This window comes from Coregonus clupeaformis, unplaced genomic scaffold (genome assembly GCF_020615455.1).
Source record: "Coregonus clupeaformis isolate EN_2021a unplaced genomic scaffold, ASM2061545v1 scaf0183, whole genome shotgun sequence".
Classification (NCBI taxonomy): Eukaryota; Metazoa; Chordata; class Actinopteri; order Salmoniformes; family Salmonidae; genus Coregonus; species Coregonus clupeaformis.
This window is the reverse complement of record NW_025533638.1, coordinates 82,522-141,048: the sequence shown is the minus strand read 5'-3', so window position 1 is coordinate 141,048 and position 58,527 is coordinate 82,522. Positions and strand designations below refer to the sequence as shown.

Sequence of the window (58,527 nt, the reverse complement as noted above, 5' to 3'; positions counted from 1 at the left end):
ACAAACTATCATGGTCCAAATGCACCAAGACAGTCGTGGAAGAGGGCACGACAAAGCCTATTCCCCTCATGAGATTTGGCATGGGTCCTCAGATCCTCAAAAAGTTGTACAGCTGCACCATCGAGAGCATCCTGACCGGTTGCATCACCGCCTGGTATGGCAACTGCTCGGCCTCCTACCGCAAGGCACTACAGAGCGTAATGCATACGGCCCAGTATATCACTGGGGCCAAGCTTCCTGCCATCCAGGACCTCTATACCAGGCGGTGTCAGAGGAAGGCCGTAAAAATTGTCAAAGACTCCAGCCACCCTAGTCATAGACTGTTCTCTCTGCTACCGCACAGCAAGCGGTACCTTAGTCCTTTTTGGGTAACACTTTACATGTAGTTGTTCCTATAGGGTAACACTTTACATTAAGTTGTTCCTATATGGTAACACTTTACATTAAGTTGTTCCTATAGGGTAACACTTTACATTAAGTTGTTCCTATATGGTAAGACTTTACATTAAGTTGTTCCTATAGGGTAACACTTTACATTAAGTTGTTCCTATATGGTAACACTTTACATTAAGTTGTTCCTATATGGTAACACTTTACATTAAGTTGTTCCTGTAGGGTAAAACTTTACATTTAGTTGTTCCTATAGGGTAACACTTTACATTAAGTTGTTCCTATAGGGTAACACATTACATTAAGTTGTTCCTATAGGGTAACACTTTACATTAAGTTGTTCCTATAGGGTAACACTTTACATTAAGTTGTTCCTGTAGGGTAAAACTTTACATTTAGTTGTTCCTATAGGGTAACACTTTACATTAAGTTGTTCCTATAGGGTAACACATTACATTAAGTTGTTCCTATAGGGTAACACTTTACATTAAGTTGTTCCTATAGGGTAACACTTTACATAAAGTTGTTCATTTTTGGGTAACACTTTACATGTAGTTGTTCCTATAGGGTAACACTTTACATTAAGTTGTTCCTGTATGGTAACACTTTACATTAAGTTGTTCCTATAGGGTAACACTTTACATTAAGTTGTTCCTATATGGTAAGACTTTACATTAAGTTGTTCCTATAGGGTAACACTTTACATTAAGTTGTTCCTATATGGTAACACTTTACATTAAGTTGTTCCTATATGGTAACACTTTACATTAAGTTGTTCCTATATGGTAACACTTTACATTAAGTTGTTCCTATATGGTAACACTTTACATTAAGTTGTTCCTATATGGTAACACTTTACATTTAGTTCTTCCTATATGGTTGGTTTTGTGGTTGCCTTTTTTGTCTCTCAACGTGTTTGTGTGTGTGTGTCTGTCTGTCTGTGTGTGTGTGTATCTGCATGCCTGCAGGCCAATGGGCATAAGGAAAGCAGATGACTGCAATACATGAATTATGTAAGCAGGTAGGCTACTGTACACTTTGATCTGTTCTGAAATTGAATAGCCACAATGCACTGTATGCCTGACCCCTATCTAATACTTTACTTGTATAATCCATCTATTGTGTTCAGTGAAATGTGTGGCCCCGTGTAGAAGAATCCCTGACCAAGCAACATGAAGTAGCATAGAGAGGTATACCGCTGTCTGGTTTGTCGAGGGTTGTTAAGTTCTGTAACTGGATACATTTGTGTTTTGATGTCGCTTTTATTGTCCTCTTTCCATTGTAAAGGTCCAGAACGTTCCACATGTACATTATCACGATGTTGACTACAAAAATGTATCATGCCAACAAAGAATACAATTGAAACTATTAAACGAGAAATGTTTCAGAAAACACACCCCAAAAAACAGCAACAGAAAAAGGAACATCTATCCATGTTACACATTTGATGCTCACATATAGTCCACATTTATGAACTTCTATTATGATTGAAAATGATGTCCAATTCAAACCCCAATGGAGATGATGTTCCTCTGACAAAATATTATCAGACACCAGAGGTCGTGGAACGTCCAATTTCTCTGACTTCTCTAAACCAGTCCACAGTCCATTGGTTATACATTACTTCTCTAACGTCTCTAAACCAGTTAATTGGTTATGCATTACTTCTCTAACATCTTTAAACCAGTTAATTGGTTATACATTACTTCTCTAAACCAGTTAATTGGTTATTCATTACTTCTCTAACATCTTTAAACCAGTTCATTGGTTATACATTACTTCTCTAAACCAGTTAATTGGTTATACATTACTTATCTAACATCTCTAAACCAGTTAATTGGTTATTCATTACTTCTCTAACATCTTTAAACCAGTTCATTGGTTATACATTACTTCTCTAAACCAGTTCATTGGTTATACATTACTTCTCTAACGTCTCTAAACCAGTTAATTGGTTATACATTACTTCTCTAACGTCTCTAAACCAGTTAATTGGTTATACATTACTTATCTAACGTCTCTAAACCAGTTAATTGGTTATGCATTACTTATCTAACGTCTCTAACCCAATTAATTGGTTATACATTACTTCTCTAAACCAGTTCATTGGTTATACATTACTTCTCTAAACCAGTTAATTGGTTATGCATTACTTCTCTAAACCAGTTAATTGGTTATACATTACTTCTCTAAACTAGTTCATTGGTTATACATTACTTCTCTAAGTTCTCTAAACCAGTCCATGGTCCATTGGTTATACATTATATTGTTGTCTGTGGAGAAAATGTGAACTAGCGTAATGCTAACAATCAATGATATGGATTAGTTTGCTGCAAAATAAGTTTGAGAAACTGGAGGTTAAAGTACATCAGGGTTTCTGTAACACTGGTTAAATTGGGTTAAATTGAGCCAGTGAGAAAATGTAGTTTATTCATTTTTTTACTATTGATAAATGAATGTTCTATGCACATTTCGTATATCAAAATGTAATTATATTGCTTGTATTCTTTCAGACCGTTTGAAATCCCTCTCCAGACACCAATTTGTGGAAATAAACCAGTGTGATTTAAATACCATGATTAGATTAGCTTTGATAGAAAAAAGAAGAGAACAGGTACGAACAGGTACTTCAAAATAAGAGTTTTATTTCATTCAATGAGAATTGTGACTTTTAGCAGCCTGTCAGGACAGTAGGAATCTCAGACATCAATGGCGCTGACCCTCACAGGCATCCATGATCCTTCTGATGGAGTGAACTCTCATCATGGTGCTCATGCCCATGTCTCTGATACTCCTGTACTCTCCAGGCCTCACGTACATCATCCTGCCTCTGAAGTGGGGCTGCTCGTACATGAGCCAGTGGCCGTCCATCACGTTGCAGGACTGCATCTCGGACATGCGGAAGCGCTCCTGGATGGACTCGCAGTCATCCATCAGCTCGTGCATCTGGCCTCCGAAGCTCTCCCTCTCGTACAGCCTCATTCTGAACTGTCCCCTGTGCTGTTGGGGAGAGAGAACATTGACAGTTACTACCGTGTGTGTACTCTATGCTTCCAGTATTACATGTATCATTGCTTGTCAGCTGACTTATACAGTAACAGAGGCCTGGACCACGTTCATTAGGGACAAACTGTTTCGATAATACCTAAACTTGTCCAATTAGAACACAGATTTTTGTTTTCTGTTACAAAACGTTTGGCTACGGTGTGCCCTGCTGAACACGACCCAGATGAAAAGCACATCAAGTATCAGATGTACAGAGTCCTAATAACTCAAACTTGATCACCATTAACGAACATCTAGCTACTCAAACATATAAGAATGCACTCTTTATAAGAGAAATGGCATGAACCACATCATAAATATAATCATGTCATCATCAAACACAAGGAGATGGTGGAACTCCAACGGTGGACATCTTACCATCGGGATCATGCGGGAGGAACGGATGGACTCCAGCATGGTCATACCCCCATGCCCATCATGGAGCCCATACGCTGGAAGTCGGAGTACTCTCCCCTCTTCAGGAACATCTGGTTGCCCATGAAGTTGGAGCGGTCATAGATGACGAAGCAGCCCATCTCCACCCTGACGGACTGGCAGCGGGTCAGGTACATGTTGAGGTCGGGGCAGTCGCTGCTGGCCTCATAGCTGCGACCCTGGAAGTTCCTCTCCTCGTAGAAGATGATCTGAGAGGGAATGGAAACAAGTTAGGCTTTTGATCATATATTTAGGCTTTAATATGATTGCGAACGTATCCCCGGTGCTCTGAGAAATACAGTTTCTGGAAGACAGCTACGAGTGACTACTTCATCATAACGAAACACGATTTGATCATTTGCTACGCTGAGAAATTATTTTGCCTCTGACCTCTTCACCTATGTTGAGAAGACTACAAAGGCTATGATTTTTAATGTTTTACATAATTAATATGGTTAATTATTATTAATTGATTGTGATTAATTTGTCATTACTGTTTAATATTTAAAAACATAATTATAATTATTCACTTTGTATATAATGCATATCAACTGCATGATCTCGTATAATGACGCTACATTATTTTGATAAAACAAATAGTTTAGCATTATTTAGCTGTAAAACTGTGCTTTATTCTCACTGATTGATATTATTTTGATTTTGTGGTTACAGCTGCTATGCCAGACACTATATTCATATTTCAATGGCCAGCTCTTATACTGAATAACAACCCACTGCTCGGTATTACCCTGCTCATGGTTACGGTGGTTTAGCTTGATGGTGAAGCTTGACACGCAGAAGGCACGGTGTGTTGTGTCGATCCAGTAGCACTTTTATATTGACATTGGGTCCACAGGGCACCTTGCACACCTTTGTGCTAAATAACATGAGTCATCACAAAGCCCACGTGGGGCTTGTATACATTTTACACAGCACATCTCAATTAGTTATTATTGGATGCTGAATGCAGCATGGGGGCCATGACATATATTGTTCTCACCAGAAATAGAACATTGCATATTCTTCAGTTTGGGTGATTATGCTAGTGGGTACTTTACCAGGTCAAAATACAGTTACAGTATATTTACTAGTGAACTTGGTCACACTTAGTGAACTTGGTCATACTTAGTGAACTTGGTCACACAGTGAATTTGGTCACACTAAGTGAACTTGGTCACACTTAGTGAACTTGGTCGCACTAAGTGAATTTGGGTACACTCAGTGAATTTGGTCACACTTTATATTAAGTTGCACAAACACCATATAGCTAGTTACCTGACATTGTATTTATTGGTGTGATTACATATCTACACAGTATACTGTCACAACTTTGAGTACAGTATTTGACCAGTTTCTTTTTAATTCAATAATTGTTGATAAACCTTATCTGTTGAAATGTTTACAGTTCTGTATTGTAATTACATTTTGAAAGCTTGGGACTATAAGATTCTATCTGCATTTTTGTCAGGATTGAGTTATACACATGTCCTTGTTCTGTTCAATGTTCTCTTCCTATGTATACTCTAATTAGCCCAATTCATGTTAAGTTCAAAAGAATACAAGATCAAAATGTCTGACACCATTCAAACCAATGAGGATTCGGAACTTTAAAGCCAATTATCTCAGAATCATCTTTTTGCAGATAGAACCTTACAGTCCCAAGCTCTCGATTTTGGTTAGCAAGATATTGTTATAGAGTTGCTGCATATCATAAATGAAGAAATGTGAACACATTTTTAGTTCAACTTAAGCACAACATTTCTCAGCAGGACAAAGACGTTGCAGATAGAGGGTTATTTTAAAGGTGGCTGTTTGACTTCATGAGGACAAGCACTGGATGAAGAAACATTACTATTTGGCAGCTTTACTGGTCTGACCACATTGACAACATAACATCAACTTCCTGGTTCTTCTCAAAATAACAAAAATACGAATCAGAGGACAAAGTAATTATCAGGTAAATAATGAACTAATATAACACTACTGATTCCCAACATTTTAGAAATACATAAATAGTGCCATAAAAAAAAGAAAATCAGTAAAATAATACCTCACAATAAAGTAATGCTACAATATTTTCCCACTGTTCAGCTTTGATTGAATTCCATCTCAGTTCCATCTCAATTGATCTGGAATATGTTTCCAAAGACTGACATAATAATTCAGCTAATATTAGGGCAGCTAGGGTTAGCTGGAAACAATCATTATCCTATATTTTACCCCCAGTGACGTAGTTCTAAAAGTGGCATTCAGTATGTGACATTATAGGACTGGCTTGCACCACAATATAGAATGATGACTCATGGAGTTCTAGAACAATAAATATGGAGATGTGAATGCTGTCCAAAGTATAAAAGGGACAGGAGGTTGATCGTCCAGCATTCCATCTGAAATTGGATAAGAGATTGGATCACCATCACCATGACCATGGGCAAGGTAAGTGTCACTGCAAGTCTTCCTCCTCCATGCCTATCTCTCTGGGTCTATCCATGCAGCCATGCATTCCAAAGAAGACGATCGGATCGGAAACACAAGGCATTGCTAATCAAATGAGCATTAGTGCACTCATTTCAACTATCAAGCACTAACTGTGTGATTGTCTTTGTAGATCATCTTCTACGAGGACAAGAACTTCCAGGGTCGTTCCTATGAGACCAGCAACGACTGTGCAGAGGTCACCTCCTACCTGAGCAGGTGCAACTCCTGCAGGGTGGAGAGCGGCTGCTTCATGGTCTATGAACGCCCCAACTTCATGGGTCACCAGATGATGGTTAGGAGAGGAGAGTACCCCGACAACCAGCGCCTGATGGGCATGGCCATGAGCGACTGCATCAGGTCCTGCCGTAACATCCCCAGTGTAAGTAATGCAGTGTGTAGCTGCTTGTTAGCTGATGCAAATAGTTTCAACCGCACTGGTCGTGAACTCGTGTCATCAACAAGATTTTACATTTAAATGTATGAGCCCACCGGTTGGATCTACAGTAGTTCCGTATCACAGGAGGCTGCTGAGGGGAGAACGGCTCATAATAATGGCCGGAACAGTGCAAATGGAATGGCATCAAAAACATGGAGACCGTGTGTTTGATGTATTTGATACCATTCCACTGATTCCGCTCCAGTCATTACCACGAGCCCCTTCTCCCTAATTAAGGTGCCACCAACATCCTGTGTTCCATCAACAGTATAGGGGACAGTTCAGAATGAGACTGTACGAGAGGGAGAACTTCGGAGGCCAGATGCACGAGCTGATGGATGACTGTGACTCCATCCAGGAGCGTTACCGCATGTCCGACTGCCAGTCCTGCAACGTGATGGAGGGCCACTGGCTCATGTACGAGCAGCCCCACTTCAGAGGCAGGCAGATGTATGTGAGGCCTGGAGAGTACAGGAACCTCAGAGAGATGGGAAACAACTCCATGAATAGATTCATGTCGATTAGACGTATCACTGATTCCTGTTAAAGTCACAAACCTTTTAGTTTAATTTAATAAAGTGTTTCATTTTTAATTTTCCTGATGTGTCCTAGTTCTTTAAAACATAACAACCACTTCATAAATCAAAAGAAACCAATTAGTAAAACAAGTGCGTAAGGTCTGGTGTCTGACAAGAGCCAATACGCTTGGAGAGTAGACATATCACAAACAGGAAAATGGAACCATTATCAGTTTTGGGGGTAACATTATATTTGATAGCAAAGAACGTGAGATAGCTAACTAGCTGTAAGTAGGTGAATTGTTTTGTCCCACAGTTAGCCAAGTTAGTTAGCCAGCTAGCTAAAGTTATTTAAAGATAGTTAACAGCCACTCCTAAACTATTTTACTAGCTACTGTAATGCTCTTGTGTCAAGAACATGCCTCCAAAAATGACAAGGTGTCTGCAGTTGTGTTTACATTTTACAGATTGTGATATAATCCACTTTCTAAGTGAATGGTGCTAGTTGTAGTTTTAGAAGACTACAGCACTAACTTGTATACATGTACATGGTAGACCACTCCTTTACAAAGATCAGTATTCATTTTAATCAGGCATGCATCATTTGACAAAGGGACATGGTGTCACCGACATTCAAAATGTTGAGATACTCTGTCATTAGTTTCAATGAATAAATAATTGAAGTTGAATCCATAAATACATTTAAGTTCAATAAAAGTAATGCAATATGTTTGGAAAGGGGATACATCACAAATATAAAAAATAGTGAAGCCACCTTATCAGTTTTTGAGTTTTATGAGTTTTGGATGAAGCGTTATGTTAGCTAGCAAAGAGCGGTGCAGGAGCTACCTAACTAAAAAAGCTTACTTGTTTCACCCCAGGTACCAAAGTTAGTTAGCTGGCTAGCAAAAATTACTTACACTTAGTTAGCAACCTCTCCTACAGTCTTTTGCTGCATTAGCTATCCCAGGGGGGAAAAAAATGGTAGGCTGGCCTGATTTATTAAATTCAACAAAGTTTCAACTTAGATTCCTTTGTTTGTGTAACTCATATTACTCAAGTAAATTCAAAATAAGTTATAGGCTTAGACAACATGACTGCCAAATTCTATTTTGTTAGTTATTTTTTACAATAGGTTGCATACTCTACGCCTCAAATGGAACTTTCAGTAGATTACCAGCCGATTCCACGTTGGAAGGGCTGACTTTGCAGGTTATTCGAATTACTGACCATTTGCCACTGTAAGAACGAAGGGTATTAAGTTATAGAACCCAAGTTTTACCAAATTCATGATGAGCTAAATTACCCACAATCCCCAAAACATAGAGCAATACTGCAAGTGAATGTTGTGGCAATGTACATAATTAAGTTGTCTGTACCTCAATAAATTGAGTAGCTCTTATTACAATGCCCCTTTTGTATTATTTACAAAAGTCCCTTTTTAGAATCAATATAGTCAACTGCATTACTTAAGTTCAACCCAAGATGATATCACAGACACATACTGTATATGAGTTTCTGTCATTCATATGGACTATCCATTATTCTAGTGCCTGGTGGGCTTCAGAATAATGTTTAGATGTAAACATGGTTATAATCATCAGAGCTGTGTTTGAATCTGTATCAAGGTAGTAAGGTAGCAGTGGTTTGATACAAACATATACAGTATATGCAATATTTGTTGTTTCAGAAATGAGCATGGTGTGTATTTTAGGACTACTCCATGTAACATAAGTCTCTTAAACCAAAAGCCTATTTTCATTAGTTTACACTAAAGGAAATACAGTGCCTTTAAAAAGTATTCACACCCCTTGACTTTTTCCACATTTTGTTGTGTTAAAGCATGAATTTTAAATGGATTAAATTGAGATTTTTCTTTGTCACAATACCCCATAATGTCAAAGTGGAATTATGTTTTTACAAATAAATTGAAAATGAAAAGCTGAGTCAATAAGTATTCAACCCCTTTGTTATGGCGAGCCTAAATAAGTTAAGGAGTAAAATTTGGCTTAACAAGTCACATAATAAGTTGCATGGACTCACTCTGTGTGCAATAATAGTGTTTAACATGATTTTCCAATGACTACCTCATCTCTGTACCTAGTAGGAGAGGAAGGGAACCGCTCAGCGATATCACCGAGGCCAATGGTGACTTTAAAACAGTTACATAGTTTCATGGCTGTGATAGGAGAAAACTGAGGATGGATCAACAACATTGTAGTTACTCCACAATACTAACCTAATTAACAGAGTGAAAAGAAGCCTGTACAGAATAAAAAATATTCCAAAACATACATCCTGTTTGCAACAACGCACTAAAGTAATACAAAATTAACTTTATATCCTGAATACAAAGTGTTATGTTATGTTTGGGGCAAATCCAATACAACACATTACTGAGTACCACTATCCATATTTTCAAGCATAGTGGTGGCTCCATCATGTTATGGGTATGCTTGACATTGTTAAGGACTGGGGAGTTTTTCAAGATAAAAAATAAACATAATGGAGCTAAACACAGTCAAAATCCTAGAGGAAAATCTGGTTCAGTCTGCTTTCCACCAGACACTGGGAGATGAATTCACCTTTCAGCAGGACAATAACCTGAAACACAAGGCCAAATCTACACTGGAGTTGCTTACCAAGAAGACAGTGAATGTTCCTGAGTGGCCGAGTTACAGTTTTGGCATAAATCTACTTGCAAATGTATGGAAAGACCTGAAAATGGTTGTCTAGCAATAATCAATAACCAATTTGACAGAGCTTGAAGATTGTTTTAAAGAATAATGGGCAAATGTTGCACAATCCAGGTGTGGAAAGCTCTTAGAGACTTACCCACAAGACTCACAGCTTTAATCACTGTCAAAGTTGTTAATACAAAGTATTGACTCAGTGGTGTGAATACTTATGTAAATTAGATATTTCTGTCTTTCATTTTCAATACATTTGCAAAGAAATCTAAAAACATGTTTTCACTTTGTCATTATGGGGTATTGTGTGTAGATTGGTGGGATAAAAACAAAATGTTTCAGTTCAGGCTCTGACACAACAAAGTGTGGAATAAGTCAAGAGGTATGAATACTTTCTGAAGGCACTAGAGACAAAATATCATAATTCACTTGTACTAGAATGATGATTAAAGTTTAGGTAGGTAATACATAGACAATGAGACATGATTTCAATTATACAATATTTATTTTGAATGTCAGAACAATATGAATCTCAGACATCAATGACGCTGACCCTCGCAGGAATCCATGATACGTCTCATGGAGCTGTATCTGTTCACGGAGCTGTTTCCCATCTCTCTGAGGTTCCTGTACTCTCCAGGCCTCACGTACACCTGCCTGCCTCTGAAGTGGGGCTGCTCGTACATGAGCCAGTGGCCGTCCATCACTTTGCAGGACTGGCAGTCGGACATACGGTAGCGCTCCTGGACAGACTCGCAGTCGTCCATCAGCTCGTGCATCTGACCTCCGAAGTTCTCTCTCTCATAGACCTGCATCCTGAACTGTCCTTTGTGCTGTAAAGTTTATAAGGACACATATTTAAAGTAAGAACATGATGAAAGTAATTAAATATGAATCTGATCAGTCTGCAATCAAATACTTACATTTTTAGATACATAGTATTATGCTATATATATAATACATATGACACTATAAATTTACATTTTACATTTTAGTAATTTAGCAGACGCTCTTATCCAGAGCGACTTACAGTTAGTGAGTGCATACATTTTCATACTGGCCCCCCGTGGGAAACGAACCCACAACCCTGGCGTTGCAAGCGCCATGCTCTACCAACTGAGCTACAGGGGACTAAATGCATCATATATACGATGTTTTCTAGTAGTGACATCTTACCATGGGAATCATACGGCAAGAGCGAACGGAGTCGGTCATGCCCATACGCTGGTGGTCATCGTACTCTCCTCTCCTCACAAAGTACTGGTTTCCCTGGAAGTTGGAACGGTCGTACACCATGAAGCAGCCGCTCTCCACCTTGCAGGAGTTGCACTTGCTCAGGTAGGAGGTCAACTCAGGGCAGTCAGAGCTGGTCTCATAGGAACGTCCCTGGAAGTTCCTGTCCTCGTAGAAGATGATCTGAAGCAACCAATAACAACACAGAGAGGAGATGGATAAGCCTCAAATCAAAAGTTATTATTTATCAACTAAATAATTAAATATTTAAATGTAAACTATGTGTTCTGTAAGAAGAACAACTGGTAATTAAATTAGTAAATCAACAATGAAATGGTAAAATGTAGAAATGAGGCCAATGGGGCCCACACAATCTCAGCCTTGAAGAACCGCTGTTCAAATGTAATTGAACATTACTGAACATAAATACAAATCAAGTAAAAAGAGCTTATAACGTCCAAACTATAACTTAACAATTCTAAAATAAAGAAATAAAATAAAGTCAATTGCCAATGCATCAGGCAGAAAAGCCAGCTATACAGCGCTGCACCTTGGCCATGGTGTTGGTTTGCTGCGGTTCTGGGATGTTGTCCAATAGGTCATGTTCACGCTAGCTTTTATACCTTATACCATTTCACATGGCTTTTTGTTATTCAAATCCCCCATCCTGATGAATAAGCAGGATGCTTCTTGCTGTTGATTTTGTGCAGCTGTGCCCTTGCCTGGCACAAGCAGAGAGAGAGAGAGTGGGCATGAAGACTGTATTAGAATTATCATGGGATCCTAGGTTTTTAAAACATGTAGCTGTTTTGATCATATTTTACCAAGAGTATTAGAAAACACTTATTCAGAAATGTATTTGGAAAAAAATAAATATTGTATTGTGTTTTACAAGAGACCAACACATTTGACCATCATTATAATTGGTTTGGAGTATTAAATATATGGTGCAATAATGTTTAACTTCATTTTTTGGGGCACTGAAGATGGATCTTAATGATTGCATATTGTATTTAACATACACATTTATGTATGAAAATGTATTTGCTCAAAAAATGTTTTGCCAAAAATGTGCTCTATACAACCATCATTTTGTCTTGTTTAGTTTCTTAAGAGGGGAAGTCTCGTTTCCCATTTTCTCAGCAGGGTGAGCGCCGGGAGGGGCGTGGATAGGTGGGGGGGGAGAATATGTCTGTCACCATGACAACTGTTTTGAGAGGTGGATGTCAACAGTCCTGGGAGCAGATGGGGTCACGAGGTCATGCTCGGTTAATCCTGCAGTGACTCAGCCTATAGGGGGACAGAGGCTATGGGAACGCAGAGTAAGAAGACCAACCCAGCAGTTTACTTAGCATTGTTAAAGAGAAAGTAGAAATCCACTTTCTCCAGCTAAAAGATAATGGCCAGAGCTTACCCACGATGTTACACAACGATGTAAGTCAATAAGTCATCATTTTAGTCAAAGTATGATATATTTGGCCTTGAAGTGCCAAATCCAAATGTGTGACTTCGGATGTTTCCGTGAGTCTTCTGTGTCTTTTCCTATGAGATGACGTAGAAATTATTTTCAGCCTGCGTTTCGTTTCAGGGCTGGGTTTTATTTAAATGATACCACCCACCAGCATGGCAATGTTTTCTAATCAGAAACACCTGCTGCAAAGTTCTTCCTATTCGCAAACAACTTTTCTCAATAGTCTACACTTGGGTTTCTACTAGATAAAAACAGCCACAAAGTCAAAATTGACTATATCATACAAATTCATGAAAACAAAAATGTGCTTTTTGGTCTTAATTTAAGGTTAGGGTTAGGTCATGACAGGCCTACATAATTATATAGAAATGAAGCCTGGTCTCATAGACGTAACATAGTAAATGTATGATAAACCAGAATCTCATCACGGACAACTTTAGCATTTTAGCTACTTACTACTTTTTAGCTACTTTGCAACTACATAGCATGTTAGCTAACCCTTTCCCTAACCCTAACCTTAGCCCTTTTAGCTAACCCTTCCCCTAATCATAACCTTAACCCTTTTAGCTAACCCTTCCCCTAACCCTAACCTTAACCCTTTTAGCTAACCCTTCCCCTAACCCTACCCCTTTAACCTAACTTCTAAACTTAACCCTAACCTTAACCCTAACCTCTAGCCTAGCTAACGTTAGCCACCTTGCTAATATTAGCCACCTAGCTAGAATTCGTAACATATCATACATTTTGCAAAATCATAACGTATTGTAAGTTTTGCAAATTCGTAACATATAATAGGAATTGTAATTTGTAACATATCATATGAAATGGGTGATGGACATCCACAAATTAATACATACCATACGAAAGGTAACATATCATCCTAAATGAAGCGTCTCGAATTTACATACAGAATAATAGTAAATGCTCTGAGACCAGGTTGAGAAATGATCCAAGATTATCGAGAAATTTGCTAAGCTTAGCTAAAAGGTTGTTTTTCCAGTATTTTCATTATCAAGGTTAGAGTTCATTTAGCTATCATTTACATTTCATTGAGTATCCATAGTTATTTTCAGTATACATCCACTTCAATTTCTACCAAGGAATGATTTGACCTCAAATCAGTATCAAGTAACTGTCAGAAAATCTGTTCACAGAGAGTGGTAGCGAGGCAAATATCTTGCCAATATCAACACCCGCTTATCAACACCCCACTTATCAATTAAAAATAGGCTACATGTTTGTAATTTCAAAAATCACAACTGAAGTAATTATTGAAAAACGTAAGATACTGTATTTCAATCCCAAGTAGCAATTTTTATTTTCGTATCGTTTGAAAATGTTACGGATGTTTAAAAAAAAGAAAGTACAATCTCACATGAACTTGCAGATCATCTTTGATATCAGACGAAGAAGATACTTGATCAAGTAAAATGTAAATGTAAAAAAATCAAGTCCATTTTCCTCAACAGGAGTAGTGGAATAGGAAACACACTCAGTATATCCAAGATGTAAACCCTACAGAAAAATAAATCATCATAAAACAGTCAGAGCAGATTGCTGTGACTTAGGCCTTTATAACATTCCTTTCACTGTTCCATCAATTGTTTGATACAGAGTCATTAGACTGGAACAAAGAGAAATTAAACATGACCAAACCATTTTGCTCATATGCAAATCGGCCTCATTTGGATATCAAAGGCTTTCCACACTCTGCACATTTTGTTTGTACATAAATACTTTGACGTACGCGGCAGCTATGGAAGTAGTTTACAGTGCTGCGAAAATGGTGAAGGTAAGGTGACGCATTAAAAAAATAGTCTGTATTTATCAGTGATGAGTTCGATGCATATACTTATTATTATCACTTATTCAATATAAAAGTTGAGCATTTGGCTATATATATGTTTTCATTTATTCATTCATATGCAGCCAATACTCTTCATATTCCTGCAAACACAAAAAGTTAACTTGATAATAGTTTAAAGATATGGCTTTGCCATTTTTATATGCCTTTGAGAATATCTGAATAAAGCTTTAATGTAATATGTGATCCCGTAGTAATATGATTGTTATTATCCATTACTCACCGCAGAGTATTCTCTGCTTCCCATACTTCCTTAGATCACATTCTACGAGGAAAAGAATTTCCAGGGCCGCTGCTATGAGTGCAGCTCCGACTGTGCCGACCTGCACTCCTACTTCAGCCGCTGCAACTCGGCGCGGGTGGAGAGCGGGGCCTGGGTGCTTTATGAGAAGCCCAACTACAAGGGCTATCAGTACATCCTGAGCCCAGGGGAGTACACAGACAACCAGCAGTGGATGGGCTTCAACGACAGCGTCAAGTCCTGCCGCGCCATCAAAAAACGTAAGATGATTCCTTGCATATCCATATTTCATTTCATAATTCTCTCCTCTCTACATTCCTAATTCTCTCCTCCCTCCCTCCTCCCTCCCTCCCTCCATACTCACTCTCTCTCTATCTCTCTCACTCTCTCTCTCTCCTCTGTATGCCTTCAAATTCAAGTAAAAATAAACGTCTTGGTTCCATAGTTTCCAGCAGTTAATGTGTCTCTTTCATCGCAGAAACTTGTAACGCAAACCAATATGCATTTAGAATTTGCTCTGAAAAATGTGGAAAAAAACGTGGAAAATATGATGTTTTGATATTCTCGACTAGAAGGTAAGCTAGTACTCCCTCTTGTCTAATATTGTATAAATGTCTATGTTACAGAACGGGGCTGAGATAGTGTTTCATACAGGGTTAAGTGGACCTCAGGCCCATTATGCATCAGGGAATAACACACTGCTCTATAATCCAGCAGACAATACAAGCAGACAAAAGCAGACATTTTTGGCAGCATTTTACCCCATGCCCATCACTTTAAGAGGAAATATGCCAAGAAACCTTTAAAGGGGCATTTTCCTTTAATACTTCATGCCCTTCGAACACGAAAAGAGCAGACGAACAAGTCCACGTTAGACAACATGCTACAACGTCATGTTGTTTCATAAGAATTGAATGAGTTGCTCTGAATTCAAAAAATCTATTGACCAACATAAGTGAAGCCGATATCTTACATTTTGTAGTTGATTATATTTAACAGGAATGTACGGGAGCTATAGCTATTATGATATCCAACTGAATTTCAGAAGCCTCTGAAACACCCAATAGATTATATTACAGTAGATTTGGTATAAAACAAAACTCTAACTAACCCTTCACAATGTTAGTATTTTTCTCCCTGTCTTCCTGCCAGGTGTATGGCAACGTGTGGAAGCTGAGACTGTACGAGAGGCCAGACTTCGGCGGCCAGATGGTGGAGTGGGCCGAGGACTGCCCCTCGGTTTACGAGGCCTTTAAGTTCCTCGAGGTGTACTCGTGCATGGTGACCCACGGCGCCTGGGCCTTCTACGAGCTGCCGAACTACAGGGGACGGCAGTACTTTCTGGAGCGCAGCGAGTACCCCCGTCACACCGACTGGGGCGCCGCATCTGCCGTTGTGGGCTCCTTCCGCAGGATCACAGAGTTCTAGGGCTCTGTGACCTTTGACCTTTGAGTGGGGATCGAGATGTTCTCTGGTCTTATTGAATCTGTGTGTCATGATCCAATAAAAAGTGAACTATTCGCAAATGTCTGAAACTCGTTTTGTGATTTGTTGAGGTGAGATGCAAAACGTAACATCAAGGTTTCATGAGTTCAGTGGTAGGACACCATGATCCTACCACAATGCAAAACTTTTCTGACAAATTAATTTCATAAGCGACAATCTGAGTATTCTAAATGTCAATTAACAAACTGCCTAGCAAACTGGGAACATTCCCAGAACATTAGCTAACATTCCACAGTCCTAAGTTCTAGTTAGGGTTTAAGCTAACTTTAGGATGATAACGTTCCACAAACATTCAAATAATGTTTTTTATCACCAAATATTTTTTTCGAATAAAATGTTTGAAATGAAATATCCTTGGAATGTTCTCCTAACATTCACTAAAATGTTCACAACATCTGTAAAAACTACCGCAGAACATTCCCCTAAGGTTCTCATTAGGTTGCCAGGGTAATGTTCTTATAACATACTGCCACAACAAAATGTGGGAGCAATAGTGGTAGGAGGAAACATTACAAGAACGTTCTGCTAATGTTGATGGATATGTTATTCAAAATACTCATAACAACAAGCGGGGAGTATTCCTACAAAGGTCTTATAAAGTTATAGTGTGACATTATGAAATGGTGGTTCTAATAACGTTCTCTGAACATACTTCAGCAATATGTTGGAGCAATGGCGGTTGTTCTAAAAATACATTCCTGGAATATTCAGTTCATGTTGATGGATATATTACTACTAACACATATAACAACAAACAAGAAACATTCCTTAAATACTCTTATGAAGTTATTCTGTAAGGTTATGACATGATGATCCAGAATTGTTCTAAAAACATACTTCACTATAATGGAAGTAGTTCTGAAAACATTGCTGCAATAATCTGCTAATATTGATGTGTAATGTAACATTATTATTGCCAAATTTAAAGAAAATGGCATTTCAATCTTCTGACATCATATTTTATTAGGGTATTGTCCAAACATACAGTGGGGGAAAAAAGTATTTAGTCAGCCACCAATTGTGCAAGTTCTCCCACTTAAAAGATGAGAGAGGTCTGTAATTTTCATCATAGGTATACGTCAACTATGACAGACAAATTGAGAAAAAATCCAGAAAATCACATTGTAGGATTTTTAATGAATTTATTTTTCAAATTATGGTGGAAAATAAGTATTTGGTCACCTACAAACAAGCAAGATTTCTGGCTCTCACAGACCTGTAACTTCTTCTTTAAGAGGCTCCTCTGTCCTCCACTCATTACCTGTATTAATGGCACCTGTTTGAACTTGTTATCAGTATAAAAGACACCTGTCCACAACCTCAAACAGTCACACTCCAAACTCCACTATGGCCAAGACCAAAGAGCTGTCAAAGGACACCAGAAACAAAATTGTAGACCTGCACCAGGCTGGGAAGACTGAATCTGCAATAGGTAAGCAGCTTGGTTTGAAGAAATCAACTGTGGGAGCAATTATTAGGAAATGGAAGACATACAAGACCACTGATAATCTCCCTCGATCTGGGGCTCCACGCAAGATCTCACCCCGTGGGGTCAAAATGATCACAATAATGGTGAGCAAAAACCCCAGAACCACACGGGGGACCTAGTGAATGACCTGCAGAGAGCTGGGACCAAAGTAACAAAGCCTACCATCAGTAACACACTACGCCGCCAGGGACTCAAATCCTGCAGTGCCAGACGTGTCCCCCTGCTTAAGCCAGTACATGTCCAGGCCCGTCTGAAGTTTGCTAGAGTGCATTTGGATGATCCAGAAGAAGATTGGGTGAATGTCATATGGTCAGATGAAACCAAAATAGAACTTTTTGGTAAAAACTCAACTCGTCGTGTTTGGAGGACAAAGAATGCTGAGTTGCATCCAAAGAACACCATACCTACTGTGAAGCATGGGGGTGGAAACATCATGCTTTGGGGCTGTTTTTCTGCAAGGGACCAGGACGACTGATCCGTGTAAAGGAAAGAATGAATGGGGCCATGTATCGTGAGATTTTGAGTGAAAACCTCCTTCCATCAGCAAGAGCATTGAAGATGAAACGTGGCTGGGTCTTTCAGCATGACAATGATCCCAAACACACCGCCCGGGCAACGAAGGAGTGGCTTCGTAAGAAGCATTTCAAGGTACCCTTTCCCACCTTGAGAAAAGGAACACCTATGTGAGAATGCTATTCATTGACTACAGCTCAGCATTCAACACCATAGTGCCCACAAAGCTCATCACTGTGCTAAGGACCCTGGGACTAAACACCTCCCTCTGCAACTGGATCCTGGACTTCCTGATGGGCCGCCCGCTGGTGGTAAGGGTACGCAACAACACGTCTGCCACGCTGATCCTCAACACTGGGCCCCTCAGGGGTGCGTGCTTAGTCCCCTCCTGTACTCCCTGTTCACCCATGACTGCGTGGCCAAACACGACTTCAACACCATCATTAAGTTTGCTGACGACACAACAGTGGTAGGCCTGATCACCGACAATGATGAGACAGCCTATAAGGAGGAGGTCAGAGACCTGGCAGTGTGGTGCCAGGACAACAACCTCTCCCTCAATGTGAGCAAGACAAAGGAGCTGATCGTGGACTACAGGAAAAGGCAGGCCGAACAGGCCCCCATTAACATCGACGGGGCTGTAGTGGAGCGGGTCGAGAGTTTCAAGTTCCTTGGTGTCCACATCACCATCAAACTATCATGGTCCAAACACACCAAGACAGTCGCGAAGAGGGCACGACAACACCTTTTCCCCCTCAGCAACTGAAAAGATTTGGCATGGGTCCCCAGATCCTCAAAAAGTTATAGAGCTGCACCATCGAGAGCATCCTGACCGGTTGCATCTCCGCCTGGTATGGCAACTGCTCGGCATCTGACCGTAAGGCACTACAGAGGGTAGTGCGTATGGCCCAGTACATCACTGGGGCCAAGCTTCCTGCCATCCATGACCTATATACTAGGCGGTGTCAGAGGAAAGCCCAAAAAATTGTCAAAGACTCCAGTCACCCAAGTCATAGACTGTTCTCTCTGCTACCGCACAGCAAGCGGTACCAGAGCGCAAAGTCTAGGACCAAAAGGCTCCTTAACAGCTTCTACCCCCAAGCCATAAGACTGTTGAACAAATAATAAAATGCCCACCGAGACTATTTACATTGACCCCCCCCCCCATTTGTTTTTACACTGCTGCTACTCACTGTCTATTATCTATGCATAGTCACTCTACCCCTACCTACATGCACAAATTACCTCAACTAACCTGTACCCCCGCACATTGACTCGGTACCGGTACCCCCTGTATATAGCCTCGTTATTGTTATTTTATTGTGTTACATTTATCATTTTTTACTTTAGTTTATTTGGTAAATATTTTCTGAACTCTTTCTTTAACTGCATTGGTGGTTAAGGGCTTGTAAGTAAGCATTTCACAGTAAGGTCTACACCTGTTATATTCGGTGCATGTGACAAATAAAGTTTGATTTGATTTGAACATTTTATTTTATCATTCCGGGAACATTGTAATAATATTCAAAGAACATTGAGAGAATGTCATTACAACTGGAAAGATGTTATGTTTTGGGAACCTCTGTCACGCCCTGACCTATAGAACTCTAGTTAGTTTGGTCAGGGTGTGCATGTTTAGTTCAATGTTGTGGTAGATCTATGTTTAGATCTAGGTTTTCTATTTCTACGTTTGGCCGGGTGTGATTCCCAATCAGAGGCAGCTGTCGCTCGTTGTCTCTGATTGGGGATCATACTTAGGCAGCCAGTTTTCCTGCCTGAGTTGTGGGATCTTGTTTGTGTTCAGTGAGTTTTGCTTGTTAGTGTATAGCCTTCCAACGTCACGTTTCGTTGCCTTTTGTTGTTTTGTATGTTTATTCAGTTTAATAAACATGTATGCATTTCACGCTGTGCCTTGGTCTGACCCGTTCTTCAACGAACGTGACAACCTCTCTATTGTCATGTTCCCACAACCTAAATACATGTTTTAGGTACTTTTAAAGAATATATATTTTTTTTAAATAATAATGATTAATATTTTTCAATGATGTTCTGATTTAATCTCTTCAGTTTTTGTTGGAAAGGGTTAATACTGAAGAGAAAAAGATCCAATCGGGATTTTTCTTTGCTGGTTTCTGGGGAGATAAATCAAGTTAGCTAAGTCAGCCATTGGCTAGGCCATCAGAAGCTAGATAAAAGCATCTGCCATTCAACTGTATTAGGGCAAAATTTTGACAGTGGAATCAGCAATCACATTTTAACTTAATGAGTGGGACTGTTACAAAAACGTATGGAAACCTCTGCCTTCTTGAAGGCCAACAGGTCACTTATCAATAGCGAACAGCTAGCTTTTGCTGTCAGCTAGTTTGTAGCGGCTGCAGCAGGTGTTATCAAAGAACATGTTGCTAATTTGTTAGCTTCTCCCTTTTCAAGAATAACTTTCAACAAGAAGTTACGTTTCAAATGATCATCTGGTGAGTGGAACTGTGTTTTTTATTGCTGCCTGCTTGCTGTTAGCCATCTCTTTGAAAATAACTTGTGTGAAACATTGTTGCATTTAAAGTGGAACTGACAGCATTTTAGCAACATTAAATCTTATTAAAATCTGTTCATATACACCCCCAGGAAGAGTATGACACTTTAAAAATGAAGTCTGACAAACAACCACTTTGATATGGTAGGACCGTGCGTTTGGACAATTAATAGACACTGCAGTAAATAAAACCGAATAAAAACATCTGTCTTGTCCAGGAACAGGAGTCTACACAGACCGGTGCGCTATTGCCAATCAGAGCTGCAGTAGACCTTCATACAAACAAGCCATTTGCTACACTGGTCTGCCATAATTCACTTTGAACTGGACTGTTTGTTTACAGGCAGTTGCAACAGCGCGACTTTAGATCATTAGAACGCATTTGCCAAAAGCCACAAAATACACCTGAATCAAATATGTAAACACCACGGGAGTCCTCTTACTTTTGGGAACTTTACAGTCCTATTGATCAAACAACCATGAAAAGGTAGGCTATCTCTCCCTCAGTTATGCACATCAACAACAATAAGATCAACAACTAATGCTAGCCAGAGCAAGATGAGGTCAAATCTAACGAAGGAACATTAGATAAACCCTCTCAAACTTTATCAGCTAGTTGGCCGTCAAAATTGCACTGATAAACGATCAGGAATTGTAGCCTCCTTGTCCTTCTGCAGCTTGCCTGCCAATGCATGCTTATCCCAACCAAGCACCCAAGCTAACTGGCTAAAGTTGGCTACTTCCAGACACAAATGAGAGAACACCTCACTCTGACCATTTTACTCACCGTAGCAGAGCTGGTTCGGCTGTTTACATGTTTTCTAGAGCGTTCTTGACTAACTATTGTCACGCCCTGACTCTGGGGACTCTTATTTGTTGAGTCAGGGTGTGATTTTCTATGTTGTGTAGTTCTATGTTTTCTATCTAGTATGTCTAGATCTATGTTTGGCAGGGTGTTTCCCAATCAGAGGCAGCTGTCGCTCGTTGTCTCTGATTGGGGAGCATACTTAGGCAGCCTATTGGCAATTATGTGTTGTGGGATCTTGTTCCGTATAAGGTATGTTGTTTGTGTCTACCTTGGACTTCACGTTTCGTTTATTGTTTTGTCGAGTGTTTATTAAGTTTAAATAAACATGTATGCATATCACGCTGCGCCTTGGTCTGACCCGTCTATGAACAAACGTGACAGAAGATCCCACCAAACGAGGACCAAGCAGCATGTCCAGGAGCAGACAGCCTGGACCTGGGAGGAGATCCTGGATGGTAAGGGATCCTGGACTTGGGAGGAGATTCAGGCTGGGATGGATCGCCGTCCTTGGGAGGAGACAGTTGAGGCCCGGTATAGAGAGGAGAAACGGCGCCAACAGTGCCGACGACGGAGACCCGAGAGGCAACCCCAATACATTTTTTTGGGGGGGGCACACGGTGTGGACGACAAGGCAGCAGGAGGCCGTTAAAGGGCGGGTCTGCAGGTTAGGAGAGGAGGCCACCATGTTACGGGGGCTATTGGTTCAGAGGGAGCAGGAGTTATTTGGTCAGAGGGAGGCGCTACAGGAGGCTAAAAGGGAGAAGGAAAGTGTAGAGGCACGGTGAAAGGAGCTGGTTAGGCAGCAGAAGGAGCGGGGGTTAATAAAGGAACCCAGTCCCGCTCCTCGCACCAAGCAAGTGGTGCTTGTTGCCAGTCCCGTCTGGCCCGTTCCTGCTCCCCGCACTAAGCCAGTGGTGCGTGTTCCCAGTACGGCCCGACCCGTTCCTGCTCCTCGCACCAAGCCAGTGGTGCGCGTCGCCAGCCCGGCCCGGCCTGTTCCTGTTCCTCGCACCAAGCCAGTGGTGCGCGTCGCCAGCCCGGCCCGGCCTGTTCCTGCTCCTCGCACCAAGCCAGTGGTGCGCGTCGCCAGCCCGGCCCGGCTTGTTCCTGCTCCTCGCACCAAGCCAGTGGTGCGCGTCGCCAGCCCGGCCCGGCCCGGCCTGTTCCTGCTCCTCGCACCAAGCCAGTGGTGCGCGTCGCCAGCCCGGCCCGGGTCTGTTCCTGCTCCTCGCACCAAGCCAGTGGTGCGCGTCGCCAGCCCGGCCCGGTCTGTTCCTGCTCCTCGCACCAAGCCAGTGGTGCGCGTCGCCAGCCCGGCCCGGCCCGGCCTGTTCCTGCTCCTCGCACCAAGCCAGTGGTGCGCGTCGCCAGCCCGGCCCGGCCTGTTCCTGCTCCTCGCACCAAGCCAGTGGTGCGCGTCGCCAGCCCGGCCCGGTCTGTTCCTGCTCCTCGCACCAAGCCAGGGGTGCGGGTCGCCAGCCCGGCCCGGCCTGTTCCTGCTCCTCGCACCAAGCCAGTGGTGCGCGTCGCCAGCCCGGCCCGGCCTGTTCCTGCTCCTCGCACCAAGCCAGTGGTGCGCGTCGCCAGCCCGGCCCGGCCTGTTCCTGCTCCTCGCACCAAGCCAGTGGTGCGCGTCGCCAGCCCGGCCCGGCCTGTTCCTGCTCCTCGCACTAAGCCAGTGGTGCGCGTCGCCAGTCCGGCCCGGCCTGTTCCCGCTCCTCGCACCAAGCCAGTGGTGCATGTTCCTAGTCTGGTTTGGCCCGTGCCTGCTCCTCGCACCAGACCAGTGGTGAGTGTGTCCAGGCCGGCACGGCCCGTGCCCGTTCCACCGGTGCCTGGTCCGGCACCAGTCAGCAGCTCCAGTCCGGAGCCAGAGTAGTCCGCTCCACCGGTGCCTGATCCAGCTCCGGTCAGCTGCTCCAGTCCGGAGCCAGAGCAGTCCGCTCCACCGGTGCCTGATCCAGCTCCGCTCAGCGGCTCCACTCCGGAGCCAGAGTAGTCCGCTCCACCGGGGTCCAGTCCAGATCCGGTCAGCGCCGCCACTCCGGAGCTAGAGCAGTCCGCTCCACCGGTGCCTAGTCCAGCTCCGGTCAGTAGCTCCAGTCCGGAGCCTGAGCAGTCCGCTCCACCGGTGCCCGGTCCAGCTCCGGTCAGCGGCTCCAGTCCAGACCCAGACGTCAGCCCCTCTCCAGGTTCGGGGTCTCCCAGACCAGGGTCCAGACAGGGCTTGGAGTATAGTGGGAGGAAGGAGAGGGGAAGCAGCGCGCCGAGGTTCAGACCAGACCAGGGGCGCAACAGGGAGGCGGAGAATAGGTGGTTGTCACGTCCGGAGCCGGATCCGCCTCCGAGGCGGAATGTGGGTGTGATTTTCTATGTTGTGTAGTTCTACGTTTTCTATCTAGTATGTCTAGATCTATGTTTGGCCGGGTGTGTTTCCCAATCAGAGGCAGCTGTCGCTCGTTGTCTCTGATTGGGGAGCATACTTAGGCAGCCTATTGGCAATTAGGTGTTGTGGGATCTTGTTCCGTATAACGTATGTTATTTGTGTCTACCTTGGACTTCACGTTTCGTTTCGTTTATTGTTTTGTCGAGTGTTTATTAAGTTTAAATAAACATGTATGCATATCACGCTGAGCCTTGGTCTGACCCGTCTATGAACGAACGTAACAACTATTACATTTTTTGCCTATATTTACTGACACTGGTCATATTCAGCAGGTGTTGCACGTTCGTAAATTCATCAATTATTCTGCACTCTGGCATCGAAGTAGATAGCCAGAGTGAATTTACTGAACGCAAGAGATATGCAAACTGTATAACAGTCGTTCAAGTTCTTACTAGCTAACCAAAAGACACCTGCATCTCTAGCTGTGTATAGCCACCAAAACATGATAGGAGGGGAAAAGTCACTCACTCACTCACTCCTCCAATGGCATGACATGACATCCTCCTAGCAGCTAGCTATCTAGCTAACGTTAGGCTCCATGTCTTTAGCTTGCTACATTATTAGATACGCTAGCCTATTAGCCACGTTATGACTGACTTGTGATCATTGCCCTTGCTAGTTTGATTGTCTTTGACATTCCCAGCCTTAGTTACATTCGTCCATTTTTGTCCAGAATATTGAGTCATTGAAACTGAAATGGTGCATCCTGAATGGAGGCAGCAAACAATGTCCCAGGCCAGCTGTGATTTACAACCTGATATTTTTTGGACTACCGAGAAATGTATTGGTGAATGATTTTAATCATGCATTGAACTGCATCCATCTATTCTGCCAACAATGTGTTAGTGTACGTCATGGAGCATTGAGTCAAATAGAACATATTTTAAAAACCTTTTATAAAGTTGGTTTTGTAGCATGAACTGGGGATTTTATATTTGTTACTGATAATATGTTTATTTCATATCTGCAAAGTAGTTAAAAAAAAGTAATGTAAATGTAGTTAAAACGCTGTCAGTTCCACTTTAAACTTTGGGTCACCGGTTACTTTGTATGCTAAACGGAAATGTTTTTTGCAATAGTTGTACATTTCGATTGGGAAATGCTTACTGGTTGTGTTTTTATATTCTTATGATTGGGACCTACTGGCTTATTATGTCAGAGTTTGTGGACTGCTTATCATTTAACTATGCAGTGGTGTAGTGGTGCCTGGAGAAGTATACTCTAATGTTGCCCAGAATTTTCCTATGTTTTTTTAGTGAGTTTTCCTATAGATTTTTCAGATTTTCACTCTTAAAATAATTTTAAAAAATGTTTTATAGAAAAAAGTCGAACATTTGATGGTCTAGGTCCACAACAATGCTTAAACCACGTCAATCTGATTGGGTGGGCCTGTCAGTGCCTGACTGGGTGGGCCTCTGTCCATCCATGTCTACCCCCTGATGCAAACAGCGCATGATGACAATTGTGCATCACAAATAGCCTACTAACCAACACTTTGTACTAAACTTTTTCAGTACCTGGTTTGCATAACCATTGTTGCCTTAGTTAGCATTTACTGGTAGATATCGTAAATTGAAACGTCTTTCCTACAATACCCGCTACGGTGAGCTGCTCCATGATAAAACCAGTTGAGAGCTGCACACTCTTGTTGCCTGCAGATGATATTCCAGCTGAAACTAGGCAATGTGTGCAGAGCGCATGTGAATATATTTCACGTACTTTGCGATTGTGTAAACTACTTTGTGCATGATTTCTCTATTGTACCACATAATTGATCAATCGTACACCTCCACTACACTACCTTGATACGCAACAGTAGGGATTAAGAAGTGAGTATAAGCAATGCACACTGAAAAAAAGTGGGTATCCGGTTTATACCTGTGTATATCCTCCACTACACCACTGGCCCTTTGTTGAACAAAAAGTGCACTCCTACATGAGTGCGCTGGTATTACGGTTGCTGTCCTTTCAGCATCACGAACCTGTCACACTGAAGGCCTATAGGTTCGCCACTGCGCAAACATGTCTAACGGCTGTTAGGATATTAATATTTAAAGAAAGGAGTGTATATATTTGGCCTGGCGAAGTGGTTTTATGTGCTGACTGAATGGAAGCTGATAAAAACAATTTTTATCCGCTGGTCTCGACTGGTCTCGGGAAGAAATGATGAGTGCTCACTGTCCAAGACCCAGTCAAGACCGAGTGCAAATGTATCCCGGACATCGAGACAAGACCGAGACACTCAATATGTGGTCTCGAGACCTCTCGAGTACTACAACACTGATATCTGGTATGTTACATTGTCTTCCATTAGTTTCCATGCAGTCTCTCCTCTTTGTCCATAACCTGCTTTCAGGGTACAATAACAAATTAGTCATTTTGAAATGTTGGTGAACTATCCCTTTAAGAGTTGTTATAGGCATCATCATAAGCACCATCAGCAGTGGCAAAAAATATGCACATTAATAGTCCTGTCGTGCAGACCAGATCTGTTGTCCTGTTGTGGAGACCAGACCTGTTACAGGTTCTTTGACAAATTAAAAAGGATGGGCCCCGACCCAAAACATTTGATATCAAACCAATGTCCTCTAGTGCCCTTGTTTTGGTCAACATTTGGGATGGTTTGCATTTGTCTTTGTTTGTAGATCGGGGCATCAGTGCTTCGGAACAATGTGATGAGTCGGGATAAATATTTCAATTGCTGATTGAATATATCCAATTCAAACAGTGCTAAGTAACCATGTGCTTGCTTTTATTGTCCTGGCTGCGTATAAAGAGAATATTGGTGGAGCCTGGTGGTTTAATGTTTAATGTATCACGCCTGGCCTACTGATCATTAACCATGGAAAAGGTAAGCAGAGTTATTGATAAAGCTATCACATAAAGTTATTGATAAAGCTATCACAAAGTTATTGATAAAGCTATCACAAAGTTATTGATAAAGCTATCACATGAAGTTATTGATAAAGCTATCACATAAAGTTATTGATAAAGCTATCACATAAAATTATTGATAAAGTTATCACATAAAGTTATTGATAAAGCTATCACATAAAGTTATTGATAAAGCTATCACATGAAGTTATTGATAAAGCTATCACATGAAGTTATTGATAAAGCTATCACATAAAGTTATTGATAAAGCTATCACAAAGTTATTGATAAAGCAATCACATGAAGTTATTGATAAAGCAGTCACATTAAGTTATTGATAAAGCTATTACATTAAGATATTGATAAAGCTATCACATGAAGTTATTGATAAAGCTATCACAAAGTTATCTAAGTTATCATAAAGCATAACTCTATAATAAGTTAAATACAAACTGCATATGTCTTTGAAGTTGCAGAGTAACTCATAATATGTATTATACAACGGGGGGGTCTAATCCTGAATGCTGATTGGTTAAAACCGCATTCCAGCCGGTGTCTATTCCACAAGTTACCACCGGCTTCTCGGGCATTATCACTTAATTATATGATGTTTCGTGTCAGATCACCTTCTACGAGGACCGGAACTACCAAGGGCGGTACTATGAGTGCGACAGTGACTCCAGTGACCTGCACACCTTCCTCAGCCGCTGTAACTCGGTCAGGGTGGAGGGAGGATTCTGGGTGGTGTACGAGAGGCCCAACTACATGGGCTTCCAGTACGTGCTGACCCCTGGAGAGTACCCTGACTACCAGCGCTGGATGGGCTTTAATGACACCGTCAGGTCATGTCGCATCATTAGGAATGTGAGTAGAGCGGATGGATGGACAATATGAGACTCTTTGAAAGAGTTCATATGGAATAGAGAAGTATAACCAACCTGTAATCATTTTACCCCCACACTTACAGAGCTTGTTCCTAACAAAACCCTACTACCCTACTCTAAATGTATATTACATGTCCGATTGTGCAGCAGTTATTATTCAACCATAAAGGGGCAGGTCAAGATATCATTTTCTATTTAGATGGTCATATCTTCCCTAAAACATTTTTATGCTTTAACATTTCTTTGTTGTTGTGATTCCAGGTGGGCAACTCGTGGAGAATGAAGCTGTGGGAGAAGCCTAACTTTGAGGGCCAGAGCATGGAGGTGGCAGACAACATGCCCTCCTTCCAGGAGCGCTGGCACAGCCGCGAGGTGAACTCCTGCAAGGTGTTCGAAGGCGCCTGGGTTTTCTTTGAGCACCCCAACTACAGGGGGGCGCCAGTACCTGCTGGAGAGGGGCGAGTACAGACGCCACACCGAGTGGTGGGGCATGCAGGCTAACGTTGGCTCCATCCGCCGCGTCAAGGAGTAATAGACATATCACCACCAAAGGCTAAATAAGATATCCACTGTGTCAAGTAGTACGACACGTCACCACCAAGGGTTGATTATGTGTATGATTGTGTGTAAGAAGTACAAATAAAGATGTGTTGAAAATAAAAAGCTTGTTTGCAATATGTTCCTTTCTAATTAAAGTGTTACTTAGAGATTACTCCCTTGCTAACTCACAAAAATTATTCGTACAATTCCACATGTCAAAGCCGTATTAAGTACATGTTTCCTCAATAAAGAAGTTATCAGCAAAGTCAGTGCTAGAGTGTATGAAATACCAGAGCAGTTAAATCAAGTATGACTTAAAACATCAAATGTACCACTCAATCTTAGGTCATTATGCACAAAGGAATAGTCTTATTTTTCACTAACTTACCTTTTATAGCATGCAACATTTATCAACATAGAGAGAGGAAGAGTTATTCTCTTCTGTTCTTCTTTATGTATTCTTGAACTTCAGACAGACTGAATTGAGCTAATAGGGTATTCTTCATTTTAGACTTATTTCACATTTCTCGTTTTTTCCAAAAACATACAAATATTTATACTCTCCCATTTTTATAAAAACACACACTTTTTTTGGTTAGTAAAATATATATGTAATTATGTAATTATTAATTATATACATTTGACCAAAATACTTATCTTGGAAATATCCACAAAATAATTGTGTTTGAACCAAAACAAAGGTCAGAGGTTACCAAGCGTTACAGGTGAGCTAGCTAGGTCCCTGTTCCAGGATCTGTAGATGCACAACCACTAAAGAAAGAATATGTAAATATATATATATTAAACATTTCCTAAAAAAGTACACTTTTTATTTAATAAAAACAAAATAAAAGATAAGACATTGCTGATTGAAATAGCTGATGTTGTCCAAATGTCCAATTCATTCTGATATCTACAACTTCCCTCTCAACACCGCAAAATATACTGTACATTATACCTACGTAGTCTCATGTTTTCATTTCAGGCATTAAACCATGGAGTGAATTTCACAACACACAATCCTACGGCTTTACCTCACCGACCTAAAGACCTGCAGAAATAAAACTGCAATTTGTGGTTGTATAAGTCAATAGCAGCAGAAGGCTTGCAAAAGAGGATGCTATACACTTTTACAACTATCTATGATTTCTAATCCACGAAGGGGCTGGGATGGGCCTACAACTGTTTCCCTGTGCTATAGTTTTGCAGAGGAAGTCCTCTGTAGAAAGACTGTATGCTGGTAGTTGGTCAGAGTGCACGTACTGATTCAACAGAAAGGTAAAGCATATCGGTATATGCTTTATAACTTGCTATAAGCATGTATATGAGCTGTTATAATGTCTTATAACAAGGCTTATAGTATGCCATGTTCAATGGAAACAAAGTTTTAAAACTATGACGCGTTTCGGCTGCATGGCCTTCGTCAGGGAGTACAAAGATATGATAATACAATGTCCTTTTTTGAACAGCTTTTTCCAATCAACCCTGATTTGAAGAGGGAGTGGTTACATAATTCATTGGATAACATATCTACAGTATTTCACTTTTTAATGAGTATAGTATTGCTCACTCCCTCTTCAAATCAGGGTTGATTGGAAAAAGCTGTTCAAAAGAGGACATTGTATTATCATATCTTTGTACTCCCTGACGAAGGCCATGCAGCCGAAACGCATCAGAGTTTAAAAACTTTGTTTCCATTGAACATGGCATACAAATAAAGGCATTTTAATTATTATATGAAGAGGGCCTTGGTCCTCCTTTCTTTATGATGAGCAATTTACCCCTTTTACCAAAGAGCACCTTCTGTCTACTAAAACCTACTATTGTGTACCTTAGCAACACCTTCTGTCTACTAAAACCTACTATTGTGTACCTTAACAACACCTTCTGTCTACTAAAATCTACTATTGTGTACCTTAGCAACACCTTCTGTCTACTAAAACCTACTATTGTGTACCTTAGCAACACCTTCTGTCTACTAAAACCTACTATTGTGTACCTTAGCAACTGTCAGCTTCCTGCCTCCTGTTTGTCTCCGGGCCTCTAGAGGTCATCTGTGTTCCCCTCTGCCTTAGTTCTTCCTCGTGTGTGTCAGCTTCCTGCCTCCTGTTTGTCTCCGGGCCTCTAGAGGTCATCTGTGTTCCCCTCTGCCTTAGTTCTTCCTCATGTGTCCTAATTAGCTTGATCCAGGTCACCTGTGCCTTGTTTCCCCTTGTGTATTTTAGCTGTGTGTTTTCCCCTTGTTTCTCACTTGGTTATTGCGTCCTGACTATGTGTCTCCTGCTTTGTCCCACCGTGTCTGTCCTAGTAAGTTGTTCAAAGTTATCTTTAGTTTGTTTTTCTCCCCTCGTGGAGTTGTTTTGTTTTGCCTCCTGTTTTGGAACATTAAATCTACTTGCCTGGAGTATTGCCTTGGGTGTTTCATTTGGGTCCTACAACACCTCCTCTGTGGCTAAGGGGTAGTACCCCAGCTCTCCACATCTGAGACCGGAGTTTCTAGCCCGGCTTGTGACAGAATAACCAAGACAATCATGGACCCAGAAACACTCAGTTCCCCGGACCTGTTGGCGGTGATCACTCGACATGAGGCTTCTTTCCAGCGCCATGAAGCCGTTCTCAGCCGACAAGAGGAGCTGATGGCTAGTCATTCTCAACTCCTGGCCGAAATGATGAGTTCCCTCCGCCAGCTCTTTGAACGCCTCCCTGGTCCTCTCCCTTCCCCCAGGTCACCCCCCCAGTGACGACAGGTCGTCTCGGTTGGCGGAGCCCCGACTACCACCTCCCAAGCCCTTTTCTGGGGATCCAAGCTCTTGCCAGGGTTTCCTCACCCAATGCTCCCTCACCTTCGAGCTCCAACCCTCAAGTTTTCCCACAGACCGTTCCAAGATTGCCTACATCATTACCCTTCTTTCAGACAAGGCGCTCGCCTGGGCTTCTGCGGTGTGGCAGTCCCAGGAGGCCTGTTGTGACTCCCACGCTGCATTTGTAGAAGAGTTCAAGCGGGTGTTCGATCATCCTGTCAGTGGGCGGGAGGCTTCCAAGCGCCTACTGTCTCTCCGTCAGGGACCCGAAGCACGGCAGATTTTGCCATTGATTTCCGGACCATAGCAGCAAGGAGCGGATGGAATGATGAAGCGCTGCGGTCTGCTTTCAGGGAGGGTTATCTGAGCCCCTTCAAGATGAGTTAGCCACCCGAGAACCAGCTGGTGATCTCGAGTCCCTCATAGCCTTGGCCATCCGCCTGGACAATCGTCTAAGAGAGCGGAGAACGGCTCGCCGTCAGGTGTCTCATTCCCAAGTTCCTCTGAGCAGCTCTGTTTCTCCTGTTTGGACTCCGTCATTCAGAGCTTCCCCGGCTCCTGAACTGCTCCAGGATTCCCCGGAGAGCATGCAGTTAGGCCGTTCCAGGCTTTCTCCCAACGAAAGGGAACGTCGCATGAGGGAACGTCGGTGCCTCTACTGCGGGGTTGCCGGCCACTTCCGCTCCACTTGCCCCGAGCTTTCGGGAAACGCCTGTCCCCGCCCAGCTACAGGAGGGCTGTGATGGGGAGAGTTAGAGCGCCTCCTACTAACGCTGTCCTGGCTATTCCAGCCACTCTGTCCTGGGGGGGCCACCAGCATCGGGTCCAGGCTATGATCGATTCCGGTGCCGCAGGTGATTTCCTGGATGTAACCTTGGCTAAGGAACTTAAGATCCCTACCCAACTACTTCCTCAACCCCAGGCAGTTACAGCCTTAGATGGCAGACCTCTGGAACCAGGAAAGGTTACCGAGGCGACTCAGTCCCTGCGACTTACCATCTCTCAACACCAGCAGGAGGAGACCTTCTATCTCATTGACTCTCCCGAGTATCCTATTATCCTGGGTCACCCTTGGCTATGCAGACATAATCCCCAGATCGACTGGCCTACGGGCACCATTCTAAGCTGGGGTCCCGCCTGCCAACTCACCTGCATGCTTCAGAGTCCCTCAGCCCCTAGTACCCAGTTTCCAAGAGTCTGTTGACGTCTCCCGAGTCCCCAGTGTTTACCATCGGTTCAAGGCAGTGTTCAGCAAGGCCCGGGCTACTTCCTTACCGCCTCATCGCACGTATGACTGTGCCATTGATCTACTCCCTGGGTGCTGCCCTCCTAGAGGTCGGATCTTTTCCTTGTCCTCCCCCGAGCACGCAGCTATGGACACCTACATTAAGGAGTCCTTGGCAGCCGGCCTCATCTATGCCTCTACTTCCCCGGCTGGGGCGGGCTTCTTTTTTGTTGAAAAGAAAGACGGGGTCTTAGGCCTTGTATTGATTACCGGGGACTCAACAAGATCACGGTTCGGAATCGATACCCCCCTTCCTCTCATGGCCACTGCTTTTGAGCTGCTTCAAGGGGCTTCCATTTTTACTAAGCTGGATCTCCGCAATGCTTACCATCTCGTGCGGATCCGGCAAGGAGACGAATGGAAGACGGCGTTCAACACGCCCACGGGGCACTATGAATATCGGGTGATGCCGTTCGGGCTCACCAATGCCCCCCGCAGTATTCCAAGCCCTGATTAATGATGTTCTCCGGGATATGCTTAATCTGTTCGTCTTCGTGTACCTGGACGATATCCTCATCTTCTCGAGGTCACTGAAGGAGCATGAGGGGCATGTTAGCAGGGTTCTCCAGAGGCTCCTTGACAATCACCTCTACGTTAAGCCTGAGAAGTGTGAATTTCATGTTTCTCAGACTCAGTTTCTCGGGTTTATTGTCACTCCCGGGCACCTAGAGATGGATCCCAAGAAGGTCAAGGCGGTCCACGATTGGCCCACACCTGCCACGGTCAAGGAGGTTCAACGGTTCATTGGCTTTTCTAACTTCTATCGGAAGTTCATTAAGAATTTCAGCTCGGTGGTAGCCCCCTTGACGACGCTTACCAAGGGAGGAGGGACCAAGATTCACTGGGGTCCGGAAGCAGCAGGGGCCTTCGAGGATCTCAAGCGCCGCTTCACGTCTGCTCCGATTCTGGTGACCCCTGACCCAGAGAGACCTTTCGTGGTGGAGGTGGACGCCTCAGAGGTGGGGGTGGGAGCCGTCCTGTCACAGAGGGGTGCGGATGGGAGATTACACCCTTGTGCCTTCATGTCTCGCCGCCTGTCTGAGGCCGAGCGCAACTACCACGTGGGGGATCTAGAGTTGCTTGCGGTAAAACTGGCATTGGAAGAGTGGCGCCATTGGCTTGAGGGGGCTCAGCACCCTTTCCAGGTTCTCACAGACCACAAGAACCTGGAATATCTCCAACAGGCTAAGCGGATGAACCCTCGCAAGCACGATGGTCCCTTTTCTTTAATCGATTCCAGTTCCTCCTGACTTACCGACCTGGCACCAAGAACGTCAAGCCGGATGCTCTGTCTCGAGTCTATTCTCCCGAGTTACAAGAGAAGCCCTTGGCATCGATTATTCCGAGGTCTAGGATCGTCGCACCTCTTCAGTGGGAACTAGAAAGAGGGTCGAGAAGCTCTTGTCCAGGAGCCCGATCCAGGCGGTGGTCCTGCCGGTCGCCTGTACGTTCCTCTCTCTGTTCGGGGCCGCGTCTTGCAGTGGGGTCATGAGTCGCCCTTGACATGCCATCCTGGCAGTGCTCGCACACTGGAGTTCCTCCGACGGGCGGTTTTGGTGGCCGTCCATCAAGAAGGACGTGCAGGTCTATGTTGAGGCCTGCCCTGTGTGCAACCAGGGAAAGTCGACACGCCAGCGACCCCAGGGACTGCTCCATCCCTTACCTGTTCCTCGAAGGCCATGGTCACACCTTTCTCTGGACTTTGTTACGGGACTTCCTCTATCCCAGGGCAACACCGTCATCCTAGTGGTGGTAGACCGGTTCTCTAAGGCTGCCCGGTTTATTCCCCTGCCCAAGCTGCCCTCGGCTAAGGAGACTGCTGAGCTCCTCATGAACCATGTCTTCCGGATATTTGGTATTCCCCCTGGACGTGGTCTCTGACCGAGGTCCCCAATCTCGTCCCGGTTTTGGGGGCCTTCTGCAGGCTTGTTGGGGCCACAGCCAGTCTATCGTCGGGGTTCCATCCAGAGTCTAATGGCCAAACGGAACGGATTAATCAGGATCTGGAGACCACCCTGCGGTGTATGGCGGCCAGTAATCCCACGTCTTGGGCCACCTATATCATTTGGGCTGAATATGCCCACAACACCCTCCAGTCCTCAGCCACCGGATTGTCCCCCTTCGAATGCCAGTTCGGTTACAACCCTCCATTGTTTCCAGAGGAGGAGGCGCAAGTTGGTGTTCCCTCGGCCCAGCGCTTTGTCCAACGCTGTAGGCGGACCTGGAAGAAGGCCAGGCGTGCCCTCCTTCGGACCTCCCAGAGATACCAAAGTCAGGCTAATCGCCACCGCCGGACGGCCCCTAGTTTCCGAGCTGGTCAGAGAGTTTGGTTGGCCACGAAGAACCTGCCCCTCCGGGTCGAATCCAGGAAGCTTTCCCAGAGATACATCGGGCCTTTCCGCATTGCTAGAAAGGTTAACCCTGTGTCGTATCGTTTGGTTCTCCCTCGCTCCCTTAGAGTTAACCCCACTTTCCATGTTTCACTCCTTAAACCTGTCTTGTCTTCTCCCTTTGCCCCCCCACGCAGACCCCCGCCACCTCCCAGGATCATTGACGGCCAGCCAGCCTACACAGTCCGCCGGATACTGGACTCCCGGAGGGTCCAGAACTCTCTGCAGTATCTGGTGGACTGGGAGGGCTACGGGCCGGAGGAGCGCTCCTGGGTTCCAGCCAGGGACATCCTGGACCCAGGTTTGATCCGAGATTTTCGCACCCTGGGGCCGGGGTGTTCTGGAAGGAACGTCAGGAGTCGTTCCTAGAGGAGGGGGGTCCTGTCAGCTTCCTGCCTCCTGTTTGTCTCCGGGCCTCTAGAGGTCATCTGTGTTCCCCTCTGCCTTAGTTCTTCCTCGTGTGTGTCAGCTTCCTGCCTCCTGTTTGTCTCCGGGCCTCTAGAGGTCATCTGTGTTCCCCTCTGCCTTAGTTCTTCCTCATGTGTCCTAATTAGCTTGATCCAGGTCACCTGTGCCTTGTTTCCCCTTGTGTATTTTAGCTGTGTGTTTTCCCCTTGTTTCTCACTTGGTTATTGCGTCCTGACTATGTGTCTCCTGCTTTGTCCCACCGTGTCTGTCCTAGTAAGTTGTTCAAAGTTATCTTTAGTTTGTTTTTTCCCCCTCGTGGAGTTGTTTTGTTTTGCCTCCTGTTTTGGAACATTAAATCTACTTGCCTGGAGTATTGCCTTGGGTGTTTCATTTGGGTCCTACAACACCTCCTCTGTGGCTAAGGGGTAGTACCCCCAGCTCTCCACATCTGAGACCGGAGTTTCTAGCCCGGCTTGTGACAGCAACACCTTCTGTCTACTAAAATCTACTATTGTGTACCTTAGCAACACCTTCTGTCTACTAAAATCTACTATTGTGTACCTTAGCAACACCTTCTGTCTACTAAAACCTACTATTGTGTACCTTAGCAGCACCTCACTTCCTTCTGTTTCTCTACAAGGCTTATAATACGTTACGTTTCTCTATGTATCAACATTTCAACTGACTCAAAATGACTGGTATTTGGTGAGGATCATTATGAGATGATTATAAGGGGATCATACATGTTCAGACAAGTCTTACAATGCATTATAACTACATGATAAGGCATTATAGCAGCTGGCTTTAGGTAAAGTGTTACAGACAGGAATAGCAAACTGGAACTATCAGAGACCACAGTGTATTCAGACTAATAGCTATGTTCTAGTAACTGCTGCTCACCGTTGGCAACAATTTGATTGGATAAATCAATCTTTTTTTCTGGAATCAGGCTCCGTAGGATCAAAAGGTCAGCGTCTATACAACAGACCATTAAACTTGGCATAAAGCCGTCGGGTTTTAAAACAAACACAGCATCAGCTGTTGTGCCCTAGTTAATAGTGGTGCACGTTTGAGAAGGACAATGATTCCACTGGCCATGCATTTCCATGTCATACATATATAAAACTCCCCCAGGGCAGTGTTGCTACATTACTGTGTATGTCTAGAGGGATATTTTTGATTGTGTGTAGAATAGTGTTAAAAAGAATCATCCAAACATGGACCGCATGCAGGGGAAGGTACTGTAGGTGGCTGTGTGTGTGTGTGTGTGTGTGTGTGTGTGTGTGTGTGTGTGTGTGTGTGTGTGTGTGCGCAGAATTTGTGTGTGTGTTCCTTCCTCTTTTTAAAAAAAAGTAACCCTTTTAAAAAGACAACAATCCTTCTTGCAGATCTTCTTCTATGAGGACCGGAACTTCCAGGGCCTCCACTATGAGTGCAGCAGCGACTGCCCCGAACTGAGCTCTCATTTCAGCCGCTGCAACTCCATCAGGGTGGAGAGTGGTGCCTGGGTGGTCTACGAGAGACCCAACTACCTGGGCTCTCAGTACATCCTGACCAGGGGAGAATACCCCGACTACCAGCGCTGGATGGGCTACAACGACACCATCAGGTCCTGCCGGATCATCAGACATGTATGTCAAGCCACTGTGAGATGATTTGAGGGTGGTAGTGGTACATGTTGAGTACTCTTTCAGGGATCCACACAGACATGCATGCACGCACACACACACAAATACGCATCCATGCATGCACGCATGCAAACCAGACACACACACACACGCACACACAAACACAGGACCAAATGTAATGATTATAGTGCATCCATTTCCATTCTAACACCACAGTGTTCTTTTAATCTGCTGAAACTTGATGTTGGTGTTCGTATGAGGAGCTTAACTGTGCTCCACTGTGTTCCAACTGTGTTGCAGACCTCTGGCATGCACAGGATCCGCGTGTACGAGCGCCCCGACTTTGCCGGTCAGATGATGGAGTTCAGTGAGGACAGCCCCAGCCTGTCAGAGCGCTTCCGCCACCGCGAGGTGCACTCTGCCAACGTGCTGGACGGCGCCTGGGTCTTCTACGAGCACCCCAACTACAGGGGGCGCCAGTACCTGCTGGAGAGGGGCGAGTACAGACGCCACAGCGAGTGGGGGGGTATGCAGGCCAACGTGGCCTCCCTCCGCCGCGTCCAGGACTTTTAGACCATCAGTGTCATAAAGATGTAGGATCTTAATTTGAGCCAGGTTGCTACAGCAGGAATATAATCCTGCAGCAACAGGAAATGTGAATTATTATGTGGATTATAATGAATGGACATTTTTGTAAGGGTAGATACATTTTTCTTAAGGGAAAATCAAGTGGAAATTACAAACTTCAGAAGCCTTTTTAAACCTCAAATAGTTTTTAATTTCCTGCATTGCAGGAAAGTTCTCCTGCAACAGGGTGATCAAATAAAGACATTGTTATGCTCAACAGCCAATCAGAAGGCGTCTGACTTTTTACTTCCTGTCTTTCCTCTCTGCTTCTTCTTCTCTTGATATCTCTTGGTTCCATGTGGGACTCTGCAGGGCCATCAATTGTACTGGTCCACATAGAGAGATTTGACAGCACAATGTAAAAATAGTAGGCATTTGAATCAAATGTCTGTACTATACTACATCTCATCGAAGTTCCAACCATATTTTAACAAAGAAACAAAAATAGAACTGTTTTGGGAAACTTTATCTTTAATTGTGCTACATTTGCACTATTGTCTGACATCATCAGAGCACTTGAGGTAAGCTCCACAGTAGAAGATTGTGCCATCAAACCTTTAGGGCACACATTGCCTGCCCCATCAAACCTTTAGGGCACACATTGCCTGCCCCATCAAACCTTTAGGGCACACATTGCCTGCCCCATCAAACCTTTGGGGCACACATTGCCTGCCCCATCAAACCTTTAGGGCACACATTGCCTGCCCCATCAAACCTTTAGGGCACACATTGCCTGTCCCATCATATCTACCCAATAGAATCTCAACACAAATCCAAATCCAGCATGATCTGTAATTTCAAACACCACATGAATGTAGTAAGCTGCATTGTATAGACTAGTAGGAGTGCATCAAGAATGCCGTTTGGTATACCAAATGAGCTGACCCAATAAGGGAAAATAAAACTTCAATAGCATATCAATTAAAGCAATTGATCAGGACCTCATTAGAAAATAACAATGACAAATAATACATCAGTATTTGCAACCTGGCCTCAGAGCATTTTGTATGTAAATTCCGAAACACTCCATTTAGTGTGATATGTTACGTTTCGTATGGTATGTATTCATTTGTGAATGTCCATCATTAATTTCATATGATATGTTGCAAATTACAATTAGTGTTATACGTTACACATTTTCTAAACATACAATATGTTTACGAATTTGCAAAACGTCCAATATGTTATGAATTTGCAAAGCATATTATATGTTACAAATTCTAGTTAGGTGGCTAGGTGGCTAACATTGGCTAGCTGGCTAACGTTAGTTAAGCTAGGGGTTAGGGTTAAGGTTAGGGTTAAGTTTAGGAGTTAAGTTAAAGGGTTAGAGGAAGGGTTAGCTAAAAGTATTAAGGTTAGGGTTCCAATGTAGTTGCAATTTAGCTAAAAAGTAGTAAGTAGTTGAAAGTAGCCAATTAGCTAAAATGCTAAAGTTGTCCATGATGAGATTCAAACTCACAACCTTTGGGGTTGCTAGACGATCGTGTTATACGCCCATCCAACCACCCTACTTTCGTTTTTGCCTTAAGTAACCATCTGGTGTCTCGGATTAAGTAACCATCATTTGAGTGTCTCGGATTACTATGTTACGTCTAGTCTATGAGACCAGGCTGGTATTTGGTGAGATATTTTTGAGAACAACCAGACTGTGTAGTACGGTAGGTGTGTGGTCATGGTGACATCCCTCGGTCATATGAGGTCAACTGAATCTTGTGTACAGTGTTTGCGCCCTGATGTGCCCTTGTTGACCACGTGACCACACGAAATTCGACCCTGCTGCTGTTCGCCCACCAGCCGCCACTTACGAGGAACATTCAGGAAGAGATACAACAATAATACTGTATCACTCATTTATCTTTTGTCATGAAGCCACCCGATGATTCCTAACATCAATACACAGAGGTTATTTGGATTGGGAGGGAGGGGCGAGCTGGGGAGTGTGTTTGGGGTGGGGTAAGAGGTGGGTGCAGGTGGTGGTCAATGGGCATGTGGGCTAAAAAGCCTGAACAATGGGTCAGTAAACCCCAGTGATGATTCAGGGGGATTTGCCAATAAGGATCCACAGCAATGTCAGTGGGGGGTATTGTGCTGAGGTTGCAGCCTGATGAGCCTGTGCAGCAGCCTGGTCTCATAGACTAGATGTAACATAGTAAAAGTAAATCCAGAATGCTCAAATTAGTATGAAATGTTAAGTTTGGTATGGTTACATAGGACAGATGGTTACTTAATTTACTTCAGTGTGCGAAATCAGGGTCACACAGAGTGTTTCTTGGTAGTCTTAAACAAATCTACTTTGAAATGAAAGAATACACCTCACACACATGGTTATGGGCTTACAAAAAAGAAGACACCTGTACCATGTCAGATATAGAGTTGAAATGTATTACATTTTGAGTTTGCATCCCAATATTACACTTTATATACATCACAGAAGACTAAAATATAACAATAAAGTTTAACATAGAAACAACACAGGATTTTCGGCTGTTTAAAAATACAAATATAAGTTAATTAATTAATGAAATTATGATAAATATTTAGAACATTCCACCCATGAGGCCAGTAGGTCATTTGACTGCAGGAAAGGGCTACAGCAAAAACGAAAGTAGGGTGGTTGGTCGGGGTGGATGGATAGGCATATAACACAAACATCTAGCAACCCAAAAGTTGCGAGTTCAAATCTCCTTACGGACAACTTGAGAATTTTTGCTAATTAGCAACTTTTCAACTACTTAGTACTTTTTAGCTACTTTGCAACTACTTACAGTGAGGGAAAAAAGTATTTGATCCCCTGCTGATTTTGTACGTTTGCCCACTGACGAAGACATGATCAGTCTATAATTTTAATGGTAGGTTTATTTGAACAGTGAGAGACAGAATAACAACAAAACAATCCAGAAAAACGCATGTCAAAAATGTTATAAATTGATTTGCATTTTAATGAGGGAAATAAGTATTTGACCCCCTCTCAATCAGAAAGATTTCTGGCTCCCAGGTGTCTTTTATACAGGTAACGAGTTGAGATTAGGAGCACACTCTTAAAGGGAGTGCTCCTAATCTCAGCTTGTTACCTGTATAAAAGACACCTGTCCACAGAAGCAATCAATCAATCAGATTCCAAACTCTCCACCATGGCCAAGACCAAAGAGCTCTCCAAGGATGTCAGGGACAAGATTGTAGACCTACACTAGGCTGGAATGGGCTACAATACCATCGCCAAGCAGCTTGGTGAGAAGGTGACAACAGTTGGTGTGATTATTCGCAAATGGAAGAAACACAAAAGAACTCTCAATCTCCCTCGGCCTGGGGCTCCATGCAAGATCTCACCTCGTGGAGTTGCAATGATCATGAAAACGGTGAGGAATCAGCCCAGAACTACACGGGAGGACCTTGTCAATGATCTCAAGGCAGCTGGGACCATAGTCACCAAGAAAACAATTGGTAACACACTACGCCGTGAAGGACTGAAATCCTGCAGCGCCCGCAAGGTCCCCCTGCTCAAGAAAGCACATATACAGGCCCATCTGAAGTTTGCCAATGAACATCTGAATGATTCAGAGGAGAACTGGGTGAAAGTGTTGTGGTCAGATGAGGCCAAAATCGAGCTCTTTGCCATCAACTCAACTCGCCGTGTTTGGAGGAGGAGGAATGCTGCCTATGACCCCAAGAACACCATCCCCACCGTCAAACTTGGAGGTGGAAACATTATGCTTTGGGGGTGTTTTTCTGCTAAGGGGACAGGACAACTTCACCACATCAAAGGGACCGTCAAATCTTGGGGAAAACCTCCTTCCCTCAGCCAGGGCATTGAAAATGGGTTGTGGATGGTTATTCCAGCATGGCAATGACCCAAAACACACGGCCAAGGCAACAAAGGAGTGGCTCAAGAAGGAGCACATTATGGTCCTGGAGTGGCCTAGCCAGTCTCCAGACCTTAATCCCATAGAAAATCCGTGGAGGGAGCTGAAGGTTCGAGTTGCCAAACGTCAGCCTCGAAACCTTAATGACTTGGAGAAGATCTGCAAAGAGGAGTGGGGCAAAATCCCTCCAGAAATGTGTGCAAACCTGGTGGCCAATTACAAGAAACGTCTGACCTCTGTGATTGCCAAGAAGGGTTTTGCCACCAAGTACTAAGTCATGTTTTGCAGAGGGGTCAAATACTTATTTCCCTCATTAAAATGCAAATCAATTTATAAAATTTTTGACATGCATTTTCCTGGATTTTGTTGTTGTTATTCTGTCTCTCACTGTTCAAATAAACCTACCATTAAAATTATAGACTGATCATGTCTTTGTCAGTGGGAAAACTTACAAAATCAGCAGGGGATCAAATACTTTTTTCCCTCACTGTAGCATGTTAACTAACCCTTCCCCTAACCCTAACCTTAACCCTTTAACCTAACTCCTAAACTTAACCTAACCCCTAACCCTAACCCCTAGCCTAGCTAACGTTAGCCACCTAGCGGCAGGTAGCTTAGTGGTTAAGAGCGTTGTGCCAGTAACCGAAAGGTCGCTGGTTCTAATCCCCGAGCTGACTAGGTGAAAAATCTGTCGATGTGCCCTTGAGCAAAGCACTTAACCCTAATTGCTCCTTTAAGTCGCTCTGGATAAGAACGTCTGCTAAATGACTAAAATGTAAATGTAGCTAGAATTCATTACATATCATCTGTTTAGCAAATTTGTAACATATTGTACATTTTGCGAAATCATAATATATTGTACATTTTGCAAATTTGTAACATCTAATACGAATTGTAATTCGTAACATATCATATGAAATGGACGATGGACATCCACAAATTAATACATACCATACGAAACGTAACATGTCATACTAAATGGAGTGTCTCGGATTTAAGTACAGAATAGTATGAAATGCTCTGAGACCAGGTTGGTGCCAGGGATGGCTGAAATAACACAGTTGTTTTATACACAGAGGTGGCTGGGGGACAATGCAAAAACCAGGCGTGGGTCTGGTTGGCCTGGGTCTGCACAGCCCAATGTATTGTACCATATGCCAGCTCTGACACTACTACCACTACCCAGCCTGCTACTCACCCAGCATGCAATGCACAGTACAGTCGAGTACATTACAGTATCCAGCGTCATAATATGACAGGAATGGTACAATGGAACCCTCCAAGTAGCTACTTTATAGAAATACTATCAATAGTATTTAAAAGCATTGATTCTCGCCCCGTCCTCTGTTTATTTGTCATCTTCCAATCCACACCAACAAATAAATGGTGAGTCTGTTAGTTAGGGGACCTAGAACTCATGGAAGATGATTGTCTGTGTTGATCCTGTCTGGAATTTTCTGCATTGTTAAATTTCCCTACGTGCATTACATGCATTTGTAGCTATTTATTTGTTTTCTGTATTCGCAATTAAAATCATAATGTGTTACAACAATACAGTTTCATGAAAGGATTCCCTACATCCTACTTTCGTCTAATCTACCTGTATTATTAACTTATACATTTTTATTGCATTGTTTTCCTGTAAGTGCATCCTCTCACTCAATCCCTTTTAAATCTCTTTCATAAATCCCCTTTGCACACATGCACAGTACGGGTACCCTGCAGCAGGGGGAATCATTCTCAAGTGCCATAGGGTCGGATTTATGCAAACCTGCCATAGCAAAGCCTTTGCAATGTCTTTGCACATAACTAATCCCTGTGCAGTGCACTTCTTACTAGGAACTAAAAGCATCTATCTGTGAAGGAATCTACTTGCTATTTTTACTGTACCCAAAACCATTCAATTTGATCTAACTTGATGGAAAAGGTATATGCAACAGAAATGGACACATTCCAATATTTATGAGGCGCTTGTATTATTATTATTATTATTATTATTATTATTATTATTGTTGAAATCAAATGTGCTGAATTTACCATTAGAGCTGATAAGGGCTGCAGTTACCAACATTAGCCAGCAGAGGGGAGTGTCACTTGCAGTTCTGTCCAGCAGTCAGACATGGACCATGGTGTCGGTGTTACATTGGGCAGCTGCAGAGAGAGGATGAAAGAGTTGAGTGCCCCCATCAATCCTCTCTGTGTTTTCTCAAATGTTGCCCTATTCCCTATATAGTGTACTACTTTTGACCAGAGCTCTATGGGCCCTGGTCAAAATTAGTGCACTACATAGGAAATAGGGTGGCATTTTGGACGCATACTCTCTGTCGTCACTACATTTGCTGCCTCCTCTCAGATTAAAGGCCCTTTGAGTCTTGCTCTGAAGTACCTGTGCTTGGCCTTGTGAAACCACTGCAGCACAGCTTCAAAAGCATATGAATCACTCCTTTCTAGCGAGACTGAGTGGACAAAACATTAGAAACACCTTCCTAATATTGAGTTGCACCCCCTTTAGCCCTCATAACAGCCTCAATTCATCAGCGCATGGACTCTACAAGGTGTCGAAAGCGTTCCACAGGGATGCTGGCCCATGTTGACTCCAATGCTTTCCACAGTTGTGTCAAGGCTGGATGTCCTTTGGGTGGTGGACCATTCTTGATACACACAGGAAACTGTTGAGCATGAAAAACAGATTACAGTGAAAATATACATTATTATTTTGTCCTGGGAAGACTTGAGAAGTGTGCTGAGTAGTAGAGGTGTGCTGAGTAGTAGAGGTGTGCTGAGTAGTAGAGGTGTGCTGAGTAGTAGAGGTGTACTGAGTAGTAGAGGTGTGCTGAGTAGTAGAGGTGTGCTGAGTAGTAGAGGTGTACTGAGTAGTAGAGGTGTACTGAGTAGTAGAGGTGTACTGAGTAGGAGAAGTGTGCTGAGTAGTAGAGGTGTGCTGAGTAGTAGAGGTGTGCTGAGTAGTAGAGGTGTACTGAGTAGTAGAGGTGTACTGAGTAGTAGAGGTGTACTGAGTAGGAGAAGTGTGCTGAGTAGTAGAGGTGTGCTGAGTAGTAGAGGTGTGCTGAGTAGTAGAGGTGTGCTGAGTAGTAGAGGTGTACTGAGTAGTAGAGGTGTGCTGAGTAGTAGAGGTGTACTGAGTAGTAGAGGTGTGGATATTGGCTATCACTAGGTCTTCTAACATCATACTCGTCTCACCTTAAAGAGGCAATCAGCAGTTGAAACTATATCAAAGAGTCCTACCCGCCCCCGTTTCATTAAAAAGCTAAAGGGATGGGGCTGGAGAAACGTAACCTCTCAAATTCATAGACAGAGCTATGTATGCAAAGACTGACCATCCATGATATCAACATTATAGTTTTAACCATGTTTTAAGGATATACAGTGTTTGTTTACAAACATTGGAATAAAACAAGCTCATATTTGTGGTTCTGATGGGGTACGACAGTTGAACTAAGCTCATGAGGCATTTCTAAGTTATATTCTTCAAGAATCAATGGGTACATATCATTAATTTATGAGTCCAAAAATGGATGTAGCAACTGCAGATTGCCCCTTTAATGTTTATTATAACCTAAGACGTGTAAAATGTTCAGAAGTCTGACTCTGGTCTGATCTCATTTCAAGCTTTAATAAGATAAGTGATACGAGCAAGAGCAGTGTACGGGTTTCTCTTTTCTTTTAACTTATCTCTTCACTGGTGAAAACAATACTGTGTTTTGAGTCTTTTTGCTCAGATTCACCGGCAGGCATTGTAAGAAGGCCCAAAATACATCTGGTTTTTTATAAGTAGGCCAGTATGATTGGAGCTTGCCCAGAGGGAGACAAAAACAGAGAGGCTTTAGCAGCATGGAACCTCATACATGAAGCCTAGTGACAACTCTATTATATAAAACCTTCCTCCCACTCAATCTGATACTGACATATTCCTGTGCTGCTGCTGCTATTGACATCCACCACGGGCTGAAATATTTAGGTTATTCTTACAGTGCCTAATGTTGTGTAATCCTATGGGAAACATTGCCGAAATAGTGCTGGGCGAACAATATGTTATATATTATGTCATAGCTATGGTGTTGTTTGTCACGACCCGGTGCAAGAAACAGTCACTAATAATTGTCAGAACCCAGAGGATGAGGCAGACACAGCAGTACTAGAGATGGTGGTTTAATCAAAGAACAAAATCTTCAGGCAAAGAAACTAAATCCACAAAGTCCAAAAATAAAGCCAAGAGGCACAAAGAGGAAAACCTCCAAAAAACAAAAGAAACTCCACAAAGTGGTAAAAAACAGCAGGGAAAAACAAACCTCAAAAGACTACTCAAACAAAACACAAGAACTAAACCAGAGAACCTCTGGAAAATCCCACCAGAGAAATATCTATATAAAACAAGGCTTGGGCTGGGGGCTGGGTGCTAACTACAAACACTGAGCAAGGAACTGAGGAACACACAGGGTTTAAATACTAACAAGGGAATGACCTACAGGTGCAAACAATAATTAGAGCAAGAAAAACAAAAGGTACAAAAAAAGGTGCAATGGGGACATCTAGTGACCAAAACCCGAACAGTCATGGCCAAAACCTGACAGAATCCCCCTCCTAGGAACGGCTCCTGACGTTCCTACCAGCCTTCTCAGGGTGGAGGGCCCTGAACTGACGAATGAGGTCAGGGTCCAGTATGTCCTTGGCAGGAACCCAGGAGCGCTCCTCGGGACCGTAGCCTTCCCAGTCCACCAGATACTGCCAGGACCGCTGCACCCGGCGGGAATCCAGTATCCGGTGGACGGTATAAGCCGACTGGCCACCGATGACACGGGGCGGAGGGGGGAGGTCTGCCTGCCGGGATAAGGGGAGAAAAAACAACAGGTTTTAATAAAGAAATGTGAAATGTTGGATTGATCTTAAGGGATCTGGGTAAGTGCAGGCGAAAAGTAACGGGATTGACTCTCCTGGCAATCTTAAAGGGACCGATGAACCTCTGGGACAGCTTGCGAGACTCCACCCGTAGTGGTAGGTTCTTAGTTGAGAGCCATACTCTCTGGCCGGGGTACAGGGTAGGACCGGGACGGTGACCTCTGTTGGCTTGTCGTTGGTACTGCTGAGAGGAACGCAGAAGATTAAGACGTGCCTTCTTCCACGTAAGCCGACAGCGTCTGATGAACCTCGAGGCTGAAGGCACTCTGACTTCTGCCTCCTGGTCCGGGAACAATAGAGGTGCATAGCCAAACTGACACTCATGCGGGGACATACCAGTGGAGGAGGAGCACAAGGTGTTGTGCGCGTACTCGGCCCAAACAATGAAGGATGACCAAGTGGACGGGTTGTTGGAAACCATGCATCTGAGGGTGGTTTCCAGCTCCTGATTCATCCTCTCAGTTTGGCCATTGGACTCGGATGGTACCCTGAAGATAAACTGGCCGTGGCCCCTATGAGTTGGCAGAAGGCCTTCCAAAACCTTGAGGCGAACTGGGGACCTCTGTCGGAAACCATATCTTGCGGAATCCCAAAGACTCGGAACACATGGTTAATCACCAACTCAGCTGTTTCCTTGGCAGAAGGTAATTTGGTCAAAGGAACAAACCTGGCCGCCTTAGAAAACCTGTCGATGATGACTAGGATCGTAGTATTACCATGGGACGGAGGAAGGCCAGTAATAAAGTCCAACGAGATATGGGACCAGGGTCGGTGGGGAATAGATAGAGGGTGAAGGAGTCCTTGAGGGCGGAGGTGAGAAGATTTGCCCTGGCAGCACACGGAACAGGCCTTGATGAAAGTGGCAACGTCTTCTTTTATGGTGGGCCACCAGAACTTACGCTGGATGAACTCCAAGGTGCGGCCTACGCCCGGGTGACAGGTGAGGCGAGAGGAGTGCCCCCACCGAAGGACTTGGGACCTTGCTGCCTTGGGAACAAACAACCGATTAGCAGGACCTCCTCCAGGGCCCGGTTCGATGGCTTGAGCTTGTTTCACGGTATCCTCCACTTGCCACGAGATCGGAGCCACGATCTTAGCGGCCGGAAGGACAGTCATGTCAGTATCTTCTCGAATGGCAGGAGAGTAGATTCGTGACAAGGCGTCCGGTTTGAGATTCTTCGACCCGGGTCTATAGGTGAGGATAAACTGAAATCGGCTGAAGAAAAGAGACCATCGAGCTTGTCTGGCGTTCAACCGCTTCGCCTGCTGGATATACTCCAGATTCTTGTGGTCCGTAAGCACTTGAAACGGTTGAGAAGCCCCCTCGAGCCAGTGTCTCCATTCCTTCAATGCCATCTTAACCGCTAGGAGTTCACGATCCCCCACATCGTAATTCCTCTCGGCCGGGGTAAGCCGGTGAGAGAAGAAGGCGCAAGGATGAAGCTTCTTGTCTTCACCCCTCTGAGACAGGACAGCTCCAACCCCAACCTCTGATGCGTCTACCTCCACCACAAAAGGTTCATCCGCCGTTGGTAGTGTCAGGATGGGAGCAGAGAGGATGCGCTGCTTGAGTCCTTGGAAGGCCGTCTCAGCTTCTCTTCCCCACAGAAACCTTGTGTTGCCACCCTTGGTTACCGCCGAGAGAGGGGCTGCCACCGAGCTGAAGTTCTTGATGAACTTGCGGTAAAAGTTGGTGAAGCCCAGGAAACGCTGAACTTCCTTAACGGACTTGGGGGTGGGCCAATCCGCTACCGCCTCTACCTTCTTGGGGTCCATCTGGACTCATCCGGGTTCCACTATAAATCCCAGGAATTGTACTCGAGAGGAATGGAATTCACACTTCTCCGGCTTAACGTACAAATGACTGTCTAGGAGGCGTTTGAGCACTTGTCTGACATGCTTAGTGTGTTCTTGAAGGGAGCTCGAAAAGATGAGGATGTCATCCAAGTAAACAAACACAAAGATGTTAAGCATATCTCTAAGCACATCGTTTATGAGCGCTTGGAACACAGCCGGAGCGTTGGTCAGGCCGAAGGGCATCACCGAGTATTCGTAGTGACCAGTAGGCGTGTTGAAAGCGGTCTTCCACTCGTTCCCGGGTTTGATCCGCACAAGATGGTATGCGTTCCGCAGGTCAAGCTTAGTGAAGACAACTGCTTCCTGGAGCAGCTCAAAGGCTGTGGCCATAAGGGGTAGCGGGTAGCGGTTACGGACGGTTATGGCATTGAGTCCCCGGTAGTCGATGCAAGGTCGTAATCCACCGTCTTTCTTGGCCACAAAGAAAAACCCTGCTCCCGCCCGGCGAGGTAGATGGACGCATGAGGCCTGCTGTCAGAGCGTCCTTGATGTAGGTATCCATAGCAGCTCGTTCGGGAGGAGAAAGGGAAAAGATCCGACCCCTGGGAGGGCAGGTCCCCGGCAACAGGTCGATGGTGCAATCGTAAGGTCTATGGGGTGGTAGTTTGGTGGCCCTCTGTTTGCTAAATACCAGTTTGAGGTCATGGTAACACTCGGGAACTCGGGACAAGTCGATGGATTCTAGAGACTCGGAAGGAGAACTCTGGGAACTCGGGAAGATACAAGTGGCTTGGCACGTAGGACCCCACTGCTTGATAGTGCCCACAGACCAGTCGATGTGAGGGTTATGGCTGTGAAGCCAGGGATAACCAAGGACGAGAGGAAACTCGGAACAGGAGATCAGATGAAAGTTCATCACTTCCTGGTGTTGGGAAACTGAAAGTCGTAAGGGGGGTAGTGGCACGAGTGACAAGTCCAGATCCCAAAGGACTTCTATCCAACGTAGTAACCCTTATGGGGTCACTTAGAGGTTCAGAAGGAACGCCATTCTCCTTCGCCCAGATCCCATCCATGAAGTTACCTGCGGCTCCAGAGTCTACCAAGGCTTGAAGAGAAAACTCGTGGTCGTCCCAGGAAAGGGTAACTGGAATGAGCAGGCGGGAGTTGGATGGATGGGAGGAGGTTATGTTTCCCGTTACAGTCCTCCCAGGCCTGCACGGGAGAGTGCGTTTCCCTGGAGCCCGGGACACGTGGAGCGGAAATGGCCCAGTTTGCCGCAATATAGACAGCATCGCTCCCTCATCCGGCGGTCTCTCTCAGCCTGGGAGATGCGTCCAACCTGCATGGGTTCTGGTGGAGCCAGCGAGGATAAAGGTGGAGACTCGGAGCTGGAACCGATAGGAGCTAGGGTGAGCGGTCTATGGTTTTGTTCTCTCTCTCTCAGACGCTGGTCTATGCGTGAAGCCAACTTGATAAGGGACTCGAGGTTGTCCGGTGGTTCCCGAGTGGCCAGTTCATCTTGGACGGTGTCAGAAAGACCCTTCAAAAAACACACTGTGAGCGCCTCGTCGTTCCAGCCACTTGCTGCTGCCACAGTGCGGAACTGGATGGCATAGTCCGTCACGCTGCGCCGACCTTGGCGGAGAGTCAGGAGCTGTTTGGCTGAGTCAGGGCCGTTGGTAGGACCTTGAAACACTCGCTTGAATTCTTCAGCAAAGGTAGAGTAGCTGGCACAGCAGGGACTTTGGGCATCCCACACAGCAGTAGCCCAGGCTAGGGCCTTTTCCGACAGCAGGGTGATGATATATGCTATCTTGGACCGGTCGGTGGGAAACGACGATGGTTGCAGCTCAAAGGAGAGAGAACATTGGGTGAAAAACCCCTTACAAACACTCGGATCCCCTGAGAACCGTTGGGGAGGCGGCAGACGAGGTTCAGCCAGGGGATTAACTGCCAGGGGCCCTTGAATCGGATGAACTGGAGCAGAAGCGGTTGCCGGGGAAAGTCGATCCGAAATCTGCTTTATGGAAGTCAGCATCTCTGACAGAAGTTGAGAATGTCTAGCCATTAAGGCCTCTTGCTGAACCAGAGCAGCCTCGTGGCGTTGGACAGTCCCCTCATGGTGGGACAGCATGGAAAAAAGATCCTGGGTACTGGCTGCCTCTGGTTTCATAATAATGGCTCAGTGTTTCTGTCACGACCCGGTGCAAGAAACAGTCACTAATAATTGTCAGAACCCAGAGGATGAGGCAGACACAGCAGTACTAGAGATGGTGGTTTAATCAAAGAACAACATCTTCAGGCAAAGAAACTAAATCCACAAAGTCCAAAAATAAAGCCAAGAGGCACAAAGAGGAAAACCTCCAAAAAACAAAAGAAACTCCACAAAGTGGTAAAAAACAGCAGGGAAAAACAAACCTCAAAAGACTACTCAAACAAAACACAAGAACTAAACCAGAGAACCTCTGGAAAATCCCACCAGAGAAATATCTATATAAAACAAGGCTTGGGCTGGGGCTGGGTGCTAACTACAAACACTGAGCAAGGAACTGAGGAACACACAGGGTTTAAATACTAACAAGGGAATGACCTACAGGTGCAAACAATAATTAGAGCAAGAAAAACAAAAGGTACAAAAAAGGTGCAATGGGGACATCTAGTGACCAAAACCCGAACAGTCATGGCCAAAACCTGAGAGTTGTTAGCCTGGTTATGTCATGTTTTGTCATCTTGCACTTTTGGCTTCATTTTACGCAACAGGGTTTGGGTCAGTTGGAAATGTTCAATTCATCCGACTGAAGCCATGTTGCGCAATATCACTTAATGTCCTCATGTTATGTTTGTGGTGTGGGAATGTTACTTTGTTGTGATATTGTTAGCTAATCAGACTAGTGGCAGAGAGAGGGGGGGGGGGAGAGAGAGGGGGAGAGAGAGACAGTGAGAGAGAGAGAGAGAGAGAGAGAGAGAGAGAGAGAGAGAGAGAGAGAGAGAGAGAGGGAAATAGAGATAGGGAAATAGAGATAGGGAAATAGAGAGAGAGAGAGAGAGAGAGAGAGAGAGAGATGGGAGAAAGGGAGGACTGCAGAAGGAGAGACAGAGGTAGAGAGAGAGACAGAAGGAGATACAGAGAGAGAGAGAGAGAGAGAGAGAGAGAGAGAGAGAGAGAGAGAGAGAGAGAGAGAGAGAAGGAGAGGAGAGAGAGAGACACAGAGAGAGGGAGAGACAGAGGGAGAGAGAGAGAGAGAGAGAGAGAGAGAGAGAGAGAGAGAGAGAGAGGGGAGAAAGGGAGGACTGCATGGGGAGGCATCTGAGGAACAATGATCACTCTGTACTGTAGCCACTACACAACTCAGCAGTGTTACAGAGAGAGTCAATGTCATAAGACAAGCTCTGTTGATGCTCTACTGGATGTTTTTAATCCACTTCTGCCCCTGTGGCACTCTGCCAGCCAAACACAGTCCTCTGTTCATCTATCTTTTACTGCATGTTGTTCCTTGGTAGAGAGGAACACTCTGCCAGCCAAACACACTATAATCAGTCCTCTGTTCATCTATCTTTTACACCATGTTTTTCATTGATAGAGCGTTAGAGATTGTTCAATAAAAAAGAAATACATTATGAACACATTGATATTTCTAGTCCTCCTTGACAATATCACTCCAACGAGCTGTAATCACATTGTATTTGTTTTCTTTAAAGTGTCTGATTGAACGTTTGATTGAGCCTGCCTTGAGTGCCAGATGGGTGGGCTTTGCACTTTGGGTTTATTCCATTGGTTCCATTGTGTCTAGAAAGCTCAATCAAGCACAACTAAACTATTAGAAAGAAACGGTGCTGTTCTGTTTGCGAACAACAGATGTAGGATCTTAATTTGATCCAGTTTGCTACAGCAGGAAAAGAATCCTGCAGCAACAGACATTTTGAATTATTATGTGGATTATAATTAATGGACATTTTTGTAGGGGGTTGATACATTTTATGTGAGGGAAAATCAAGTCTGAAATTTCAAAGTGGAAATTACAAAATTCAGAAGCCTTTCGAAACCTCAAATGCACTACAAGTTTAAAAGTCCTGCATTGCAGGAAAGTTCTCCTGCAAGGGTGATCAAATTAAGATCCAACATCTGTACGTGACTCATTCCGGCCGTGGACTGACCTCCCCCCAGAGGTTACACTGGTACTGATTGCCCTTCAGTTGATTCCATTTCATACTTTGATTCTATCTTAAAATAATCGCATTCTTCTAGAAGGCCTTTGATATAGTAATCTAATCGCCATACAGGATGTAATATTGTCATTTATAACGTCAAGAAGGACAAGAAAAGTCCCAATAAACTCATTACTGTGTGTGTGTGTGTGTGTGTGTGTGTGTGTGCAAGCGCTTGCATGTGCGCATGCGTTCTCGTGCATGTGTGTGTGTGTGTGTGTGTGTGTGTGTGTGTGTGTGTGTGTGTGTGTGTGTGTGTGTTACTAGCCCAGGAGAGATGTAAACAAGAGCATTGGGTAATCAGTGACAGAGGGGTCTAACAATACTGACCTCAGAGGACAGAATGGAAATATTCAGTTAGTTTTATCTCTGTTATCTCACAGACCTAAGCTAATCAAGCACGTACTGCAAGCTCAGCCTATAAACTGCAGTCTATAACTCAGTGCTACCTGAATGAACGGTCCTTGTGCAGAGCAGAACATGCCAGTCAGCAACATACTGTACCAGGAAACATGCCAGCAAAGACTTGTCTTTTGGACTGGATTTCTTCAGCCATAATCAACAGTGAAATCTATCCTTCAAGGCTTAGTCTGATTTTGTATCTATGCTGGCACTTTTGGTTCCCGATATAGCTCGTAAATTATTTCCAGGTATCTTAAAGAGGTGAACACATTATTCTGACTAAGGGCAAAGCAGCTGGGGCACCTCACACCGTTCTCCACGGCCAATAAGGTTTCTGAGCGCATTTCCTTGACTAATCAGAAGTCCTGTGAGGGTAGTGAGAGGCCAGAGGGAGTGGTGGTCTGGAGATGAGACTCAAGGTCACAGGGAGGTCACAGAGAAGTCACAGGGAGGTCACAGGGAGGTCACAGAGAAGTCACAGGGAGGTCACAGGGAGGTCACAGGGAGGTCACAGGGAGGTCACAGAGAAGTCACAGGGAGGTCACAGGGAGGTCACAGAGAAGTCACAGGGAGGTCACAGAGAAGTCACAGGGAGGTGTCTGTGATAGAGCTACTGAGATAACCATGCTCAGACAGGTGGGGAGCTACACTGGGGTGTGGAGAAAACAGTAGGTTTTTAGCTGCTACACTGGGGATGAGTAACTTTTTGCCTGCATGATCCAGTTGCGAGACACTTTATCAAGTGTTCTCGGACGTGGGTCGTGCGTCAAATTCTTGAAAACAGAACCAGAGCGTAATTTTAAGATGAGCAGCGACAGACTCTCGTGGAGCCGCACTGCTTGAGCCCAGGATTCATTCGAATTAATAGGAAAGTCTGACGCTCGCCAAAGGTTACTATAGTGACTCACACCTGGATAGTCTTATCAACAGAAAAAAATGCTTTATTTTATTTTTACTATTTTCTACATTGTAGAATAATAGTGAAGACATCAAACTATGAAATAACACATATGGAATCATGTAGTAACCAAAAAAAGTGTTAAACAAATCAAAATATATTTTATATTTGAGATTCTTCAAAGTAGCCACCCTTTGCATTGATGACAGCTTTGCACACTCTTGACATTCTCTCAACCAGCTTCATGAGGTAGTCACCTGGAATGCATTTCAATTAACAGGTGTGCCTTCTTAAAAGTTAATTTGTGGGATTTATTTCCTTCTTAATGCGTTTGAGCCACTCAGTTGTGTTGTGACAAGGTAGGGGGGTATACAGAAGATAGCCCTATTTGGTAAAAGACTAAGTCCATATTATGGAAAGAACAGCTCAAATAATCAAAGAGAAACGATAGTCCATCATTACTTTAAGACATGAAGGTCAGTTAATACAGAACATTTCAAGAACTTTTAAAGTTTCTTCAAGTGCAGTCGCAAAAACCATCAAGCTCTATGATGAAACTGGCTCTCATGAGGACCACCACAGGAATGGAAGAGTTACCTCTGCTGCAGAGGATAAGTTCATTAGAGTTACCAGCCTCAGAAATTGCAGCCCAAATAAATGCTTCACATCTCAACATCAACTGTTCAGAGGGGACTGTGTGAATCAGGCCTTCATGGTTGAATTGCTGCAAAGAAACCACTACTAAAGGACACCAATAATAAGAAGAGACCTGCTTGGGCCAAGAAACATGAGCAATGGACATTAGACCGGTGGAAATGTGTCCTTTGATCTGGAGTCCAATTTGGAGATTTTTGGTTCCAACCGCCGTGTATTTGTGAGACGCGGTGTGGGTGAACGGATTATCTCTGCATGTGTAGTTCCCACTGTAAAGCATGGAGGAGGAGGTGTTATGGTGTGGGGTGCTTTGCTGGTGACACTGTCTGTGATTTATTTAGAATTCAAGGCACACTTAACCAGCATGGCTACCACAGCATTCTGCAGCGATACGCCATCCCATCTGGTTTGGGCTTAGTTGGACTATCATTTGTTTTCACAGGAAAATGACAAAACACACTTCCAGGCTGTGTAAGGGCTATTTTACCAAGAAGGAGTGATGGAGTGCTGCATCAGATGACCTGGCCACAATCCCCTGACCTCAACCCAATTGAGATGGTTTGGGATGAGTCGGATGGCAGAGTGAAGGAAAAGCAGCCAACAAGTGCTCAGCATATGTGGGAACTCCTTCAAGACTGTTGGAAAAGCATTCCTTATGAAGCTGGTTGAGAGAATGTCAAGAGTGTGCAAAGCTGTCATCAAGGCAAAGGGTGGCTATTTGAAGAATCTCAAATATAAAAATGTATTTTGATTTGTTTAACACTTTTTTGGTTACTACATGATTCCATATTTATTATTTCATAGTTTTGATGTCTTCACTATTATTCTACAATGTAGAAAATAGTTTAAAAAATAAATAAAAATAAAAACTGGAATGAGTAGGTGTGTCCAAACTTTTGACTGGTACTGTATATCTATTATCAAGGTCATTATCCTGGTCATTATCCTATATGGCAGTGTTTTTTCTCTAGTGACCCCTCCAGCCTCTTAAACAGGCCTGCTGTGTAGTGGTGTGTATGTGTATTATGTATGCAGCGAAATGAATTGCCTCAATGTGAATTTGAAAGATTTTCTGATCTAATCTAATTTAATCTCCATTTATTTCTTCACTGTGTTGCGGGAGGGATAGGAGACGAGTGCAAGGGAGAGGAGGGGGTTGAGCTCTGTGCAGTGGGCACCATCACGCCCCAGTTAGCGCCACTCTCACCATGCATGCGGGAAGAGCGATCGCTGGGCACTTCACCCTGGCAGCTGGCCTATTTTAAGAACAGCGTCTCGCCCAATCGGCCAGCGTTAAGACTGGGACACTGAACACGAGAGCCGGGGTGTGAATCCCAGATACCACCACAAAAACATGTCCGTAACATTTAGCTAACAGTAGTAGTAGTTGTAGCAGTAGTAGGACACATTCTGAAAGTGACAACACTCCACAGTAGATACACTCCACAGTAGATCCAATCCAGAGTAGATCCAATCCACAGTAGATCCAATCCACGGCGTGTGTGCTTTTACTAGGAATTATGTGCATTTTAACCCTCGTTCAGATCTAAAAATGGATGGTCTTGAGGTTGCATGGGTAGATATACTCCTTCCTAAATGTTGTCCTATACTTGTTGGTGTGCTATCGGCCTCCTAAGCAGAATACTTTGCTGTGATCACAATGTATTTGCTGATAGGGAATGTATTCTGCTTGGCGATTTTAATACAAATGTGCAGTTATCACCCAAGAAAAGTACACTAGTAAATGCCCTGTATACATTTAATCAGTTATTTGGACTGAAACAACTGATTGTTGAGCCAACCCGGGTGTGTAATGACATTAAATCAACTTTGGATTTGATTATTGTATCAGACCAAGAGAACATCTGTCAGTCAGGAGTCTTAAATATTGTTTTTAGTGATCTATGAAACAATACTGGCTCCAGGCCATCTATAAATCACTGCTAGGCAAATCCCCGCCTTATCTTAGCTCATTGGTCACCATAGCAACACCCACCCGTAGTATGCGCTCCAGCAGGTATATCTCACTGGTCATCCCCAAAGCCAACACCTCCTTTGGCCGCCATTCCTTCCAGTTCTCTGCTGCCAATGACTGGAACAAATTGCAAAAATCTCTGAAGCTGGAGACACTTATCTCCCTCACTAACTTTAAGCATCAGTTGTCAGAGCACCTTACCGATCACTGCACCTGTACACAGCCCATCTGAAATTAGCCCGCCCAACTACCTCATCCTTATATTGTTATTTATTTTGCTAATTTGTACCCCAGTTTCTCTATTTGCACATCATCTCTTGCACATCTATCATTCCAGTGTTAATACTAATTGTAATTATTTTTGCACTATAGCCTATTTATTGCCTTACCTCCATAACTTGCTACATTTGCACACACTGTATATATACTTATTTCTGTTGTATTTTTGACTTTGTTTTGTTTTACCCCATATGTAACTCTGTGTTGTTGTTTTTATCGCACTGCTTTGCTTTATCTTGGCCAGGTCGCAGTTGTAAATGAGAACTTGTTCTCAACTGGCTTACCTGGTTAAATAAAGGTGAAATTAAAAAATAAATTTAAAAAAATACTCAAAGGAACGTTTTGTAGAAGTACTTGGAATTTTGAATTGGTCTCATGTACTAAACTGTGATGATGTTGATCAAACTTGGTATCTTTTTAAAGATCTGTTTCTGTCTGCACTTGACTCTCTGGCTCCAATTAAACAAATTCGACCTCATAAGGAAAAGGGATCTCTACCTGGCCAAATTCAGAAGGACAAATCTACAACAAGATTATGATGGTTATATTAACTGTAGAAACCAGGCAAGATACAAAATGGATAAGGCCAAATCCCAACATTACATAGACGCTGTTAATGACAACTTACATAAGTCTCGTAAACTGTGGAATAGTTTAAAGGACATTGGCTGAAAAACTCCCCATAAAGTAGAATCCTATAGTATTGGCCTGGATATTGATGATGTTTTATGCTATGACCAGGCAAAGGTTGCAAATTATTTTACAATTATTTTTTTTCCACTATAGCCTCATCTCTGGTTAAGAAGTTACCGACCTGCTCTGGACACTATGACCAGTCTTTCATTAACAACTTTTACCAACAAAGGTATCACAAATTATTTGTTTGAGCTGTGCATGGTAACAGAGGACAACGTTTCCAATCTACTATGCTTAATGAGCACAAACAAAGAAACTGGGCTGGATAACCTTGCTGCAAGATTCATAAAGGATAGTGCTTGTGTCACTGCTAAAATGATAACGCATATTGTAAACATTTCTACTTGTAGTGGTACATTTCCCAATGATCTCAAAACAACCCTAGAGGTTCCGCTACACAAGAAGAGCAGTAAAACAAATGTAGGAAATTACAGGCCTGTGTCGATCCTCAGCACCTTATCCAAAGTTGTTGAGAGATTCGTTTTTAATCAACTTGAGGGATACCTTCTCAAGCACAAACTTCTTTATGAACTCCAATCTGGCTTTAGAACAGCTCATTCCACTGATACTTGCCTTATCCACCTTTTTGACCACATCAAGCAGGAAAGTGAGAAGGGGAACTATACAGTCGTGGTCAAAAGTTTTGAGAATGACACAAGTATTGGTCTTCACAAAGTTTGCTGCTTCAGTGTTTTTAAATATTTTTGTCAGATGTTACTATGGTATACTTAAGTATAATTACAAGCATTCCATAAGTGTCAAAGGCTTTTATTGACAATTACATTAAGTTTATGCAAAGAGTCAATATTTGCAGTGTTGAGCCCATTCTTGCATAATCAATGCTTGGAGTTTGTCAGAATTTGTGGGTTTTTGTTTGTCCACCCGCCTCTTGAGGATTGACCACAAGTTCTCAAATGGGATTAAGGTCTGGGGAGTTTCCTGGCCATGGACCCAAGATGTCGATGTTTTGTTCCCCGAGCCACTTAGTTATCACTTTTGCCTTATGGCAAGGTGCTCCATCATGCTGGAAAAGGCATTGTTCGTCACCAAACTGTTCTTGGATGGTTGGGAGAAGTTGCTCTCGGAGGATGTGTTGGTACCATTCTTTATTCATGGCTGTGTTCTTAGGCAAAATTGTGAGTGAGCCCACTCCCTTGGCTGAGAAGCAACCCCACACATGAATGGTCTCAGGATGCTTTACTGTTGGCATGACACAGGACTGATGGTAGCACTCACCTTGTCTTCTCCGGACAAGCTTTTTTCCGGATGCCCCATACAATCGGAAAGGGGATTCATCAGAGAAAATTACTTTA

General features: G+C 43.7%; 3 protein-coding genes and 3 pseudogenes across 3 annotated transcripts; 4 read left to right on the top strand and 2 right to left on the bottom strand.

The window, feature by feature from the left end:
- Positions 1-3,060: 3,060 nt before the first annotated feature.
- Positions 3,061-4,671, bottom strand: LOC123484013 (annotated as a pseudogene).
- Positions 4,672-6,264: 1,593 nt separating this feature from the next.
- LOC123484011 (gamma-crystallin M3-like) lies at positions 6,265-7,331 on the top strand. Its single transcript, XM_045214023.1, has 3 exons — positions 6,265-6,306; positions 6,479-6,727; positions 7,053-7,331. Exons 1-3 carry the CDS (start codon positions 6,292-6,294, stop codon positions 7,329-7,331), a joined length of 543 nt encoding a protein of 180 aa, XP_045069958.1. The 5' UTR covers positions 6,265-6,291.
- A 3,200-nt stretch (positions 7,332-10,531) lies between these two features.
- LOC121583573 (gamma-crystallin M3-like) lies at positions 10,532-12,062 on the bottom strand. The gene is made up of 3 exons (XM_041899685.1): positions 11,776-12,062; positions 11,169-11,408; positions 10,532-10,825 (listed from the first exon to the last, which is right to left on the bottom strand). The coding sequence occupies exons 1-3, from the start codon at positions 11,782-11,784 to the stop codon at positions 10,532-10,534; spliced, it is 543 nt and encodes a 180-aa protein (XP_041755619.1). The 5' UTR covers positions 11,785-12,062.
- A 472-nt stretch (positions 12,063-12,534) lies between these two features.
- Positions 12,535-16,286, top strand: LOC121583574 (annotated as a pseudogene).
- A 10,649-nt stretch (positions 16,287-26,935) lies between these two features.
- Positions 26,936-28,383, top strand: LOC123484012 (annotated as a pseudogene).
- An 8,109-nt stretch (positions 28,384-36,492) lies between these two features.
- LOC121583576 (gamma-crystallin S-1-like) lies at positions 36,493-37,512 on the top strand. Its single transcript, XM_041899686.1, has 3 exons — positions 36,493-36,513; positions 36,664-36,906; positions 37,204-37,512. Exons 1-3 carry the CDS (start codon positions 36,493-36,495, stop codon positions 37,474-37,476), a joined length of 537 nt encoding a protein of 178 aa, XP_041755620.1. The 3' UTR covers positions 37,477-37,512.
- Positions 37,513-58,527: the final 21,015 nt, after the last annotated feature.

What these genes read in the sequence shown, in the direction of transcription:
- LOC123484011 (XM_045214023.1), top strand. An exon ending in CCTGCCGTAACATCCCCAGT is followed by an intron (nt 6,728 to 7,052) that starts GTAAGTAATGCA and finishes TTCCATCAACAG; the next exon opens with TATAGGGGACAGTTCAGAAT.
- LOC121583573 (XM_041899685.1), bottom strand. An exon ending in CTTGCCGTATGATTCCCATG is followed by an intron (nt 10,826 to 11,168) that starts GTAAGATGTCAC and finishes TAAACTTTACAG; the next exon opens with CACAAAGGACAGTTCAGGAT.
- LOC121583576 (XM_041899686.1), top strand. Translation starts at nt 36,493, where the DNA reads ATGGACCGCATGCAGGGGAAG. An exon ending in TGGACCGCATGCAGGGGAAG is followed by an intron (nt 36,514 to 36,663) that starts GTACTGTAGGTG and finishes TCCTTCTTGCAG; the next exon opens with ATCTTCTTCTATGAGGACCG. An exon ending in CCTGCCGGATCATCAGACAT is followed by an intron (nt 36,907 to 37,203) that starts GTATGTCAAGCC and finishes ACTGTGTTGCAG; the next exon opens with ACCTCTGGCATGCACAGGAT.